This window comes from Leptosomus discolor, chromosome 2 (assembly GCF_034619465.1).
Source record: "Leptosomus discolor isolate bLepDis1 chromosome 2, bLepDis1.hap2, whole genome shotgun sequence".
NCBI lineage: Eukaryota > Metazoa > Chordata > Aves > Leptosomiformes > Leptosomidae > Leptosomus > Leptosomus discolor.
Genome location: NC_141392.1, coordinates 4,867,744 through 4,930,056, shown reverse-complemented (window position 1 = coordinate 4,930,056; position 62,313 = coordinate 4,867,744). Strand labels below are relative to the sequence as shown.

General features: G+C 45.6%; 2 protein-coding genes across 4 annotated transcripts; one reads left to right on the top strand and one right to left on the bottom strand.

Annotated features, from left to right (window-relative positions):
• Nucleotides 1-1,651: 1,651 nt before the first annotated feature.
• On the bottom strand, nt 1,652-18,292 carry SLC4A1AP (solute carrier family 4 member 1 adaptor protein). The gene is made up of 14 exons (XM_086460558.1): nt 17,726-18,292; nt 17,024-17,207; nt 16,203-16,325; nt 15,314-15,374; nt 14,301-14,440; nt 14,015-14,175; nt 13,189-13,258; nt 9,278-9,467; nt 8,336-8,441; nt 7,503-7,743; nt 6,663-6,737; nt 5,556-5,626; nt 3,262-3,334; nt 1,652-2,091 (listed from the first exon to the last, which is right to left on the bottom strand). The coding sequence occupies exons 1-14, from the start codon at nt 18,284-18,286 to the stop codon at nt 2,042-2,044; spliced, it is 2,106 nt and encodes a 701-aa protein (XP_086316684.1). The 5' UTR covers nt 18,287-18,292; the 3' UTR covers nt 1,652-2,041.
• Nucleotides 18,293-19,145: 853 nt separating this feature from the next.
• Nucleotides 19,146-35,712, top strand: SUPT7L (SPT7 like, STAGA complex subunit gamma). 3 transcript variants are annotated; one of them, XM_086461843.1, is made up of 5 exons: nt 19,146-19,570; nt 26,477-26,801; nt 28,672-28,909; nt 32,435-32,728; nt 33,560-35,712. In XM_086461843.1, the coding sequence occupies exons 1-4, from the start codon at nt 19,158-19,160 to the stop codon at nt 32,695-32,697; spliced, it is 1,239 nt and encodes a 412-aa protein (XP_086317969.1). In that variant the 5' UTR covers nt 19,146-19,157; the 3' UTR covers nt 32,698-32,728; nt 33,560-35,712. The 3 variants fall into 3 exon arrangements, with proteins under 3 accessions (XP_086317969.1, XP_009957714.1, XP_086317970.1); XM_009959412.2 differs by having other exon boundaries at nt 32,435-35,712; XM_086461844.1 differs by having other exon boundaries at nt 28,672-28,915; nt 32,435-35,712.
• The last annotated feature ends 26,601 nt before the right edge of the window (nt 35,713-62,313 follow it).

Below are 62,313 nucleotides of genomic sequence, written 5' to 3'. Positions count from 1 at the left end.
TCCAACACTCCCATCGTGAGAACCAGAGGAGCTGTACCGTTATCCCTTCTCCCCAGCTTCTGACGTGCCCTCCTGCGACTTATCCATGAGGATGGGGCCGCTGTTCGGTGGAAGCACGCCGAAGGACGTGTGATCCTGGAGCGCCACACTACAGCTTTCTCTTGTGCCTAGAGCTTCACAACCCCTCAGCTGCCCTGCGTGACCCTTGCCTTTACCACAACACACGCCCTGGGACAATTGTGTCATCCGAGGGACCGGTTTCCCCCAGTCGCTGACCATTTTGGTGAGCTGAGGAGCGGTGACCACGGTACCAAGTTGGGGGCTTCAGGCTGCAAATCCTACCAGTACTTGCACTTCGGAGGAAAGCACTGCCTAACAGTTAAGGGCTTGACTTCCAAGTCCAACAAGCAGAAAAATACCCATTTTTCTCCAAGATCCCAGGGGGTTTGGGCAAGGACAGGCAGACCTGGCAGTGCCCCCAGGGCCCTGGCAGCCCCTTGGTGCCCTCCTTGGAGGGGCTGATAGCCCTGGGGCACACTCCAGCTTGCTCACACCCCCTTGCCCTCTTTAACTCCCCTGCCCACCCCCCAAACAGGGCCAAAGCTGTAGCAAAGTGGGGGGCATGAACCTGCCCTTTGCTTTTGTTTAATTAGTTCCATTCACATTTAAACTTCCACTGTTCATTTCATTACCTCTTCTTAAGGAGTGTTTACCCAATTTATACTCACACTTTCATGGATGTAGATTTAAATTGTAATTTTTTAAATATATATAGCATATATACACTAAATAGGCACATGTATAAATACATATACAGAGTGGATACATGAATAAATAACTCCAATATTTATAAATATCTGTATCCTCCTTCAGGTATATATATATATATATATCCCACGAGACAGCAAAGCCTGTGTTGGTATACTCGAGCAGTTCCTAGTCCAAAGGAAAGGGGCAGCCAGGCAGAGGGTGCTCGGAGTAGGACGGGCTCAGAAACAAGCCGTCACAGAGCAGCACGAGGAGAGGTGGGTTCTCCCTTGCGCTACGAGGCGGCTGCCACCGCTGCAGTGGGAGGGGGCTTCCTGCACCGACGCACCGTGGGTACAGGGAAAAGGAGCAGGTCCTCCCAAAAAACGTTTGCAGCACTGTCACCTCTCTATAAAGATGCCTCTCTGTGCCTCTACTTTATTCGTAGCTCTACCTCCCTTTGATGGCAAAGAATTTCACGGCCTAATTAAAGAGACTTTCAAACTGTATTCGTGATCAATTAAGAGCAGGATGCCTTAAATCGCATTAAGATGGCGCTTTGCTCTTGTGTCGTGACAGGAGAACAGGCTTCTTTATAAGCTTTTCCAGCATATCCTTCCACCATTTCTTCTGTTGCCATCTGATTCAAGACAAGCAGTGCCAGCCTCTTCAGTTCTTTGGCTTTGCTACACCTTTATAACATCCTACGCTCACCCTTTCCAGTCCACTCCATACCAAGTATCCCAGCAACTGCACAAGGGAGAAGCGAAAACAATTTTCTGTTCATAATACAATTTTTTTTCCATAGGAAAGGGAAAAAAAAAAAACCAAAAACCCAACCCTCAAGTTTCAGGTTGTGTTTACCACGACAGTATTTTTAAACAGCAGCCACAGAACAAACCAGTAGCGTTTCTCATTTTAATTGCATAAAACCAACAAGAATAAGATTTATCAAGCCTGCAAGCTTACAGAGGTCTATTTTTTTTTTTTTTAATACTTTTTGTATACTTTTATTTAAAAAAAGGAAAACGGAGCCTACGGTTTCAAGCCAAATAAAAAGGACAAGGCTAAAAGTGGAAGAAGAGGCAGAAGAAGGTGTGGGCATTTACTTTTAAAAACATATCTGGAAGAGGACACACAGGGAGAGCTAACAGCCAGAGTGGCTGCTGATGCCCTTGAATGCGGAACAGCGTCTGAAAAAAACAACTCTTTTATCCCTCACTTAACATGTGCTGAAAGAGTCCAAAATAGAGCAGTCCTTCAAACCTCAGGTGCACTCTCGGATGCTCGAAGCTCAGTACCCGTATTTTTCATTGAGATGAGTCTTGCCATCACCACTTTGATCTAATGGACAAAGAGGAAGAGTTGCATTATTTTTTTTTCCCCCCCTCATCCAAGAAAAATGTGCATCCAAGCACAAAATGTTCTCTAGGCAGCACCAGTCAGACAAGCACAAAGAAGATAGAAAGTCAGTAGTGTCAAGACTACAGCATGTATTCCTGGGTGGGTTTTTTGCCCTTTTGTTTGTTTTGTTTTCTGGAGTCCTCATTTTGCCAGCTTAGAAGGTAAGTCTGTTTATTCTCAGGCAGAGACAGAAAAAGGAGCTCCCTCTGACGGACAGAGCTCGCTTGGCTATCCCAGATCAAGCCTCCGAGTTACTGAATTGGGCATTTTGTTCCCATGGATTCACATGCCAGAGAAGCACAGTCTTTTCACTGAAGCATGATTCACCAGATTATAGTTTTCTTCAGTGAAATTTATTCTTATTTTTCTTACTCCCTTTGGAGCCTATCTATATTACAAGCCTGCAACAGCCCTATAAAAATGATAGTAATGAATCTGCCAAATGAAAGTTAAGCTTTGAACTTACCATGAAAACCTCAACGCATGAAAATGAATTTTTCCATTTTAGAGAAACTGAAAATTCATTACACTGTTTAAGAATAACCTCACTCAGCTAAAAACACTCTGGAACTAAATTAAAAAATTTGCTCGACTTTAACATATACTGGAGGCGTGCATTGATTATTCAGTGCCTTCACCGAAGGGTTATCAAGACTTCTCTCCAAACCACATAACCCAAAGTCTGTATTCCAGTGATTTTTTGCAAAAATCTGCAAAGATTTTCAGATTTCACAGACTTGTACGAAAACTGAGACTAGTAAGATTGCTGCAGCATTTCTCTCTAGTGAAGGTTTGGGCTTGCCTTTCAACTAGATCACCGGATCACTACGTGTGAGTGGATCAGCTCTCTCGGGTGTTACAAAACTGAAAACCAAACTTGGGGTGTATCTGGCCCTTGAGATGAAGCTACCACAGATACGGTCTGTATTTCACTGCAAGACTCACATGGCCGTCCCACAAATATGGGGCATAACATGCCAGAAAACATCAGGTTCTGGGTAAAGCACTCCTGAACTACTTTCTACTCAAGAACTTACAGGGACACCCTGACTACTTATTGGGTAGATTCTGGAGTTGTAAGACTAAGAACGGTAAGGAAATGGTTGACACCTGCAGGAGGGATCCACACGCAGTAGTCCGGGTCATCATCTGGGTACTGTGAGGAAAAAAAAGGTTGTTGGACCTGCAAAAGGAGAAAAGGTTTTTAAGGTGCTGCACCCCTCCAGCAGTGTGTCACAGCCACTAAAATCTCTCGCTAATTCAGAGACAAATACTGAAAAGTGAGGGTTTTTTTTTTCTATCAGACTCAGGGATGAAAACAATAATACAGAGGAAAGAAGAAATACAAAAACCCTCAAATAAATCCAGTTTATTCCCATTAAAGTCACAGAATAACAAAGACATGCTGATTAGGTGGGACCTCGGGAGGTCACCCAGTCCAATCTCCCCCTTACAACAGAACCATTGCCAACTGTTCACTTCCGGACAGTTTAATCTCATCATGTCAGTTTAACCCGACACAGAATTTCTTTATGCAGGGAAAAGCTTCAGAGTAGGATTTTCAAGAGGTGCTTTACTGATTTCAACGTGCGGTCTCACTGAAAACTTTGAGTTTAAGGTGACTTTCAAACGGGAGCATACAAAAGTTCAGCTGTTACATAAAGACAACTCAGTTTTCAAAAGAAAAGAAAACACAATTTTTCCAGGTCTCACTGGCATCACTGAAATGCTTAGAGCAAACCAAAAGACGTACCTTGCAATTCAAATGTTGATAAGGCAATGTCTTTTTGTCTCTTTTTGTGGGTTTTTTTAAGTTTTGCCACATCAGCATCATTTTTTCAACAACTTTTGTTTTCAATGGCTGCAGGTAGCCATCAAAAAACAAGTCATACAACTGCAGAGTGCAAGACTTAAGAGCTCAAAACGCAGCCAAGTTACTCAGCACTGATTTGCAATTCTCTGTAGCACCATGACAAGTCTTAAGTTATGCAGTTGAAGCAACTTTTCATTCCCTCAAAAACTCTCCTTCCCCAAATTAACCTCTAAAACAGTTCTTTTGGAAGATTAATGTTTTCCAAACCATCAGACTGCAGAGTTGAACAGTTTTCAAATATGGCTTGTGAACAGTCACTTTAAAATTGTTTTTCCAGTTCTACAAGATTCAAAGTTATTCCTCAAATATTAGAGGGGGGCGGGGAGGGGAAAGCTGACTTCTGGTTGATATTTTCCACGTAAGATCTGAGCCCAAAGGCAGGGACAGCATGTGGAAAAAGTGATTTGTGATGGAAGAGAGAATACAGCTAAGCCATCTGGCATTTGGAGAATGCTCAGCGTTAGCGTGAGCTCTGTGCACATGGGAGGTGCTGGCTGGACTGCCTCAGCGTGAGAAGCTGCCTTGTTCTCCCCTATCCGTAGAAATGGTATAACTGGGGCTTTTAACAGCATAAATTTACTCTTTCTTTCTTTATCAACGTGCTTTACAGGCCAGCAACAAAGGACAATGCTAAAGGCTGTGCCTACCCAATCCTTGGGTCCTCTGCCAGGACTAACAAGGCGGCAGTCAGCACAGCCAGGCTGCAGGGAGTTAAGTTTCTTTAAGTAATTGGTGCGGGGCTAAAATTAGATGGCTGCCACGAAGAAGCTGTCACAATGGTCAGAAACCAGGGCCAGTCAAGTGCATTGACCTTCCCTGACGGCAGCCCGCAGGAGGGTGGGGTGCACTCTAAAGGGAAGAGCCTCACAGTCATCCGTAGGCTAAGAGCACGCTGTCAGAGAAGTTCCTTCCCAGCTCCAGGAAGGCCACAACTGCATCTCAAAACATGCAGGGCTCATATACTTCACATTTTAATACAAGTCTTACGCATAGGAGGAATGTTTTCTCGTACATGCACTCAGATTTTGTAATAATTTGATTGCAAAACACAATAATCTCTTAGACTCATCTCTTTCCACACCTTACAGAGAAGGATGAGGTTTGGTAATGGCACCACAGGCCAGCTACAACATCAGTACAGCCAATGCCTGCTTCCCAAACTGCTCTCCAGGGAACGTTGTGCAATGCCATTCCTAAAGCCCAGAGAGCACTGTGTTCCACCACACTGGGGATACGGAAGAAGCGACTAGCAGAGGCTAACTGCCAAGTGAAAAGATAAAAAAATAAATTTGGGATTGAATTAAGAGCCTCTATCATGCTTGAAATGCTGTGCTTCACCTTTTCATCGGAGACTCCAAAAATCTGTGTCCAATGGCACTGTGTGGTTCTATATTTGGGTCTTAGTCAGCAGAAGAGCACCGCTATCACCAAGTCATACTCAATCAAATTGTTACTATTCCACTAAAAAAAGACCCTACTAAATGACTTCCTGAAACTCTTCAGCAGTAGCAGTCATGGTGTCATAACTGACCTTGCTTGAGCTATTGATTTTCTTAACTTTCTCAGGTGCCTCTTCAGGTTCCTTACACACTGCCTCGGGTGCTGGGAAGAAAGAAGATTTGGTTTATGGCGCATCACAAATGACCAATTTACAGGAAACAAGCTTATAGGAAGTTCATATACAAATGGATACATCCAAAAGGAAATCCAAGGCAAAATTCACACTTAAGACTGACGAACATTTTTGCTTTTCATAGATTTATTAACTTATGTTTAACGCACTGCCAGTCACCCACCTGAATGCAGTTTAAGAAGGTCCTCTATTTGGGATTCTGTAACTGGCTTTAGTGAATGGCAGATGTTTATTTTCTAAAAGGAATTGTCATCACTGCCATGACTGATTTAGAAGGAAACAGTAGGAAATGTGCAGAACCAACATGCTTTGTTTTTTAAACAAAAAAAAACCCTTTATAGTAACATCGGTGGGAGGAATACAGAAGAGAGAGAAGTACGCTCTGTTTTTCTGCCACGTAATCTGTGAAATGTGGAGACTCTCGTGGCCTAAGTCTACGGATGAGATGAGGAGGACAGGACAACATTTTTAAGAGTCTGAGTTACAAAAAAATAGAAAATTCATACAGATGTCCTCCACGTTCAGTACACCAAACAGTCTTCATTCTGAGGATCTGATTTTTTTCTGTGTGTACATGTAGAGGGGTCGTCTGGGTCTTTAACAGATTATTAGCTAACGTTGCGTAGTATTTGTCACTTTATAAAAGAAAGTTCTGTCCTTCTGTGGCATTAAGAGCTACTACAGAGTAAGGGGGAAAAAAAGCATTATGTCTATGCTCCTAAATTAAAATCATTTTTCTCCTCTTCTCATGCTGTTTTTTTAAACCAAAGGATCTCAAAGCAGTTAATGATTATGAAAGGCAAGGAGAACTGAAATATAGTTGAAGTGACCTGCCTTCACCATACACTTCCTACTTCCCAAGCAAAGCACAATCCTTCATTTCAGTTCTTGACTTCTTCAGGCTCTAGATCAGTTTCCTTCTACTGACAGAAGACAGTAAGTCCTTTAGACAGTTTCTAAACCCACATGCTACCGTACAACAGAGTCTTAAATTGCACTGCTCACCTTGAGATTTCTCTTGTGAGGGTCCCACCCGAGATTTATTCCTTAGTATCTTTGGCTCAGGCAGAAAATTAACCCCTGTAAAAGAAAAGAGAAAGACCTAGGTGAGCTCTCTGCAGCAACTCTGACGGGTAGAGCGCTAACACCCCTGAGACAAAGTACAAAAGGGAACTCTTCGCTACATTTGTCTCAGGAAGAATTCTCCCGCAAATCCTCCAAATTATTTCATCCACCCAGTCCATCGCAATAAAATATTAAAGAAAAACTTGTGACCAGTTAAAACGTACTTTTCAAGAGCAACCTATCCAGCATTAAGACAAAAAACTTCAAATCAGGTTTCTGTCATTAAAACACAGCATCTACTGAGAAACATCATTACCGAGCGTGAAGCTGATACAGAAAAGGAGGGACTGGAGATAAACCACACAGATACAAGGAAGATACCTCTCCATTACCACTTTTAAAATTATTTTTCTTCCTTACAAACGGATCTGAAGCTTTACACAGACATTTGTTTTCTTACTAAGTCGCTCTCCTTGCCAACAACACATTGTAGTTATTTTCATGTGGACACTGAACCTAATGAAAGCAGGGCTTCTCAAAATAGGACCTCTGAGTGCAGGAGATTTCTTCTATTTCACCAAAAGCATGAAAGAATGCCAAGCAGAGTTTCAACTGAAGCCTTGTGAAACTTACAGGCTCTGGACTCGTAGCAAAACTCGATGGAAAACCAATCTGCTGGAGAACCTGTGACTCAAACCTTTGGAGATTCACATAGCTCTGAAATACTCCGCAGTAACAGACTCAGCTTTATTACTGGAAAAATCAAAACCAATCATTTACCATCCTGAAGGGATTCTAGATTCTTGATACTGCAAGGAGAACCATCAGGATCATTAGTTTCTTTTCCTCTTTCTTGTTCTGTTGTAATTTTCATTTCCAGGTTTGACGCTCTGCTGTTTATTGCATCTGCTTCTTGCTCCTCCTCCATTTCTTCCTCTTCTTCCTCTTCCTCCTCCTCTGGTCCGTCGTCCTTCATTTTTAACAAGCTTTCAGGGATGTCTGGACGCTTAACAGGCAACTTCTGCGGGAGAAAGACTTGTGCATCAGTGCTAAGATAAATGGAGGCAGATGTCACAGGCATTCATTACAGGAGAAAGCACACATATTACTGTCAGAGGCAGCTGGTAAGGAAACACTCTCAGGATGAAGAATAGTTAAGATTTTAAGGAAATAACTTAAGGAAAAGTTATTACTAGAGATGGAAGATGAAAATGTCCAGTCCATAGACAAGGAGGGCAGTGTTTTCCTAAGAGGGGCACTGGAAACTGAATCAATCTTGGCTATCACCTTAGCTGTAAGATCAAGAAAACCAAGGAAAGCAAAGGACCAGCTGCTGAGGTACAGCAGTGACTCGGCCTGATGTCCCCAGGCTGCCTCTGCTTCATCCACTGCCTTCTGACAGCAGCTGTGCCCCAGCAGACTGGCTGTGCAAAGGCACCGAATGGCAACTGCTGGCCGCCAACAACGTCCCACAGCCCCTGCCTGCTGCCCTGGGCACCTCCGCACTGGTTCCAGGCGTGGGGGAAGACACGATTGTCCCCCGCAGTCTCCACAGCCCGAGAAGGTGTCTGAGAAATAAGCTCTGACTTGCAGCACTTAGGAGTCCAACTTACCCCTAGGCTTCCAGTTTTCAGTTTGAATTTGCTCCCCCCTTTCATTGCACCAAAGAGAGGCAGGGTAATCTTCTTAGGCTTGCTCTCTGCTTCCAGACTGTAACTCCTAATAAAAATTGGGCACAAAGGAAAACAGCGTACAAAGCATGAAACAAGTCTTGTATTTACAAATGCAAAAAAAAAACCTCGGCAAATTTGAAGTGGATATACAAAAATCCTTTTATTTCTCCCTCGCTTGCAGCATCTGAGGAGGAAGCTGCAGGACAGGACTCCCCCATCCTACATATATGTTGTAGGATTCAGCCACTTGCCACAACAGGAAGCAAAAAATAAATAAATAAGGGAAAACAATAAATCTCTATCACCCAGACTCCCTCAAATTCAATTACACACACGTATGTACATAATGTATCTGTACATATAAAAACACACTCGGTGGCTGAACCTCAGTTTAAGCGAATTACGTGAGTAATTAAACCTCTAATCAAACTGCCACTAACAAGTGATGAACCCAGCACATGCCCTCTTGAACGGCAGCAGCGCTGCTGGGCAGCAGTTGAAGAGCCACTGCACCGCGCTTCCAGGTACATTTCACAGCCTGAAAGCGATTTTCATGTTGTACCTAATAACCTGCAAAATCCTCCAGTTCCTTTTGGATGCAGATTGGGAAAAAAAAAAAACCAAAAAAATTCAAAAAGCTGACACCACACTTCCAATCCCTCCCCAACTCTCATCCTCCCAGGGTGGGCTTATCTCACTCCAGTGTTGTGGTGCATCTGCCTCCACCACAGATGCTGCCAGGGCCAAAAGGCTCAGCGGCTCTCAGAGAGCCGAGCCAGGCAGGCTGGAAGGCCCCTGCTGTTGTGTTTGGAAAGCTGTCCCTTTACTGGGCTTGCACAACTATGGTCAAAGTCATTGTTTTACACTTCAGCCAGGACTTACTGGGGCTTCAGCTCAGGCAGTTCTGCAGGCTTGACAAGCTTTATTAACCCTTTCAGCCTCTGCTGCTCTTTCTTCAGTTCAAACGACCGCAAGTGGAGCTTCTTCCGCGCCACGCTGTCTAAGGCGCACCCTGATTTTATTTCGGTCATGAATTCATCCAAGGAATCTTGAGCTGCTGGCTGGGACTGGACTAGGCAAGATAAAGGGAAGACAGATCTTGTTAGAGGTGGGGAGATAAGAGCTGTACTCATCAAGTCCTACCTTTTGGGAGTAAGGTACGTAGGAAAAACTATCCTCTCTGCAAAGTTCTGCTGAATGGTGAAATAATGGAGGTTGTTAGCCCTGGAAAGATGAAAGCATTGCTCCTAACAAAAGCCTGACAGTAAACTTTAATCCACTTACCCAACAAAGCCTCCCTTCAAATGGAATGTTTCTTTAGGAGTAAATGTCTCTGTTCTAGGTTGTTCATCTCACTTCAAGATCTGCTGGCCCTAAAAAGGTGGCTTACAGGTTCTTTTTGTAGTTGCAGCCTGAAGTAAGCACAGCTACAAAGAATCCCACACCACAGCACGGGGAATCCTGTCTCGGCTTTCCTGGAATGTTTATGGAATAACATTCATAAAGCACAGAATGAATCAACGCACGGTGCTGCCTCCTACCCCCGGATGACTGAGTGCATACAAGATTAGTTTCATACGTTAGGCCAATCACACAAAATTTACCTCTGACTGGATTTTCTAACAAGAAAACACTGCCCTGTACTTGAAAAAGAGTAATAAGTCTTTCTACTCCACCCAGTTTCAAATATTAATAATTCTCTGTGTATTTGGCTAATTAAAATAAAACTCGGGAGGAAAAACTAAAGCTCTAATGGCTAAGAAAAATAAGTACAGAATTCTAACACCTGGATTTCAAATAACCAAACCAAAAACCCCAGGAAAACGCCTTTCCTGGGCTTGAACGATGCTTCAGAAGTTTTTACATGCTGTTCAAAAATAACTTGGAGGCAAACAAAGAAAAATGTTGTTCCTAGAATTTTAACAAGCCTTTTGACTGGCAGTCTTCTGCCTTTTAATATTATATGAGAAGTGCCAAATCCTATATTTATTTGCTACATCACAAGCACTTTATATATATATATATATATATATATGCACAAACATAATTATGTGACCAATGAGTTATTTTCAGTTCAGCTTGAGCTAATGAAGTAGCACCTGAAATTTAAAATGTGTATAAATAAAATACTAAGTTATTGTTAAAAGTACATATTCAAGCAGTTTTACACAACTTAAATATTTAGAGAAAGGTCTGATAAGGCTCTTGTTTACAAATGGACTCAACTGAAAAGGATATTTCTGATCTAGAACAGTTTACAATTTGCAAATATATGAAAGCCACATCGGTAACTGTTCAAAGATATACAGAATTAAGAGGCTTCAAAAGATAAGAAACAGTTGTAGCATGCATTTCCATGCAAATATAAATAATGACAAAACATGTCATAAAAGAAATTCAGATAGAAATACTCTTATTTTTCCTCATAACTATTTATGTGAACTGAGACAAAAACCATCAGTGACAAGGTGTTGTTATCAAACAGTCTGAAATCCCTAGCAGGCAGGAGCTGAGCAGAATAATCATTTAATTAAACACCAAATTTCAAAGATACGATTTAGTGTCTAGCCAGATAATTCCCAGCAATTAAAGGTATATTCCACAGCTCGATTCTTTAGCTGGAGAACAGCGTAATGGTTTCAGCCAGTGAGTGAGCTTCAGCGAGTGAGATCACCCCTTCTCACAAAGGGGATTCTCTGCTTGATTCCACCAAGAGTGCGTAACACCACGGAGTTCAGCTTTCAGGGTTACTGTTAGCACTCGGTATCTGTCGCAGCAGTGTCCTACGCTACTGAAGTAAGATTTGCTGTTGCTAGGAAATGAATCAAATCGTGACTATTACACTTTACATTCCAGTGAAAAAAAGCTACAGGGCTATTTACTGCACCATCAACTTATTGATAATTTTCTTCTGAACAGGCCACCAAAGATGAGACTGAAGAGCTCCATGTATTTGACTTTCATTCAGCTGCATCAGTGAATCAGAGAGACCAAGTCAGTCCATCAGTAATTAGTTCTGAAGAACTCCAGAGAACAACCCATGAGCTTCTACTGCGATTCCTTAGACAACCACTTAATTTCTCCAAGTGCTTGGTAAGAGCTGTTGCAATTTAACCTGTCATTCACTCAGTGGTCTCTCTACACTCTTGCCCTTAGGCTACAAATAATCATTTAGAGCAAGCAAAAGTACATTAAAATTTCAGAACTGTATGTAATGCAGCAGCTTTGCCAGACAGCTCATGAGAGTGGCAAGAATCACTCACGATCAACAGGCAAGCTCCTGGCTTACACTTGTACTCGACATCTGTGACCAGCCTGAAGCATCCGAAGAAACAAGAGAAAACACAAGCATCTAGACAACACACACACGTAAAAAGTAACTGATGATGCAATATCTGTCATGTTTTATTTTGGCCTAGGTCTAGGAAATTCCCATCTAATAATGAATTATTATTGCAATAAGTGCTGAGACTGCAATTTTCCCAAGGCTCTAAACTAGCTGTGTAACCAGTTGCAATTCAGCAAACCATGATAACATACATGACAATTACATGGTGTTAGCAGAAGTCTAAGTGAACTGATTCTTCCTTCTCCCAGCCTCTACTACAATATGATTTAACAGTCTTGTTGAGAAACAGCATCAGCAGAAACAAAGGCATCATAATGTAGGAAAAGCTTGGAATTACATGTCTCAGACAATATAAAGCATCAGCCTCTCTTGCTACTCAATCGTTAACTACTTATCAGAACAGTCAAGCTGAAAGCAATTCCTTCAAACACACGGAATGGGCCCATCAGTTAGAAAGCTCCGTGGAACAGTATTGTTTTCTGAACAGCGATCTCGTATAATCAATCACCACCAAAAACCCTGATACAAATGAGTTTTGCAGCGTAGCTGAATTCCTAGGAAGAAGCAGACCCGTACAACGCACAAAAGACAGCCCAGCTGTCAGACTGCTGCCAGGCTTCTTGGGGAGAAACTCTTCTGACAAACTGACGTTGCAACCTTCATTAATGCCGACTCCGTTAAAAAGGTTTTCATACAAAGAACCAGCCTAAACAGATTTCCTTCGCGCCTTGCTTTTATTCCACCAGACATCACCAGTGACAGAAAGCAAAATGCAGCTATTTGTATGGTTTGCTTTGCAAGCTAACTCTCTACGAGATATAATCGCCGCTTTGGAAAGGCTTTGCCTTCGTACACAAAGGCATAATCCTAGAACCTGAAGGGCTCCCTCATAAGCTGGCAAGTTCACGGAGCGTACAGGCTGAGCATCCACTGCTTTGCCTCCACATTCCTCTCTTCCCACCTTTCCTTTTTAAGAGGCGTTTACAATGAGAGAAGCGAGACAAAAGATACTGTCTTCTCTGTCGGTTCTTTGCTCTTCCCTGACAGCAAATGGTTTTGGAGGGTGTGGGTAAAAAGTGTTCCCCAAACTGGGTCAGTTTCACTGATTTGGGCAGATAAAGAGTCATAATGCTCACCCTCCCTCGCAAGCTCCAGGAGCTTGTAGACTCGCCTCCTTACTTCAACTTAGATGTCACCTGCTTTGAAAAAAGCTGCATTTGTTAGCAAGTGACTAGACACACGGAGTACCTAAACTATTAGACGAAGAGCACAAGTACCCTCTCCAGCTAACTCAGCAACCTGCCAATCTTCCCACCCCTTTGTGAAAAGCGGACACTTAAAAAAAAAAAAAAAGGCACTTTAGACAGAAATCAGTAAGAAACATTTTCATCTCTTTATCGTTCTTTATGGAATGCACTGCGATCAAATAAACTTCATGCCTTACCTTTCCCTGAAGTCTTCAGCTTCTCTGTTATCTCAGAAAGCTCATTTTCAGCTTCATTTAGCTTTGTGACCTATGACAGAACGACACGCTTAAAAGATCTTTTTATCTTCTTAAAATCCTCTTTTAAGAGTCACTCCACTATACTACCAAATTACCTCCATTTATCTACTTCCGATCTTTGACCAGGAGTTTCTGGGCTGAAAAAACTATAGTCTAGACTGTTCCTAAAAAACTTACCAGTTCTTTCACATGCTGTTCAAATAATTTTCTTTCCGAAACACAAAAATATGTCTGATGCTTCTGCAGCAACGTCACACCACCACTGCGATCCTCCAGCCCTCTCTATCCTGCTCCCTCACACCCTTTTGCCTCTGTAGGCCTTTTTGTTGTCACACGCCTGTCAGCCCAGGCTGCTTATTCTTTGAAGCGGAATGAGACCCTTCTTTGAGACGTGCCCTGCGCACCTGAAAACTTGCAGTTATTTTCTGATGCTTTAAAACTACTTTAAAAGTATCCTGTTCTGGTATTTCATTCACCCACTGCCGTGATCCACCAAGTAAGCAGGCAATACCACACAGGCCAAAGCAAGGCAGTACGCTTCCACTAGAATAAAGTCAGCAACATTTTCAGGTATTTATAGATATTGTCCACAAACCAAAAAAACCCACTATTTTATTCTAACTTGGGCCATTGAGAGCTAAAGGTCTGCAACGACACCAGCATTTAAACTAACAGAGAAAGATCAGGAAATATTTTTGGTTTTCCTTCTTAGTAATAACACATGCATGAGAGAGTAAGCCTGGCATGTCATAATAATTCTTCTTACCAGGGAGTCATAAGTCTCTGGTTTTTCTTCTATTTTACCAGCTTTTTTCATTCTGTTCAGTCGTTTCTTTTCTACAGCCCCAGTTCGATCAAGGAAAGTGTCATCATCGCTGTCATAAAAATCCTCATCTTCCCAGTTCTTTGATTTCCTTTTTCGGGATACTGGGAAAGGTAAGAAACAAAATGATCTGCATGCCACTGAGCAATCAAACAAATTCGAAGACGGTAATCTCAAATCCCTAATTTAGGGCTTTTAGAATGACCACAGCATTTGACTAGTTATTCACCTGCTTCTTGCCTCAGTACCCCCCGAGCATCGAGCAGCCTGCAAGCTTCCAGTGCGCACTGTATCATGGCTTCCTTCTTCTTCCCTGAATGGAGCACCTCTGCCACCAGCTGCTTCCCCGATGCGTCATCCACAGGCAACCTGTTCGGTTTGAAGGACCAGAGAACAGCTCAGATGCAGCTGTTCACAGATGCTCCTCAGATATTTCATTGATCACGCTGGCATCGTTCTTTCCGTCTCACTCTAGTCTCTTTTTGTGGGTTAAATGTGCTCCCTTTTTATTTCATACAGTGCCAATCAAAACACAAGCACGGCTTTCCTAAAGCATGCAAGTAAATGTTTATTTCACTACTCCAAACAATAATTCTTCCCATAGTCACTCCATTGGGAATACAAAAACTTAAAAGGCTAAACATCAATCCCCAAATCATTTTGAGCACCTGTATCTTGCATCCATGCAACACCAGTAACAAATATTTTCCGTGCTGAAGCAAAGGTTTCTTGAGCAGTACAATCATTGCAGTGTTGTTTGAGACCTATCCTGTTGACTTAATTTCCACCTCACCTTCTCCTGTCTTACAGAAGGATGATGTTAGTGGCCTCTTGCAGGAACCCACCAAAAACTGCCTTATACCATAAAAGAACTGAAACTGGGTACACAGTGGAATGAATTATTTTTTTTTCCTCCCTCCTATTAGGAATTGGAAGATATTGTTTCCTAGTTTCTTCTCTTGTGTTTCAATTTCACATATTTCTGAAAACACGGAGGACTGAAAGAACCTAGACTCTTGCTTTCCCAATTTTCATCTCTAAGGAAAACCAAATGCTGGCAGACCAGAAAGGAGCTCAGACACTGAACGAGGCACTGATCCTTGAACTTCTGCCTCAGTATCAGGGTCTAATTCCAGCTGGCCTCCTCGCCAAGTGCGACAAGACAAGCAAGTCCTTCAGCATTTGTCCATGAATTCAATGAAGTCAGCTTCTATGTACAGAAGTGAACGAAGATATACGTACTTGATCCTGCACAGCCAGCTGTTGTGCCCACGGTCATCGTATTCATATTCTAACTCTTCTCCTAGAGAGGAAAAGAAAGTTGGTGTAGTAACCAAAATCAAAATAAGCAGGAATAATCCTTACAGCTGAGAAGAACGTCATGGTTAAAGAAAAGAGGTAAAATGCCCTTGTTACCTATCAAAGGACTGAATTTCCTGCCTTTTTTTTTTTAATTCTTTTTAAGCCAGACCTTCAGCTGCTATTACGCTCATTTGGTTGTTTTTCAAAACCAAGGCTTTTTCAGATCAAAAAAGTCTCTAAGCAGCCTGTTGAGGAATATGTAGTTCAAAGAAAAACCAATCTTGCCTCTGTATGTTGAAGGAATGAGTTTGCAATCTGGATTCGCAGATATTGTTTATCTTGAAGATTAATTTTTCACTTTACCAAGTGAGTGAGTCATCTGTAAGTTTTGTTAGCCACTATCAAAAGTTTAGATCAATCCATTACTGCCTTTTGTCTTTTTACGCTTTCCAATTCTATCTCACAATCGTAGCCATCACCAAACAGCACAGTCTGGAATGTGATGGGTTTGGATTTTTCAGCATATCTTCAAAGCACGGGTATGCTTTGACGGCCACCCAAGACGAATCCAAGGTCCTCTCTACAACTCCCAGTTTAGTAACAAATTCTTAAGTCTCAGATATACGATGCTGAGATAAGTTTTAATGAAAACAAAACGAAACCACCAATAACTCCCCCCAAACTTGACCAAACAAAAAACCTTACCCACAATGAAACAGAAAAGTTTAGCTCCCACACCTTAATTCCCAAAGAAAAACATGAGCACAAACTTTACTAAATAGAGAAAATTATATTTAATTAGGAAAAAAAAAAAAGAAAAACCCAGTACCTTCTCTGTCAAAAAAGCCCTGTAAGGCCTTCCTAGGATCTTTCATATAGAAGGCGTCTTGTACATCCTGAAAATCAATAGCAATAGGGTTTTCTTCAACCTCATCCTCCTCAGCATCCTCCCCTAGGAGAAGACATACAAAGTGCAAAAAAAAAAAATGGCGAAACGTTAGAAAAAGCACACCAGTGTATTTCAGCTTCCATTAGTTTGAAAGAAGTAGCAGCTACGTCATCCTAAAGGTATTTCCCTTAACTTGAATATTATTCCTGCATCCAATAAAACAAACCAGCCCTGCTTCTTTTTTGCTATTAGTTATCCCATCATAAGACACAGTTTTGCAGATGAACGCTGACACAGTTTCAGCACTTTCAAGGGTTTAAGTGCTCACACATTTACAAACCCCAACTCGTTCTGTACTGAAAAGCTCATTAATCACAATTTATCTAGCTTTAAGATGTGGATTTCCTGTTTAAAGACAGCTACACTGCACAGAAGTCTCAAGCAATTAAATTTCACCTCTTGGGCAAAAGTGTGGACATCATCACTGGAACAAGACACATAGCGTTAACCTAAACTCCCAGTTTCATGGGGCATAAGCAAATTACCTCCTCCCTGTTAAAAGGAGCTCTACCATACCTCTCACCAGATATAAGCTTTCCTTATCACAGCACTTTTCTTTTTAAAAGGATTAACTTGCGCTCAAGAACTTCCACTGGATTGGGACACTTGGCATCCAGCTGGAATTTCAACCCTAGTATTTGCTGAAAACTGGCTTAAAGACCTTCCAAGGTGCATCAGCTGATTTATACACCATCGCTTACCCATGCCCCACGAGCAGCTCATATCACTGTTCTGAGTCCTCTCGCTTCTCTCCTCTTTTTCATCTTCCTCATCCGAGTCCTCTCCCAACATTGTCTTTTCTAATTTCGCTTGCTGCTGCTTACGCAGTGCCTTCAGCTCAGTCACAGTCAGTTCTGACTCGGACTCCTGGTCCTCTTTGGGTCCCTAGGGCACAAACAGTAACTTAGCAGCAGTGGTTTTTAAAAGAACAACAAAAAAAGTTAGTATTTTCAACACCCACACGGATTATGTACAGTAACACAAACAAATAACTATAGTGCTCTTCAAAATGTGGAATTATTAGACCACTTGTTATGGCTTGCATCCCCAAATCTATTCGTTTTAGTTGCCTTTTCCAAAGCGGGAAAGAAACGAGCATCGTTGTGTACTATGTAGTTGGATGAAATCTCGGGTATAACTGTATTTTAAAGGCAGAAATTTCTGTCAGGGCCGCATGGGAGAACCTGAGGCAGGAGCAGCTTCCAAGGTGCCCCCCGAGTCCCCACCGGCAGAAGGTCCCCGCTGGCGCTCAGGGCACAAGCTGCCGCGCTGAGCCCTCGGCCTGTGCCCAGGCCCCCCGGGGACACGCCGAGGGAGCCGGGGCCGCCCCCCAGCTCGACGCGGGGAGGCCCTCGCCAGCCACCGGAGCCACCGCCCCACGCCCCGGGGCCACCCCGACCCACCTGCAGGAGGAAGAGGCGGGAGCTGCCGCCGAAGCGGAGCCCGTGGCCCACCCGCACCCGGCAGTAGGTGCGGGGCGGCACCCGCGCCTTGTTGAGGAAGGTGCCGTGGGTGCTGCCCAGGTCGTACACGTAGAAGCCGGCGGCATCGGCGCCGCCGCCGCCGCCGCCGTCGTCGGGGGGGGAGCCGCCGGCGCCGCGGTACTGCAGCACGGCGTGGTGCCGCGACACCGAGGGGTGCTCCAGGGCCACGGCGCAGCCCGGCAGCCGCCCCACCAGGAACCAGCTGCCGCCCTCCAGCCGCACCGAGCCCAGCGCCACGCCGCCCTTCAGCACCTCCAGCCCGTAGCCGGCGCCGGGCGGCGGGCGGCTGCCCCACGGCGGCTCCTCGTAGCGCGGCGGCGGTGGCGCGGCGGCGGCGGCGGCGGGGCGGGGGGGCGGCGGCGGCGGGCTGGGACCCGGCTCTCCGCTCTCGGCGGCGCGGGGCGCGGCGGGCAGCGGGCGGCTCGGGCGCTTGAAGGCGGCGGGCTCGGCGGCCGCCTCCGTCTCCGCGGCCTCCGCCATCTTCCCGGGGTCCGTGGCTAAACGGAGTCCTCCGGGGACGAGCACCGTGGCGGTTGCAGTACCGGCGGGAGGGCGCAGCGCCAGGGAGTCGCGTCGCTGCCTCCCGCCGCGGCCCAGAGATGGCGGAAGGGGTGAGACGAGGCGGGAGGTAGCGGCGGGGGAAGCGGGAGAGGCGGCGGCGGCCATCGCTTCCCTCCTCCCGGCGCGAAGGAGCAGCGGCGGCGGGGGAGCCGCTTCTGGTGACGGACCGGGGCCGACTTCCGGCTCGGCGGCCCGGAGCGGGGCGGCGGGGGTGCTGCGGCGTACGGTGCGGGGGGGCTCGGCGGCGGGGCGGGGTGGCCGCGGGCCCGGAGCTGGCCCCGGGGAGGGAGGGAGGGAGGGAGGGAGAGAGGGGCTGGGGGGGAGTGGGGAGAGCGGCGGGGTCTTGCGGGGCCGGCGGGCGACGCGAGTGCGGCCCCCGGGGTTCTCCACGCGGGTCAGGGTGCGCCGTGGGTCCCGCTCAGCGCGGGGCCGGCGTGGCGCAGGTGGAGCCTTAGCAACCCCTGTCACAAACAGAGATAATCACCGCCTTACCGGGTGCGTTTCTTTCTCCCCCTCCCCAGGCGGAGCAGCAATGTAACCTGTGAAATGCCAGCGCTGTGTCCTGCTGCCATCGTGGGAACGGCGCGGCTCGGTGAGGCGCTGAGCGGCAGCTTTGCGGAGCGTCGTCATTCGCTTTATTCAGAGCGTCATCCCAGCTCCACTCTCTGTTGCTGCCCAAAGCCTTGCGCTTCCCCCCCCCCCCCCCCCCCCCCGCGACGAGGCTCCTTCGTACTGCGGTACTTGGAAGTCGTCTTCTGGGCCCTGAGGGCAGGACGTGACCTGGGTGAAAATGCTGCGCTATTGGGGTGAGATCCCGGTTTCATCCAACCAGGCCAACCGCAGCTCCTTTGACCTGCTTCAGCGCGAGTTTCGGACCGTGGAAGTCCAAGATCCTCCGTTGCATCAGCCGTCCGCCAACAAACCCCGGCCGACCACCATGCTGGACATCCCCTCGGAGCCCTGCAGCCTCACCATTCACACCATCCAGCTCATCCAGCACAACCGGCGGCTGCGCAGCCTCATCGCCATGGCTCAGGCCCAAAACCAGCAGCAAGCGGAAGGCATAAAAACCGAAGACAACGAACCTCTGCCGTCTCGTCCGGCCTCACCGCCTCTCCCTGATGACTTGCTTCCTCTGGATAGCAAAACCCCCAAAATGCCCTTTCAGCTGAGGCACAGTGACCCAGAGAGTGATTTCTACAGGTGTGTTGGTATTTCTTTGGCTTAGTTCTTGGCTGCGGGAAAGCTGAGTGTTTTTAAATATATATGTAGTTACGTCGATTCCCTTAGGCTGATGGGTCGAACAGTTGTATGTAAAGAATAAAACAGGTCAAAAAGGAAAGATTTAGGGTTCTCTTGTGTGGGTGACGCGCACGTTGTGCCTTTGTTTCCTGTCTATAAAATGTGGATATGTAGTGCTGATTTCTGTCTTGCTAGTGCTATGCTAAATGTCTGTGGGTGGTTTTGCTACCTTCAGTGGTATTTTGACAAGTTGAGTTACAGGATGTGAAGTCCCTTGTACTCCCAACCAAACTTGCCTTACTGTAACTGAAAATCAGAAGGCACATGACTAGGTTTTGGCTGTTTAGTTGTAGATTCTGGAAAGATGCTTTGGTAGCATATTTGTAAGACTTCAGTGGCCGAGGCCCCGTGATGCAGTAACAATCGCATTTCACCCTGTTTGTTGGTGTTCTTCTGGTCAGAGCTGGCAACAAGTATGGGTGAAGGGAGTTCTTGTCTCTGGCGCTGGCTCCGCTGGGCAAGGGCTGGAGAGAATGTAAAGGAAGGTTGCACTGCCTCTATCTCTGCAGCCAATCTCTGATTAAATGGTGTTGCCACCACCTCCCTGCCTACCCCTCTGACAAGTACCGAATTCAGGAGGAGGTGTTGCATTTCTTGCAGAATTTTGTGATGCTTTGTAGGTCGTGAGCATTTCATTTCAGGGATTAGTCCTCGCGGCTGTAGCTTTATGTTCTTAGATTAAAGACTGTGTACCAAGGAGCATGATGCGGGAGAGGGTGATGCATTTTAGTTTTTGAAATGGGGAAAATGTCCATCAATGAAGTTTAATTTAAGAGTTAATGCTACAGAGATCTTTAATGGCCTGAGGTTGTATAAAATGCACTTCGCTGAAAGGTGTTGCTTTTGGTAACGTAGTCTCTCTGAACAGCAGAGTGATTCTTTAGTGCTGTTTGTGGAGGAATACTGTCGTCCTTCTCAGAAGAAATAAATTAGCCAAGAGGGGTGAAGGGAAATCTGGTCCTGTGAGGATGAAGCCTGAGCCCAGTGGCTCCAGCTCTTTCTGTGGTTTGTAGAACTGAGCGGTGGTGTGCTGCCTGCAGGGTTCTGTACTGTCCTCCCCGGTGCCTTCAGCTTTCACTTCAATTTTCTGTGGCTGGGAGCATGTTTTGGGGGCTGCTTTGTCTTTTTTTGTGGTCCCTTGGGAGTTTCTGGGGTCCGGGTAAAGGAATGTTATTTAGCAGTCAGCCACATGGGGGAGTTTAAGGACTAGGTTGTAAATACTGGATAGACAGTTTTGAAATGAAATGTTTTGAGGCTGACAGAGTGGATTTATAATGAGCTGCAGTGTAGACTAGAATTTAATTGTGTGCTTGCTAAACCAAACACATTTATGCTTTTCCAGGAGGAAAGCTTTGAGCTGGTTGTTGCCTGTTTGTTCTTAACTGTTTTAAGACACTTACATGAATTAAGAATAGCAGCTGCTGTTGTGGTAGTAAAAATAAAGTTCCACAATTTGCTGGCTCTTGTTCTTAGTGTGTAAGAGCAATTTGAGGCGGACCATTCTTTCCCTTGATAAAACATGAGAGTGCTTAGTTTTATGCTGCCTTCTGAAGTGCTGCTGTCAGAGTTAGGGTATTCAGCTCAATCCCTGTTTCAGTTCGATTTTCTTTGGCAGTAGCCTGGGTCTGAGAAGCAGGATATCGGTGTATTTAGGCATAGGAAGAAAAGAAGATAGGAGTGGCCAGCCTGAGTCAGGCCACAAGTTTCTTTAATGTAGTCATGTCCTCTTCTGTTTCCTCGTTATTCAGAAAAGACACCCTTGTCTTTTATTTTGTTATCCCCTGGATCCATTTTGTTTTATCTCCCCTCCGCCCAGCCCCATACCTGTAACTCCTACCTCTTCATCCCTTTTGAGATGAGGAAGAGGCAGAACCTAATTTACTGCTATTTTGCAGTTGTTTTGGTCTTTTCGACCCCCCCAAAGTCTGTACTACCAGCGGTTTTAATCACGACGCTATTCCTCTGCTCCATTTTTCCAGACTGTTTATAAATATGTTGAAATAAACCTTGATTCTGTCACAGATCCCCGAGGGAAGACCTGGGCTCCACAGTGGAGTTCTCGTATGTACTTGCTTGTTGATGGATTTGGAGGACTCTAGTAGGTTTGTGGAGCAGGTTTTCCATTTCCAAAAGCTGTCTAGACTCTTTCTGGGTGTAACATATTTACCCATGCATCCTCTAATTCTGTTCATATAATTTCTTTGAATTTCCCTGATGCACCAGAACGTATCAGGCTTCCCAGCCTGCAGTTCTTCCCGTCTCTTCTGAAGCTATTAAAAGAAAATGTTTTCCCTTTTTTCCCTTTTTCTGTTTTCTGGTCCTCATGGGCCAAGGCAGTTTAAAGCAGGAGGTGACTCACCACAGCTATTCGGCTATTTCATCCTTGAATTCCTTTAGTATTCCTGGATGAATTACCATCTGGTCCTGGTGACTCGCAACTGTTGATGTGACAGTTCTTGGAATACACAATAAGGGATTAACATTAGGTTGGGGTTGGTATACAACAGAAGGTAAGCTTAAAGCATAAGCAATGAGGCATGAGCAAGGGACTGTAGACTTGGAACTGTCACTTGAACAGGAGGCTCTTACCATGATATGGCTGCTAGCTTTTCCTTCTTCTCTGTTCAGCTTCCTCCAACTAGCATGGATGTGTCTTCAAAAGAAACCTAACCTACTCGTTGTGTGCCTCTTCAGAGGCTTTTTCTTGTGTTTGCATGGTTGGTTTCATAACAGATTTCTCTGCCATTCTCTCACTTGCATCCCTGACCGTGTCGGACGTGTGCTTTGCATTGAAAGATAATCTGCGAACGCGATCGGGCGCCTGCAGCGGGAAGACGGTTCATGGCAGAAGGGCTTGTGGTTAAGAAACGTCTGTACAGGAGCAGGGAAGCACGTGTCGGTGGGATAGCAGGTTTGATGTTGGGAAGGATTTGGAGCAGTGGAAATCGGAGGAGGCAGAACATACTTCCCCTGCTGGACTAAGCCTTTCGGGTTGGGCCGCTGGGGCCCAGTTTCTTTTCCAAACGTTATCCGTTGCCTCTTGCCGTTGTCTGTTGAGCAGCTTCTTTTTATACCTGTGCAGCCTTCTGTAGGCATAGCAGAGATATTTTAGAAGAGGCTTGCTCAGGATGAGGTGGAAAGACGCCCTTTTCCAAAAGGAAGCAACTTTCCTGCCTGAGTTAGCGTGCTGTGTTCTTGGATGCACTGGCTAGTATAATCTTGTTTTTCCAATGTTCTCCTTTATTCTGCTGTTGCGGGGGAAATGGCTGCAAAGCGACCTTGTTGCACCTCATTTGGTGGAAATTCAACTCCACAATGTAATGTTTCATAAAATTGATGTGTTTGTAGGAAAAACAATCCCTCCCTCCATCTGCTGCTAGCTTATGCTCACCTAGGAGGGAGCAGAGCACGTCAATCTGTTACTGCAGTTGAGTGAACCTCGGCTGTCGATCCCTGTACTGACTTAGCCCAAACACTTTCCCCTGAGTATAGTTGCAAATGAACCACGAGATCTCCTTCCCTCTAACAAAAACAGCCTTACAGGGGAGGAGCTTGAGTGAATGGATGTGGTGCCTTTGGGGAATGTCTTGTTGACACAGAAGATGGGCCTTTTTTGCGAGTTCTGAAACCTTATTAATCCTGAAAATAAGCCTCGTTGGTATAAGCAGACGCTTTTCCTGTTGTGAAGTTCTGCGTGTTGCGGGTTTGCTGGCAGCAGTGGGAAAAGGCTGGGCTTTGGGTCTGATGAATTTGTGGCTTGGCAGGTATATTTCTGTCTGGAACATCATCTAGCGTTGGTGACCCGTATATAAAAATGCAGGTTCTATTGGAAATACAAAATTGAAGAGCGACAAATCGGTCAGTGTTTGTGATAAATTTCATACTGTTTGTTCTGTAGAGATGATCCCCTCCAAGTCACAGGCCTAACTGCCAGTCTTGTTAATCTCTGGGGACAGAATTTTAGGGATTAAAGCGCTCTTGTTCACTTGCAGGTGTATGACCCTGGGAATACGTTAAATAGGCTTGGCTTTGGATGGTGGCTGGATGGGGAGCCTTTCAGGAAAGCACGGAGCGATGCAGAAGGTGGCATTCTGCATAGTGATGGTGTCTGGAAGGGTGCTTTTGTAGGTGCTAGGTGTCTGGATGAGATTGAAGACCAAGGCTCTTTACCTGTGATCATCAGGGGAAAGAAGTTTGCGTCTCCTTTTTGGGAAGGCTTGATATTAGGTAGCTGCTTTTGACTTAAATGCGTCTATATGGCTGGTTTTGTGTATGTACATTCTTATCAGACAGTACTTGAAGGTTAAAGGAGATAAAGAAAGAAAGATACTTTCTCATTCGTTGTTTTCTATTGACTTCTACAGTCTTTCAATTTTTGCTGTCTAATCAGGCTTTTAATCATTTTCCTCTATTGTTTATTATGGGAAACAGGAAAACAAGAGAAGAAAACATAAGAAAACCAAAACATAATTGACTGACCTTACCAAGAACAAGAGGTGGGAATTCGTATTGGAGTACAGAATACCTGAAATTTCTTTTCTCTCTGTGTTTAATTGATTAGATTTCAAGTTGATTATATCCCTTTCAGCATAGTGACCTAGCTGCATTTTAATACTGGCAATTAGTTTCTTTTCCTCTAGGAGTTTAAAAGAGATAGAGCATTCTCTGCTGCCTCTGAGCACTGATATGCATTGCTAAATGGTTGTTGTGCTCTACTTTACAAGTGGCTGTGCTCTACTTTACGAGTACCCTGCTTGGGCTTGCCAATTTCTCTGTCTAGTTTAAGTTTGTCCATAGTGTTTCGATTGAATGGCAGAGCATGAATAGTGGCTCTTTATTTGTCTCTGTATTAAGAGTGGTGTGGGTTTGGCAGCATTAAGATGCTCTCAACTGATGGCTGCTGGGCAGCTAGGTGTGTCTTTTACGTCTGTTAAAAAAGAAGAGGTTCTTTTTTATAGGCATAAATTTTGATGGTGGTTTTCTGGTTGTTGGTTTTTTTCTGTTGTAACCTCCTCGTCCTAGTGTTGTATGAGACATATGGCTGTTTGTGAACTTCGGAAATCTGTCGCTGGGAGGTGGAGGGGGGAGTAAAGGAGATGTAAAACCAGTATGGGTGACACTTGACTTGTAAGGGAACTGATGATCTTTTAATTCATCTTGTCAGAGCGCCTGCTGTCTTCTTTACAAAGTAATTACATAATTGAGTAGGAATTTGGATGCGAGTCATTTTCCAGCAATGAATAACTGGGATGAATCCGTGACCTGAGATCCACATGCTGTTCTTCATATCCACTTAGAAATATCATCATCTACAGGTCTTAATATGGTGTGATCCCCCCATTTACTTGAATAATCCAAAAGTGCTGAGCTGCTGTTCTTGAAAAGGAATGATTTTGGTCCTGGTAGCTCTGAGTTTAACCTTCCATGTTCACACCCCTGAAATGTTAGGGTTTTTTACTGCTGTGTTTCAGTGGTTTTCTCTGGGTCAGTCCTGAGGATCAGGGCGAGCTGAGGCTCTGTGACCCAGTGTCTCGGCAAGACTGAAGGGTACCTAGCGCGCTCGTTGGAGAAACAAGAGTAGCAAGAATTTTATCAAGGCGTCAGTGCTGTCTTGTGTACTGTTTGATCAGGTCTTGTTACTGGAAGGAGTGTGTGGTGATACGCAAGTAATGTAGGGTGAGAGCGAGGTGAATCTCGGGATGGGCTGCGGAAGATGTTGGGAGAAATTGAACAGGAACAAATGAAGGGTGAAATTGTTAGCTTAATTCTGCCATTGGTGCTGAATGAAGTGTAAAAAAGTATGTAAGTACCTTACTTAACAGAAAGGAAATTTGATTTTTTTTTTTTGACATCAGCATTTGAAGACTGTGTTACTGATACGGGCAAATACATCATGTGCATTTAATTGTCAGCTGAGAAGTCTGGTAGAAATATGTTTCCCTTTTAGAGGCCTTTCCTTATCTCATCTTCTCTTTTTCCTGTGTGGAGGAGTTTCTATTTGTTAACCCCTCTTGATGAAAAATTCGGTTGCCTGACTGTAAACAAATGATGTTTGAAGTGCTCATGTCAGTTGTTCTCCATCTCCTCCATCCCGCGAGATCACTCCTTCCTGCGTAGCAACACTTGAGAAGAGAGGTCTCAAACCCCAGGCTGAGGAATGCTGCTCTCCAGGCCTGGTGTTCACTTCTTAGGTTGCGCATGGGGGCGCTTCTTTCAGCGTCCTGTTTAGTGACTGCTGGAAATGAGGGTGGGGAAATGGTCTTTTTGGCTTTGGCTTGGAACTGTTTCTTGCTTTTTATGTGTGTCTCTTGCGTTATAAATTCAGATCTTGTCTATCCCAGAAGCCTTTGTTTCTGACTATTGGGCCTGTGACATCAGAGATAATAAGGAAGAGAAATGTAATTAACTGAGAGGGGAAATGATTTGCATTCATGTTATTTAAAATGCCTTTTTTTGTTTGTCTCAAGGACCCATTTAATTCGCATCTCCAGGAGAAAAGCTCTTGGGTGGGAAGGGAGTTGCTTAAGGGTTCAGAAGATTTGCATCCCACATCCGTGCATCACCGAAGGAATCTTCTGGCATTAGAAGGGAAAATGAGAACTGGCAGTGCTGATTTGGAGGGAGGGGAGGAAGGGAAAGCAGATAAACCTTACCAGGTAGTGTTCACCTGTAACGGAGAAGTTTCGGAGAACCCCAAACAATCTGCTTTCCCTTTGTACATCACCTTATTGTTGACAATCTCTCTTCATCTGATACATTCCTTTCAGTTTGTGGAGGTGTGCTGTTTTTGTCTTTTCTGGTTTTTAGAGGAAAAGGGGAGCCAGTGACTGAGCTGAGTTGGTCTTCCTGCCGGCAGCTCCTCTACCAGTCGATGGCCACCATCCTGGCTCACACAGGCTTTGAGTGTGCCAATGAGAGCGTCCTGGAGACCCTGACAGACATCGCCCACGAGTACTGCTTGAAGTTCACCAAACTGCTGCGCTTCGCCGTGGATCGAGAAGCTCGACTTGGGCACACCCCTTTCCCTGATGTCATGGAGCAGGTCTTCCACGAGGTGGGCATTGGCAGCGTGCTCTCGCTGCAGAAGTTCTGGCAGCACCGCATCAAGGACTACCACAGCTACATGCTTCAGGTGAGACGAGCAGTAGGGACCTGGCAGTACCAATGAAGGTACCCCCAGCACAATGGGCTATTCCTGTAGCAAGTCCTGGGTCTTACTGAAGTAATACCTGATTAGAAAAACCTCGTGGGTATGGAGGGGAGTCATCAAGGAGAAAAGAAACGGGATTTTTTTGAGTGGAAGGCAGAGCCCCTTATTTGTTTCCCCACTGAGGCTAAGAATACTCTACTGATAGTTAGTCTGGGTATAAGAGGAGGCCCCCAGATCTCAAATGGCCGAGACAAAAATATCAAGTAGAGGTGAAATCAGTACTGACTGATTACCTGAATTTTCTGCTTTAATGGGATATTTGGCTGCTTGCCATTTCAGAGAACAAGTAAGCAGATGAACAAAAATTACTTGGCTGTGCAGCGGCTTGTGTTCGCTTAAGCAAGGGGCGACTTGCTTAAGCTTTAAAAGTATAGAGTAGTGCTGTGCTGACCTGAGTTGTCACACAGGTGCTGCCTTCCACTCTAGAGGGGACTGAGCTTCTGTGGAAAAAGAAGAAGAATTGTTAATAAGAGGTGCCATATCTCTTATAGGATAAGGATAGGGTATGGTTTCTCTTGGTCCAGATACTCTGTGAAATTAAACATATGCATTTTGTTTGAATGGTATAAGACTGTCTGCCTGTTTTGGACTTAGGAAATGCAAGGATTTGAAGTGGGAATTTTACTCTTAAGTCATCGAAAAACAAGACTTGAATCAAGTAGGTAGCCCATGACCAAAAGCAAAACCATCCCTTCCTCCTTGTCACGTTATCTGAGTGCCAGTTGACTCATCTTGCAGCAACTGCCTTGTGCTCTGTTTTCCCCTAGGGCTGGCACCCTGTGTCTTACAGAGGCGGTATAAATTAGAGACACCTATAAATGCACATAGTGTATAAATTGTGGTGGACTCTGAAGCTTGTGCATAAAAATAACATCATCAAGATCTGTCTTCACTGAAAACATTCTTGTTGAAAAAAAAAACAGTTCGTTTTTGTTCAGATGTCTCCTTTTGGAATTTGGGTTTTCTGCGTCGTTCTGCTGATGCAGTTCGTTCTCATCCTGTAGCTCGTCATTGTCTTACTTGTTCTGTTCTTCATGCAGGGCTGAGGTCCACAGTAGCCTCTGTGTTTGGAAGTATATCTGGAAGGGGGAAGTAGGCTTTGCTATTCTTTTTCCTTCTTGCTTCTGGTGCTGAAAAGCCTTGGGCCTTTCCTGAGTGCAGTTCCCTGGCTGTTGGGATTCACTGGTATAAATGAGCATTTCTTAGAAGCGGGTGAAATCTGTATTTTTGCATTTAGCTGCTTACAGTTGTTAAGTTTCTAGAAGCACAGGGTAGTTCTAAATCTCATTCTTATATTTGTTTCATTTCTCTGTGTTTTCTGCTGTGAATCTGACAGAAGGTACCCAGGCTTTGCCAGTGGTGACTACAGAGCTGATGAATATCTGAAGTTTTTAAATGCTGGAGTAAATTTGTTACTGGCAGATGGGGGATAGTCTTATAGGTAAAACCAAAAAGTGAGACTGAGGTGATTTGCTTTTGTTGTGTGCTCTGTTTAAATTCCTGGACCTCTTCATCGCTTTCTGTGAAATAAAGGTGCTCGTATTTATCAAGCAGATGTGTTGATGGATTAAACCTCTTATTAAAGTCCCTTGTTACAGGACAGAAGATGTTCCTAAAGGGGGGGGAAAAAAAAGTGTTTCCTGTGTAGCTGATAGCCTGTTTACTTGTTCGTTCAGGTCAGATGTTAATAACATTCTGGGAGCGGAGCACATTGCAATGTAATTGCCATCAGAGTCTGTGAAGTCACTCTGACCTTCCTGGCCTCCTTTTCACCCCCGCTGATCTTTGACAGGTTAGCAAGCAGCTCTCTGAAGAGTACGAGAAGATTGTCAACCCTGAAAAGGCAGCAGAAGACACAAAGCCTGTGAAGATTAAGGAGGAACCTGTCAGTGATATTACTTTCCCCATAAGTGAGGAGCTGGAAGGAGATCTGGCTTCTGGTGACCAGTCTTTGCCCGTTGGAGTCCTTGGAGCTCAAAGCGAGCGCTTCTCTGCCAACTTGGAAGTAGAAGCTTCCCCGCAGACTTCAGGTGGGTGTTTCTTGCTGCTCCTGGAAACAGTCTATCAGCTGTTCCATGTGATCTTGTTTCCATTTTTGATAGCAGATCCCAACGTGAGGAAAGAGAGGGAGGAAAAACGTTTAGGTTTCAATAAAAAGATTTGGATGGGAGAAAAACTGTTGCTTGCTTTCCAAATACAAAACCAAAGAATCAAAGGTATCAGTTATGAGGATTTGTTAAATATTTACTCCAGTCATGGACTCTGTAGAACACAAAGTGCTTTATATGGTGTTTATTTTTAGGGGATTATTAAAGTTCTTGGCTTTTGGTATTGGTGTGAGGTAGCTTGTTTTTCTGCAGTGATGGCCCAAGGGCTTTATTGTTGTTGTGTGAACTAGGGTATTTGCTGCAGGTGTGAGTACCGTATTTTTTTTCCTAGTCTGATGTAAAAAAGACAAAAATAACTTTTGGGTTTATATATGTGTATATATTTTAGTTTGAAAGAGATTATAGAGTTTTAGCCTTATTTCTAGTAAGGAGAGTACTGGATTTATTTTTTTTTTTTTTTTTTTTCCTGGGTAGTTTTGGGTACTTGCCCAAAGATTCATTTTACTGAAAAGTTGATTGAAGGCCATGTTCCTCGTGACTGGAGTAAGTTTGAGACCCTATATAGTTTAGGCACTGAATGAGTAATGGAAATGGTAATGATACTTGGTGCAGTCCTCCATATTCAGAAGTCACCGTGGTAGTGACAGTCATTGTTTTATGAAAGCTTGTCAGTGACTTCTGTGAAATGGGCTCGTGGGAGTCTCTCCTGTTCTGGCATCTCTGCCCCGTTGCCTGCTGTAGTTAGCTGAGGCCATGGAAAGTGAAACAGTGAGTGAAGTTGGTGGGGTTATGGAGACTGCACGGAGGTGGCCCTCTTTTCCTCAAAGTGTGGTCCCTTGATGTTGGCATTGAAGCACAGTGGTGGCTAGCATGGGAGAATCTGATAGTGCTGTGCCTTTTCTGTATCTATATACAAGTTTTACCCCATGTGCTGTTCAGGAGTGCTAAATTTTCTGGAAAATGAAGATGACATTCTTCTCCCAAAGAAAGGCAGTTTTGATTTTTGTGTGGAGCCTTCAGAACTCTGGAAACCCCTGCAGTAATAACTGTTTCACTTAGAAATCTGGTTAAAAACCAGTGAACCCTAAACTAAGTAGCATATGTAGTGAGGCTAGAGTGTACCTCTGAGTCCGTTATTATTTTTTTAAAAAATAGCACATTCTGCTGAGTTTTAAAAAGCACAAATCCATCTGATGTTTTTCTGGAAGCTCCTACTGTTTTTCGTAGTAGCTCTGCAATGTGAAGTCCTTGCCTTTTTGCGGGAGAGGGAACAGCAGACTCCCCTGGCCTATCTGGAGTTGCTAGTGATTCATATGGAAAGCTTTGTATTAGCATCTACCACTTGAGACCCAGAGGTTAGCATGCTAGCTGTATATTAAATGCCTCTTGCCTCTCTGATACCGAGCTGATGTTTTCTAATTAAGGATACAAGTGCTCTGTTCCTCCCTGAAAATCCCTCTTCACTTCACAAGGGCCTTTGGAAATCTCATCACTGAGAGAAGTCCCAGTCTAGAGCTGGGCAGGCTGGAAAGCGTAATATCGTAAGGAGTGAGAAAAAGCTGCTGCAATTAGGACAGCACCATCTTGAAAACAGAAGCGTGAGGCCCGTTGAGAGGGCAGCACGGCTTCAGCGTCCGAGGGCAAAACTCTTGTTACAGCCTTCGGTGTCCTGCTTGTGTTTCTGCGTGCGCCTGATGTTGCTGTTGTGGGCTGGCTGCTTAATTTCATTGCGGTTGGGGAAATGGAGGCAAAATTGGGGACCTTGTTCCTCCACCCAGCAGGATAACGTGAAGGCTAGCTCATTTGTAAAGTACTCTGAAGTTAGTGTGCTTTGAAGATGAAATGTCAATGCTTAAGTACCGTTAGTCATTAGTGACACTCTCAATGACAGGTGATAGAGCTGAAAGGACTAAGGCTGAGTGATGAAGAGCCGTTGATGAAAGAAAGACAGTAAGTTTAGTGAGCACCTTTGATTATTGTGTAGGCTGGAGCTGCAACTCTGTTGAACTGATAGTGTTTTAATGATGTGTCCATTGTTGTTGAGAGGAATAGATTTACTTATCATTAACATAAAAAGGACTTTTCAGCAAGGCAACTGGACACCAGGAAGCACTTTCATTCTGGCTTGCTGTTTAACTGCTGAGCTAATGTAGGCTGTATTATCACAAAGGTCTCCTAAACCCTGGTTTGGGCTAAGCTGGTCTGGAGAAGATTCCAGATTCCTTCATGAGGGAGAATTCACAGTGCCAACACGTGGGGGAAGATTTGCTGTCTGTGTGATTGTTAGTAATAAGGGACTATTGTTAGTAGTATGTTGATAATAGGGAATAGTAATAGGTTTGGCTCAGTACAAGAGGGTTGGTTGTGCTTTCAAACTGTAGCCAAGCTTCTTGAGACACAAGGTTTGGAAAACCTGCTAAAACTGGTTTCCTAGTTGTGTTTTTTATTTATTTTCTATGTGAATTTAACCCCACACAAGAGACACCAGGTTTAAAAGTGAGAAGATTTCAGGCTTTGTTCAGTTCAGGGCTGTTTATACCCATCTCAGCAAGGGGCCCAATTAAGTGTATTTTTAATAGGATTTTTGGCTCTTTCTTAAAACTGTAAATAAGCAGAAATAGTGCAATCTGTAATTACTGAGCTTGGGGCGAAAAACGTGTGGTCTTATCAAGAAATATGGGCTCATAATCTTGTGCAGAAAGTCCTCAATCTGCTCAGATTGCACCCTAGTCCAAAAGTTTACCAAAAAAAAATTTAAAAAAGGGCAGAGGGAGGGCTGTTTCCCAGCAAGGCATCTGCGAGGTTGAGCCAAGAGGGTTTCTTTCTGTTCTGCTGAAGGATGGGGTGAGACCTGCGGGTGTCGGGCACAAGGAGGCAGGCAGTCCAGGGGGCTGACTGCACCTCTGATGTCCCGGCGTTTCAGTGCTGGAAGTAGGAGTTGAGACTGTTCCTCTGCCTGCTCCTCGGCCTGCTCGCTTCACCTCCCCTGCAGAACCACCAGAGGTCTAGTGTGTCTCGCAGCTCAAAGGGGGTTGCTGGTATGGCAAGGACCTCATCATCACGAATGACTTCTGGATGACCTCTTAAGTCCTGCTTATGCAGGGTCTAGTCCGTGTGCTGTTGGTGTAGTCATCGCCGCTGAGACACTCCTGTAGAGCGACGTGGGCTCTTTAAGTGGTTGTTTCTCGTGGAGAAAACCACGTGGAGGGTTGCTGTGAAAGGAGAGAATCGTATTTTTAAAGTGGCAATTCCTGGGCTGTTAAAAAAGGCCGACAGATTATTGCTTCACCCTGGTTGGTGTGTTTGGTTTTCCCCCCGACCCAGCCTAGGTCACCTGCAGCGCTGCTTTTGCTCGTTCTTTACCAGGGCTGCTGTCCCTTGCGTCTGCCTGCCGCTTGTAACTTGTCTCTTTACTCAGTTGCTGCTGTGTGCTTTTTCCTTCTCTAGGGGCTGAGGTGAATGCTTCCCCACTCTGGAACCTGGCACAGGTCAAAATGGAGCCACAGGAGAATGAAGAGGCCAATGTACATGGCCACGGGGTCCTGGGCAGTGATGTCTTTGAGGAACCGATGTCAGGCATGAGCGAAGCTGGGATGCCGCAGAGCCCCAACGGCTCTGAGAGCAGCTATGGTTCTCATTCTGCTGACAGTCTGATGGGATCCTCACCTGTCTTCAACCAGCGCTGCAAGAAAAAGATGAAGAAGATGTGAAAAGAGACAGTCTTTTTATGTCATCCTGAAGGTATGTAGTAGACTTGAAGAGAACTAAGAGAGCACCATGATGTCTGTGATTCATAAACGGGGCTGGCCGTGGTGTATGAGGGCCCTTGCATAAAATGATTGTGAGATGTTTGATGTGTAGGGCACTTCAGCTCCCCTCTTCGCTGGCTTCTGTACTCCATCCAGGCTCATGAGACTGAAGATCAACCTATGCATTTGATGGTGTTGGGGCTTGCTTTGGCAGATTAGTGAGGAAGTTACCGGTGGAAAGTAGTTGTGAGATTTGCAAAGTCGTAGAATCATTTAATAATTTGGGGTGAAGGAACATCTCTAGTCCAGCTCCCTGCATGAAGCACAGCCAGTTAGATCAGGTTGCTCAAGGCCTTGTTCAGCTGAGTTTTGAATATCTCCAAGGATGGTGATGCCAAACCTCTTGGGTATTTTCCCATACTTAACTACCCTCTTAGTAAGAAAAAGAATATATTCTTGCATCCAATTGGAATTTCCCATGCTCCAACTTGTGCTCATTGCTCTGTTCTGTCGTTGTTCGTCTCCAAGAAGAGCCTGACTCTGTGTTCTATTTCAAGCCATTAAGTGTTTGTATACAGTGAGATCTCTCTTTAGCCTTTTCTCTTCTTAAGTCTGAAGAAACCAAGCTCCCTCAGCCTCTCCTACATCCTGTGCTCCAGCCCCCTAACCAGCTTTGTGGCCTTCCACTGAAATTGCTGCAGTGCCCTTCTTGTAAGGGGAAGCACAAAACTGGGTGCAGCCCTCCAAATACAGTCTCACAAGTGCTGAATAGAGAGAAATAATAATTCCTCTCAATGTGCTGGCTACGTTCTTGCTGTTGCAGGCAACGACACTCTGAAGTCAGGGTGTTTCCCTGGTTGAGAAGCTGTCACTGACAATGGTCATGACCTCGCAAAGGTGCTGTAGAGTGGCCTCACAGTGCCTTCAGCAAGCTCCTTCAGTGCCTTCAGATGCATCCTGTCTGGTTCCATGGACTTAGGTATGTCCAGTTGGCTTAAGATCTTGCTAACTTGATCTTCCTCTGCTGTAGGTAACACTCTGCAGGTAGACTCAGGGACCTGGCAGGCCGGAAGGCAGTGAAAATAGGCGAACAAGGTGTTGAGTACATCAGCCTCAAAGTATGAAGTGCATCCTTTGTCACCAGGTTGCCTGCATCGTTGAACAGTAAACCCATGTTTTCTTTAACCTTTCTTTTGCTTCCAGTGTACTTAAAAAAGCCCCTTTTCACATTTGTTACCAGTTTCAACTCCAGCTGAACTTTGGCTTTCCTAACTGTCCCTGCATGCTTGGGCTGTGTCTCTATCTCTGCTGGCCAACCCATCCACTTTTTTGTGTGTGTTTGAGCTCAGGCACGAGTTCCTTGATTGTGCTGGCCTTCTGTCATGCCTGCTCGTCAGAAAGGACTGCTCTTCTACTTCAAGAAAGCTGCGTTTGAAGATAAGGCAGAGCTCTTGGGCCTCTTTGGGAGGCCAGGGCAGTCCCTCATGAGATCCTGCCAAGGCATTCCTTGAATAAACCAAAATATGTTGTCCCAAAGGTCCAGGGCTCTGTTTGTCTTGCATGTGTTTCTCAGGATTTTGAATGCCACAATTCCACATCTGCTGCAGCCAAGACCTTCACATTCTCCACCGTTTCTTCCTTGTTAGTAACAAGTCCAGCAGAGCTTCTTCCCTAGCTGATTTCTTGATCGTCTAGTCGGGGAAGTTGATGTGGTTTTCTGGAGAGAACTAAGCAGCTTTTACTATTGGTGTGAGCCAGTACTGGCAATGCAAACTTTTCCTTTGTTCTCACTGGATTGAGCGCAGCAACTTCAGGCTGGCTGAGGTTCCCCCTTCAAAGTTGTTATCTTGACAACTTAGTCTGAAACAGAATCTATTTTGCTGCTTGCCTTTATGGCTCAGCTGACTGATGGCTTTTTTTTTTTTTCTTCTGCACAATCCTCAGTTGATCAACTCGGTCTTTAACTTGATTCAGTGAGTAACTCTCTCAAAAAACCTAGAATGAACATGAATCAAGAATGAACAGCCACTTAAACTGGCTTTATACCTGTAACCCATTGGGATGTTCGAGGGAGATTTACCAAACCTCCCATTTGTCCTTACAATTGCAAGTTTATCTTTTGAAAGAGTGGGCTCCAGGCATAGTATTTTTGTTTCTGTATAACATGCCTAGCCTTAATTCTTTTTCCTAACTGTATTTCTCTTCCACTATAGAAGTGGAAGCCAAACATAAAATTCCTCAATGTCTAATAGGAATGTGTGACCACAGGCTTTTACGGACACTGGAGTTAAAATTGTCCATCACAGTTTTAAAGGTTTTTCCTGGGGGGTAAATTCCAACTATTTGAAGCCTAGTCAGTAGAAGAACAGTGGACCAGTGCATCAGGAGATCTTTATTTTGATTCCCTCTGAGTCACCATTAGGCATGCTGCAATGTCCCTGTTTTCTCAGCTGTAAAAAAGAGAATGGTAGTGTTTGCCTCTTAGAAGCGTGTTTGGGATTTAGTTACTATTCAAAAAAGGCACTGTGTTCCTTCGGAGAGTTTTGTGAGAGTTGGGAGCTTTTCTTCCTCTTGGGTAGGACTGTTGCTGGCTGGAGAATGCTCAGGTGGACACTGAAATGTTACTCACCTCTGTATGGTACTGGTTTTAAGCTTATCGTGAAGAAATAGAGGACAGTTTTGCTCTTCAACTGCCCAGGTACAAGGCAGGCATTTTGGGTGGTATCTTCTCACTCAGCTTTAGGTGTCTGCAGCTAAATTTGTTCCTCTGGGCCCCACTTGCACCTGAAGAGCAATAGCCATTCTTAGGTCACCGTTCATCTGGCCTTGAAGTATAAAGCAGGTCCGATGAGTGGCATTTTTGGAAAAGTCTGGTTTTCCTTTGTGTGCCCATAAAGCGAGCTCAACCTGACGACCTCAGCTGAAGACATCCACACCATCGGTGTCTGAGTTAAGTGACCTGACTTTCCCCTGCTCCTGCCTGGGAATCAGAGGAGACTTCTCCTACTGGGCCGGTGCTTTTTCTCTCCTACACATTTCGCAGAGCTTGCTGTTGAAATGGTAGTACTGGGCTAAAAGCAGACCTAAACCAGCAGATCCGGTGTTCTCCACAGCACACAGAATACGCTAGGCTGGGGCCTCCAGACCCAGCTTAGTTTGGCCCTTGTGTCTTTGGTACTGTGTGAAAACACCTGCACTGGGCCTTTCTTTGTAGATGCTTTGCCAAACTGTTGTAGTAAAGGATTCTTGAGGCCGGGGCGCCTCAGTAAAGTCCCTTGCGCTACGTTCAGGACAGAGTGGCTGCTACCAGCCTCGCTTGCTCATGTGCAAGATTTCCAGCGGGCTAGAAATGAAAATCGGCTGTTCTCCAGGGCTGTGGTTAAACCTCCTAAGTGCCAACCGTAAGTGCTTTCTTTGTATGGCTCATGTACAGCTGTTTGGTCTTACTTTTAACTGTGTTTTTGTATTTCACATCCCTTTTCCACACCCCTTTCACCCGGTAACACACACTGTGCAGCAAGCCAATCCCGAGTCCTCCAAGTATATTTGAATACAGTGGAAATTCACCCTCCATTGATTCAGCTGTGTCGTTGCAGTCTAAGAGAGAGGTGTTATTCATTCTCTTCAGAACGCGTTTTTATGCAGCATTGGGAAATGCATCAGCATCGTTTGTACGTTTAAAAACGATGGCAGAGAAAATCTGTACCTCCCGTTCTCCCTATTATGCAAAGTGTTGCTTCTGACATTTGTGTGCTTGACGGTTCCTTTTGTACATGTGGAAGCTTTACCTTCTGGGTGAGCCTTTCTGCTCTGAACATTTACCGTCCTTAGATTTACAGTGGTGTTCATCGTGCCTGAAATAGAGACGTTTCAAATCCAGCTCCCAGAGTCAGGTACAGACAATACGCTTTTTTGATGAATCAGATAATATTTTGCTAGGTGTTAATGCAGCCTTGGGCAACTAGTGAGGAGTTCATGGACCATGTAATCCCCAAATTTCAAGCCACAGTTAGGTTATGCAGTGGGTTGGAGCGAAGCTCAGCCCTCGCAGTTGTTTTTTTGCTGGTCGCTGGTAAAGTGCTCTGTCGACCCACCGGCTTCAGCGGGCTGCAGTTTTGTTGGCTCTTTCATCTTTTTCCCTTCTCTTTCCAAAGGTGGGTGGATGGCAAATTGGAATATTGAGTATCGACCACATCCATTTCCAGTAGCATTGATGTCTTTAGCGATTTATTTTGCCATGGTTGAAATTGGTGGGTACTTTGATATCAATTTGGAGAGCAAGATCTGTGAATTACTTGGCTTTTGAAGTGTTTTGCATGGGAATCAGACAGGATTGTAGTTGAGAGCGCACTGTGTATCATACTCTTCTTTTCCCTCTAGCAATACCTTTTTATTCCTTTTGAAGAATTTTGCCTGATATCCAACAAAGTTCGCTGTATAAATGGCAGTGTAACAACTTCAGTATACAGCTGTATGTCAGACTGTGATACCTAGTGATTTAATTCCAAGACCATGGAATTTGAATATGCATAATGCTGTGCAGAAAAAAAAGAGATGTTTCCTGCGTAGAAATTTACAATTTAAAAAGAAAACAGGAAAATAAGATTAGGTAGGGTAGGTGAGGCCAATCTGATTATGTGCTTGATTCTGAGACTAATGCATATGTTACGTGTGAAGGATGTTTTGCTTAAAATGTTTTTGTACATGCGTGCGAATGAAATATGTAACTTCGCTTGTGTTTATATGGAACGAATGGCTTGGAAATATTTCAGGGTTGGGGTTTTTTCCCTCGCTCTCCTGGAGAGAGTTTCTTTGTAATTTCTAAGAAAATAAAATAAATAAAAATCCGAAAAGTTTTGTGTTGATTTTCTTGTTTATTTTGAAGAATGGTGCTGTGAACGCGAAGCCCAGCCTTGGGAGTTCTGTCTGCCCTGACGTGGGATCTGGAGCAGACCGTGTGCAGGCCTGAATAACACCGATACCAGTGTTAATGTCACGAAGAGTGGGACAAGAGATGTTATTCCAGGATGTGGCCAGAGAAAATGGAAGTCCTGTCTTTCACAGGTGCCAATGCTAGTGAGCCCCAGAAGGGGTATTAGTGCCACAGTGCTAGTATTGGCGTTCATCTCGCGTACACAGGTTGCTATTTCTGCAGCGACTGCTTGGGTATATTTCTACTACCTATATTACCAGACTACCTGGAGCCCTGCTGCCAGCTGTGTGCTTTGCTCTTCTATGTCCTGGTCTACTTGTTCTACACGCTGCTTTTTTTCTCAGGGACTGCCTTAGAGTGCAGGGAATGAAGCGCAGCGTGTTCTCCCCTCTGCTCTGCCTGTCGTGATAGAGCTGAGGGAGGATGTTTGCTGCCTGAGAGCCCTGCTAAGCAGCTGCTAACAGCGTTATCAGGAATTGGGATGCAGGCCTGTGCTGCTTGCCAGGAGAGAAGGAGTAATGACCACGTGTCCTGGTTTGGGCTAAATCAGAACTAATTCTGTTTTAATGCTTTGACTTTTCAGTTAAGTCTCCTCTAACTAATGGCACTTTCTGAAACAGCAGTGTGATTTTCCAGACAGTGACTGCTTCTAGCAGTGATAAGGCCTGATGTTTATAGTTCGTACCAAGGAATGGGATGCAGAGAGGCCCTGGCTTATCCTTGTTCTCATGGCGACCAAGGTCCCCGCTAAACCTTGTACTGCGTGTTGGGGTGTGGGAGTGAAAAGGGTCACAAGCACGAAAAAGGTCGCCCCTGCAGGGAGGAGCGAACTGGACAGGTGACCCAAACCTGACCCACAGAGTGTTCCATCCCACAGACGTCATGGTCAGTACAAAGCTGAGGGATCACGAGGGTCAATCTCTCTCTTCTTCAATAGCCGACATCTGAGGAGGACTCTGTCTGTTCTTCTGTTGTCGATCCCGATCCGGGCATCCCTGAATCCAGGGCCTGAGTCCAGCTCCTGCCTCCTGTTCCCATCTGCTGCCCAGTCCAGCCTGGGACTGTCCCAGTGCCAGCCCTGCAGCGTGGTGGGGATCGTCATCAGGGTGGAGGAGTTTGTTTCGGTATTGGTTTTATATCTATTTGTACATATTTGTATATATTTCATTATTTCCTTCTTATTATCTTTTCTTTCATTGTTATTGTTTCATTAAAGTTGTTTTAGTTCTGGTGGGTGGATGCTGGCTGGGGGGATGCTGGAGCCCAGGGAGGGCTGCTTGCAGCTGCCACAACTGCCTCTTCCCTCCCAAAAAACCCCGAAGCTCCAAGCCATGTCCTTTTTGCTGTGTCTTTCATGTTGGAAATTAGAATCGCCTCTTTGTTGCTATGGAAATGCTCGCTTGAAAGCAGACAACCTCATTATGGATGATGATGGAAACTCCTTTGGGGTGGGCTCGGTGCCCAGCAGCCTCGCAGCGGGGAGAGCAGGGGCTGGGGGATCTGTGGCGGGGCGGGCGCCCCTTTTGCACTGGCGCTCCATGGTTGGCAGAGCTCACGGGTCTTTCCCGCTGGGCTTAGTAGGCCAAAAACGGTCCCTGCTCCTGGACCAGCCCTTCACCTTGGGAATCGTGGCTGGAGTCACGGCTGCATCGCTTCTGTGCTTGGGCTGCGCGTGCCCTTGCTCTGTGGTGTCGGGGGGTGTCGTTGCAGTAGGCAGCGGGCCCCTGACAGCGAGCTGGATGAAAGGCTTGGGTGTCGTGAGGGGTCTTCTTCGCTTCTGGTGTCCGTCAGGGCCCTGGCATCCGCTCCGTGTGCTTTTTCCCTCAAATCTGGGCTGCCACCTCTGAGCCCAAACTGTCCCTATAGCTGTGCCTGGCTCGCAGCTTTGTGCCCCATCCAAGCATCCCGCTGCCTCTGCTCCCCCCCGTGCCACCCCAGGCTCTTCCCTTAGGTTTGCCCCCATCCCTCCCTTGACCCATGTTGCTCATGCTCCCCTCAAGCTCCTGCCGGTGTTTCCATGCCCTTGCTGCCCAGATTCTTGCACCACCCTGTTGCTGCCCGTCTTGACTTGCAAAGCAGACTTAGGAAGCCACTTTTTTCTCTCAGCAAAAAAAAAAAAATCTGGTAAGATTATTTATCTTAGTTTTAGCCATAGTTTTCTTTTTTTTTTTTGGTGAAGGAAAGGAAGTGGGATATGCTCTGAAGCAAGGGTGCTCTCTAAAAAGGCCGAGTTTGGTTGTGATGAGGCTTTGGGGAGGTGGCCCTCTATGCTTTTGTTAAGAGCCTTATACAGTCCCCTAGGCTAATCTGTCCCCTTATCCATGGAGTCCATCTGACTGGGAGGCAAGGGAGAGATGTGATACTGGATTGTGGGGAAACTGGATTTTCAGGTCATGTGCTGAGATAACCTGGGCTGTTATTAGCGTAGAGCAAGTGCTAATAACTATGTTCCTCTGAGAAGTTGTGGAGGTTGGTGAGAAATGAACCTCTTGTCTCTGGTGTAAAATGCTGGTGGCTCTTCTCAGCTGCTCCGTCTTGTTGCTGCCGGACAAAGTAGTGGCCCAGCGTGGAAGACGTGCTGGATTCCAGCTCTGGCATAAAACTCCTCCGCTCCTGGTTCCTTCAGGCTGAAGGGAGTCCGGGAGAGGCAGGATTTGCCCAGCAGGAGAAGATCAGGCAGGGGGGTGTTGCGGCAGCCCGGGCCGGGCATGGAGCATGTTCTGGGGTCTGTGTTGTCCTGCTTTGCCAGAGCTGTCGTTTGTTAACAGGTAACCCCGTGAAAGGTTTTGTGAGTTACAGCAGCTTACACTTTCTGGGTATCAATTGTAGAGTATTTTGAGAAAGGCTGGAAAAATGATAGTGTTTGCCAATACTAACACAACCAACCAAACAAGAAAAGGAGGCCTTTTTTTTTTTAATTTATTTTCCTTTTTCCCTCCTCCCAAGCGTGGAGCAGCCACAATGTTGGCTTTGGTGTTCCAGATTTTGCTAGAGGGAATTTAGTGTGCTTGGTAAATGCGACATGCCTGCTGCTGCTGCAGCTCCTTTGAAGGCAGCAATGCCAAATGTTTAGCAAAACCATTCTTTTTCATCTGCAATGCCCAGTGGTGAATGGACTTAAATGACTGTAAGCAGACCAGTTTAACACTCTCCATCTTCCCCCATTGTCACCCTCTTGACTCTCGTAATACCATAATTTTGCTATTTTTTGAGTCGATATAAACTCTTTTATTGTACAGCAGTCCTGGATTTCTCTAGTAAAGAAAGGAAGCAAGGAAGCCAATTGCTAGTAACTCTTAATGCCTGAAGAAAATGACAGAAAACAATTCTAATCTAAAAAGCTTTAGAATTGAAAGCTCTTCTAAGACTTCCTCATACCCTCTAAAGAAACAAAGGCACACCTCTACTTCCCGGCTTCTTTGATGGTCACATTGAAAGCAAAGTAGTTGCCTTTATATTGTAGTATCTGAACTAAATGTACCTGATATGGTTGAGATATCAGAGCCCTATTAACTACAGGTGCCCTGTATTTTTAAATAGGCGGGTAGGATAAAAGATAACGGTTTGTGTACTGGACAGATTTTTTTCTGTGGAAAAGAGTGAGCAAACCAGTTACATCTCAGTATATTCAAATCTTCCACCATGACTTCAGAGAAAACAGAGAAATTAAATGAATAAGAAGACACTCTCCTTCGTGTATTCAGATCCTCTAGCCTAAAGCTCAGGGACTTTCCTGCACTCATTTCCAGTCTTTAAAAAATAAGCTTTGCACAACAGATCAGGGGGAGCTCTACAGCTCTCGGCACTGATTTCTTTTCCTCTTCTCTCTGTGTCTTGTGATTCTGTTTGCATGCTCCGTTTTGATGATAAGTGTTCTTGGGTGGGGTGAAAAATGTACTTCCCTGATGAATGAAAGTTCTTCCTCTTATAGGGCACCTGATAAGATACCTTGTAAGGTACCTGTCTTATAAGGCGTCTAATTAGAATCACCCCTTGAAAAGGTACCAGCTAATGGCCTGGTCCTACCAAGTACTCCTGAAGCAAGCAGGGGTTAAAGATGCCTGGTCTTGCAACTGCGGGCCAGAAAGGAGATTGGCCTTGTTGGCCTGGCCCAGAACCTTATGCATAGACTGTTTATTTCATAAATTCTTCATGAGTCTGGCATCTCCCAGAGTCTTAAGCCGTTTCAGAACCTACAGACACAGACTCTGGTGCTGTTCCTGGGAGTTTCTAGGATGCTTTAATGAGGCACAGAGGTAATTTTGCAGAGTCATGCTGCAAGTCGATGTGTACCCGTGAGTGCCACTGTGGGACTGTGAAAGAGCCGGAGTTTCTTTTTTGGAAAGGCAGATGGAAGAGACAGTGACGGTCTGCACAAAAAATCGGTGAGCAGCCTCACCCAAAGGGAAAGCATGAGCTCTTGGTGCGTCTACTGAAAATTCATACGGGGTGAAGGATCTAAAAGTGAAAGGAAAGGCAGAGAAGAGAGAAAGATGAGACAAATTCTCCTAGGAACTGCAGAAGTTTAAAATTACAAGTCTTGATTCCTCCCTCTCCCCCTGCCCTGAATCCTGCTGCATCCATGAGATTTCAGTGATTCAAAGTGACCTAGGAAAGGCTGAAGAGATGGAGAGGGCAATCTATGTAGGTGTGTATTTGGGAAATACTGATGCAGTTAGCATTTGTATATGCATTTATCTATGCAGAGATGTACAGAACAGTTATATATGTGGCTATGCAGTTACTATCGTATCATTTACAGTTCCCAAAGGATTGTGAGCGGTTCTTATGCTGCTTCTGTCAATCTCTTGGCTTCGTGGGATGTGTGGCCAGAAGAGTTTTGAGTGCTTTGAGATAACCATGTAATAAAGCACCTAGTCTTTCATCTGGCAATTCAGATAAGCACACCTGTAATTTTAAGGATATGAACAACAGGGTGTGGATGTGCTTTGAATTATGCGTATACCTCAACGCTTTGCTGGATAAGAGCAGTGCAGCAGAGTAATGTGCAAAATTAAAAAAGAAAAAAAAAAGCTCATCAGGCTAAATTTAGGTCAGGATCTGCAGTTCATCTCTCTGGACACCTGATGCCTTGAGCTAACTGGCATGACTGGGCTGCTCCAGGAATGATTTTTTATTCCACTGATCTGACAGCACCCGTCATTTTCTTATACACGGGTGTCCATATCACTAAATCACCTCTGCCATCGTTAGTGCTAATTGGCTCCCTTGCTGAGCCCTAGGAGGAGCATGCAAAGCCTGAATGGAAGCTGAAGGCCCATCTCCCGCAGAACGGCACTGGGACAACCTATGAATATATAACTTGTGCTTTCACGTTATGTTCCCTGGTCTCGCTACAAGGAGGCTTTAAAAAGCCAGGGCTGTTATCCTCACCGTTTTCTGTCAGGACTGACTTTGCCCACACAGAAGTTAAAGCATACTCACCACTAGTGATCGTTGGCTTTCAATCATGTTTCTCTTCTCGTGGATGCCCGTGTGTGCAGTCTGGTGCTCCGGGCGGGCTCCAGCCCCTGGTAAACAGGAGAGACAACCGGGACGTGAGCGGAGTGGGAATGCAGATGGGTGTTGGCATGAGGTCAGTCACTTTTACAAAACATCACCCTTCATTTCAGCTGTGCCGTGCCTTCTGATGTGTCATATCTCATGATGGGTAAGACAAAGCTAGTAATTTTTTGGCAGGCTGAACAAAGCTTATGCAAGAGTAGGTCTTTTTACAAAAAATTATCTTCCAGGACCCTTCTGAGAAATCCCTAATTGTCCTGGAAATTCTCTTGTTTTACATGTAGATGTTCAAGGTGTAATCCTGAAACAGGTCTTCATTGTTGAGCAATAATTCTTTGAAGACTAGGTAATAATACATCCTTTGTCTTGGAATGAGATTTTTTTCCTATCCTTTTCCAAAAGGAGTGATGAGCTGCTCCCCTTAATAAGGACAAGAGAGAGGGAGGAGAGGCAGAGCTGCTCTCTGTAGTTCATGCATCTGAATTGGGTTCCATTATTTGTTTTATATAACAAGAAAATCTTGAAATCTGCTTCTGCAAAAGGAGAAATGGAGTGGGCTGTGGAGAATGGAAATGTCACAATTTCATTCCAAGGAAAATAAGGGAGGAAAGCCGGAGTCCTGCCAAGAGAAAAACAGTGCTCTTTGTCCTCTGTCACTTCTGATGCTGTCCCACCAACTACGGGAAACAGAAATAACCAGAAGGCACAGAAATTTCACATGTTTTCAAAGCCTGTTCTCAGTGGAAGCTATTTACATTCTCTCTTTATCTTGTCAGTTCTAGGCCCTGAGAGTCTTCCTGTCCGTTTCCTTTCAATGTGTGTGGGTGAGTTGTGACATCCTTTCTGCTCTCCTCCATCTTCTTTAAGGTCTCCTCTTGGTTTCCCCGTGAAGATGCACATAGATTTGCTGTCTGGCCAAACGCAGCGTCACTGTTCCACACTCCTCTCTAAATCTTACGTGTCAGTCTCCTTCCAGCTTCGCAGGTTTTGTTTGCATAAACGAGCGGACTGCTACCGAAAGAATCTGGATTGGCAGCTCTGAAGACTTTAATCCTCTTTTCATCCACGGGGCAGAAATAATGCGTCAGCAATGTGACTGGGATGACTGCTCTGCTGGCTAACACCACGGACTGAACTGGGGAACTTCCAGAGCTTAAAAGCGTGACCCCCTCTGTAACCTGAGCTAAAGGTAGGAGGTCTGTAAGAGAACTGTAAGGTCTAGGGACTGGACATGCAGAGGGAGAGCTAGGTTACAGACACGAGTTTGCTCTGCAAATGAGCCCTTTCCAAGTGTCTGGGCTTTACAGCATTGCAAATCATGTGCAAGTCACTTCCTAAGTGATGACAGTCATCCTACTAGCCATACCAGGAACTGTGATTCGGTCCTAAACTAGAGGAAAAATAATCCTTAAGTCAAGTTAGTCTTAGATGCTCTGCAGATGCTACTGGCAAATTCACCAGGCTTGTTCTACAGTAAGGATTCTGTTGTGGTTACAAGGTTAATTGTGCCCCTGGCTGTCCCATATCTCAAGCCTCTCGCCATCTCCAGGCCTTGGATGAACTGAGTAGTCCTCCTTCTCCAGTGCCCTGGTTGAAATCTCCTGTGCAGCAATGGAGCCATCCTGAAACAGGTCTACCTCGTAGCTCCATAGAAATACAGAGCTGGAAGAAGTGCAGAAGGTCCTGTAGTTCATTACCTTGTCTCAGCCAGGGTCACTGGTATGCAAATAATTCCTGATTGACATTTGTCCAAATCTCTTCTTGAAGTTCTGGAATGATGGGAGACTCCACAGATGGGAGACTCCCAGGCAATCTATGTGACCAAACTGCTTTTGTTACGTTTTGAAAAGTCTTTCCTAATGAACAACCTGTATGCTTCTTGCTGCAGGTTAAGGCACCACAAGGTCTCTTGCTGATTTTCTGTAAAACTCCCATCTGACCCATGCCTTTGCATCCTGTTTTTGTGCTGCTGGTTAGTCAACAGTGGAAAATTTCACGCATACCCCTTCTCTAACCTGTTCCTTCCCCAGACCATTTCTGCAGTCTGTAAAGGTCATTCTGAATCCTGACCCTGTCCTCCATTGTACATGCAGTCCCTTGCAGCTCAGTGCTAGCGAATTTAATGAGCATAATCTCTCTTCCATCATCCAATCTGTAGTGAAAAACCTGGACAGAAGCAAACCAAGGACAAGACACACGGAACAGTTTTGGAAAAACAACGCTGGCAAATAACTGAAGGCACGTCGTGTGATTCTCAAAGCTAATACTTTTTGTCTCTCCAGTAAGTGCCAGGATGTCTTTATCTGGAAAATCCCTGTTTGAATTAAAGATATTTAGTATTAATAATATTTTCCCTAGCTGTCATATCACTTGAATCTCAATCATTAAGTTACATTTCGCTGTTCTTAAATTACTGCACAGGACAGCAGGGCTCAACTCACAGCCTGGATCAGCCCTTGGGTCGCTTCCATCCAGGTAGCTTATCTCCCCCCGAAGTGTGCTGCATCCCTCTGCAGGAGGCATTGCACTGGCTCCAGGTTGTCTGACCAGCCAGTCCTCACTGCTGTCCCCAGCCAGGACTGGGACAGCACACGGCAGCTGCTCTCCGAGAGACAGAGGCAGTGGCAGAAAACGCAGGGTCTTCCCAGGAATGTGGGAAACATGCCATGGTGTAAATCTTGGCGGGGCTGAGCCCCAAGATGTCAAATCTGGTCCGGATGGGAGATTCCACTTCGAGGAGCTCTGGCACATAAGTTTCGCAGCCATAGCTGATACCTGCTCTTTCAGAGGATAAAGCTGGATTTAAGGATTAGTAAATTCACAAGGAATTTTTTTTTCCCTAGCTCCTGATGTCATTCACTCAGGCCTTAAGAAATAACCACTTGTAGAAAACTACAGGTAGGTGTGAAGCTTCCTCCTTTGTCCATCTCTTCCTACAACTTGAGCGGGGGAAAATATGCAGCTGGGGACCCTTGGGGGAGCTGCCACAAAGCAGGGACCAGACCTTCTGGTTTGTCCTCGGCCTAGGTCATTAGTTCACTCCATGACTGTAAGCAAATCTCTTGACTATAAGCAAAAGTCCTGAGCCACGGTAGTAAAATAGGGGTAAAGATCCATCCAGCCCTTAATAAATTACTTGAGAGGCTGGGGGACCTTCAGTAGCCTGGCTGCTTTTACAGTCTCCTGAGGAGTTCAGGACCATCCCACAAGATCGACAGCTCGAGAAACACAGACCTTGTCCCTTGCCTGTGGCCAAGGGTTTCGGCAGTCCTAAAAGTGGCACTGGCCACTGAGCCCTTCTTTAGCTGGTAGGAAGAAAAAGATGCACATCTCAGCCCAGATATGTGTGAGTTGTCGTGCTTATCATTACCATTGTTCATTTGCTGCAAAGCAGGTGTTAGCTCAGAAAAAACATAAAAGCTGCATTCTGGATTGTTTGTTCCTTGTTAAAATGATCTGGGCCCCTGTGGGCATGTGTCGTCTTAATATTCTGGTGCTGAGAAGTGCTGCATTTTCATAATGAAAGCTGTTGCAGGAAAGCAATTCCAACCTCAGATAAAAGGAGAAGATTATACTTGCCACTCGAGTTATGGTATTAGAACAACTGATTTTATTTGTTTTCATTTCATTTTCCCTGTCAGCTGCTGCTGAACCTCTGTGCAACATTCTTCAGAGACGTTAATTGTATTTTGTATGTCTGGATCCCCCTAAGAAATGACAAACATTTTCACTCACAAATTAGATGTCTCTTTTCATTTAAGCACCAACAAGGAAAGCTAATTTAAGAACAGTGGAGCTGTTTTTCCAGCAAGGGCCCTGATGTGTGATAGAAGCTGACAGATAGATTTAGGGACATAGAGCAACAAACTCTGTGTTGGGAATGTAGATCTATAAGATACTAATTTAATTTTTCCCTCAGCTGGTTCACAAGTGAGAAAAAAAGGTCACATCTATGCAGTAGGGCACAATAATAAAGTAACTTCGTTCAGTTTTCGGGGGTACAGTCACATAATTCATGTCCAACATTGAAGTGGGCACTTCAGACAAAGTTCCTGGGGACACGTGTAGACGCTTTGCCTGAAGAAAGACTGAGAGGATTTTTCTAAGTCTTGAATGAATAAAAAGGAGTAAAGAACTGGTAAATAACGTGCAAAGAGATGAGGAGAATGTTGAGTACGTGGATCTGTGTAAAGTGGGATGTAGGGAATATATTGGTGGTACTTCAAACCGCTGAGCTGTTGAATGGAAAGGGAAGACGACCAGAACAGACCCTGCTCTTCTGGGAGAGGCATGCTAGAGTTGCACCTGAGTATAGTTATTTAGCTCTGGGAACTCAAGCCCAAACTTCAGTCTGACAGTAACACAAACAGGTATTTCAAGAATATTCAAAAATTTCAAGCTCCCCTCCCCATGCTAGTTACTAGGACTTCACCGTGGCGAAGCAGAGGCACAGCACAGGTGCTCCGCAGGTGTGAATGCCTCTCTCGATCGCCCTGGAGAAGAAAGGACGCTGGCACAGCATGCATCCCACTCTCAGGCAGCTCTCCCTTCCTAACTTCTGATTCTGTGTGGCCAGATGGCATGTGGAAAAAAGAACTCGCGAACATCGCGTTGGCAGTGGGATATCTTCCCCGCCTTTGCAGGTCAGTGTCCAACACATGCTTCAGAGCTGAAAGTCTCCTCCCATGTGCTCAGGGTCTATTGCTTGTGGTTCTCAGTTTTTCTGAGCTAGTTTGGGCGTGCTCTAAGCAGAGGCAGCTTTGCAGCACTCAGGCAGCAGACACTTTCGGATAGGCTTTGTGCTCCCCTGTGAAAAGCGCACGATCCTTGACCAGGGTGAGTTACCGTGTTCATCAGTAAATGCCTGAAGGTGACTCCAAACGCATGGCCCAGCCACATTTTTCTTGCCTTGGTGCTCAAGAAAAAGAAGAAGTCATCCTGTAGGTATTGGAGAAGGACTGCCAGCCACTGTGGATCCTGTTGGACCGTGGCTTCAGCTTATCCAGTGTGGAAGGGGCTGTCTTATTTGTCGGTTGGTCAGAGCAAGTTTCCAACTTCATGCTCCTTTGTCTCTCCCTGTGGCTCCAATAACTTGCTAAACAGGCAGTTCAAAGGAATTTAAAGCAACCTTTGTCCCCCCTTTTTTGTGCCAAGCATACCATAGACCCTTGTGGAAAGCATGGAAATTAGTTAGCCACCAGGCACCTTGTGCCAGCCATCAGCCAGGAGGCTGAGGGGACAGGGACCACCGCACTGTGAAGTCTTTCTGTGGCAGCTGCGCGTTCAGCCCGTGTCATGGGAGAGTCACGAAGAACTCCCCTATTTATTTTCTAATTCCGTCAGGCAATAGGCAGAGCTGCAGGAAAGCTAATTCCCAGGGGAGATGGCTCTGTCTGCCTGCATCCCTCAGGGTGCCGAAAGTGTGCAGCATCTCCCAGCACAGCCTGTGGACTGTAAGCTGGGTTCTGGCAATTTTACCTGTGCTAAGTAGCATCTTCCTCCGTAAGTGGTCCTACTGCCATCAGTGGAGTAAGTTCCTACCTGAGTGAGGAAGTCAGGCAACAGCTGGTCCTCAAGAGCTGAGAGTTAGAAGTCTAGCGAGCAAGCTGATTTCCATAAAAATGGAAATGAGCCAGAGAGGGAAGAGCCATATTTGAGTGCAAATGCAAGCAATTAGCTCAAAGCCATTACTGTAATGGCTAGAAAGACTTTTTTTTTTTTTATTATCATTACTGAAATGCATTAGCGATATCTTTTTTAAAAATGTAAATATACGCAGTACAATCCCATCTATCTGCCAGAGCATGAAGTCACCCCATTTCAGTGGTACGTGCAGAGGAGTCTGTGGAGGCTCTTAACCACAAACACAGAACAGTACAGAGGAATATGAATGAAGGCATTACCAGGGAGCACTTGAGAAGGCAGCTGTGATTAGGTACAAATATTTGCTCAAACCAAAAGCTGGGCTTTCAGAACAATTTCTAGGAATACCTGCCTGGCACTACCCGCCTTCCTGGCCTTGATCTATGCTGATGCCCCTCTTCCCCCAAGTACTGCTTTCCTCTTCTTCCCCAGCAGGCCCTTCGGAGGATGCCTGGCTCAGATGTGGGACTCACAGGTCCCATCACAGGGTACAGCAGCACTAGGGACTTTCAGGGTCCTGGTGGTGTGGGGAACGGGTATCAAGTGCAAGGAAAGTCATCTGCCGGTCTCAGGGTACTCTTGGACAGCCTTGGATTTTTGTTCAAAGATCATTTTAACTCCTATCTCTCCACTTCATCTAATCTCGTTGCGTTTGCAACTACATGGTTAAAATAGGTGGCCAATGAATTCAAACCCTTTTCACAGAAAAGTGTGATGAAAGTGAAAAGGTCTGGTTTTGTTCAAGCCGGGAGTACCTGGAGGCCTTCTCCCTGATTGTGAGTGCAAGTGGGTTGATTCTTAGGCTTTTCCCTCCATCTTTTTGTTCTTGAAACAAAACATGGGGGAAAAAAAAAAAAAGAGGAAAACCTGAAATTACATAGTATAACAGTTGTTTTGGCCAGATTCAAAGAGCACAGTTCAATGTTTTGGAACCCCATTACCCACCTGCAAGGTAAGCAGTGCAGCCCAGTCCCCTGCAAACCACTTTCACATCTCCATTTCATTTCTTTGAGGGGAACTGTAGCATCAGACTGAGATAACAGCAGGAGGTGTTATCTGTGTGAAACCACCCTTGGACAAATGCAGGAGGTTCTCAAGTATAATTCAGAGATGATCAGTCCTTTGAGGGAAACAAGCTGATGTAAAGAAGACCAACTAGCCATGTAACTCAATCCAGTCAGCATGATTACAGCCATTCATGTTTTTCCAGTGCTGACAGAGCCTAGAATGTTCAGGAGAAGTGTCCTTTTGGCTAGCTATCCATGCTTTCTAGGTGCTGAGCATCATTTCTCCACTTATAAATTTGGGACCTAAACTGTGCCTTCCCTGACAAATATTTGCATTTGTGAGGTTTTGCTTGTGTGGCTACAGTGGTTGTTGGTGCAGGGGTATTGAGCTGTGCTCTCACAGCTCTGCAGCTCCGCTGCGGTTCTGGAAGAACTGCCCTATTCCTGGCATAATTTGGTAGAAAAAATACCTGGAAAAGCGTAGCATTATCAACAGGTGCATCTTCCCTGGCAGTGCCTTGTCTGTACAGAAACACTGAATGGCTTTTCTGGCAAAGTCACTGTGTACAAGTCTAGTTTTATTCACACCAGTAGCTCAGCTAGTATCTGAGCTGTTAGTGTGATGAGAAGGCAATGCTGCATGACAGTTGGCTTGTTCGAAAATATAAGGTTTGCTTCATTAGACAGGTCAGAGTCTTGCGTCTGGGAAAGAACCACCCCATGTGCCAGTCTAGGTTGGGGACTGAGCTGTTAGAGAGTGGTGTAGGGGAGAGGGACCTGGGGGTCCTGGTGGGCAGCAGGATGACCATGAGCCAGCAAGGTGCCCTCGTGGCCAAGAAGGCCAGTGGCATCCTGGGGTGTATTAGAAGGGGTGTGGTCAGTAGGTTGAGAGAGGTTCTCCTGCCCCTCTGCTCTGCCCTGGTGAGACCCCATCTGGAATAGTGTGTCCAGTTCTGAGCCCCTCAGGTCAAGAAGGACGGGGAACTGCTGGAAAGAGTCCAGCGCAGAGCCACAAAGGGGATGAAGGGGGTGGAACATCTCCCTTACAATGAAAGGCTGAGGGAGCTGGGTCTCTTGAGCTTGGAGAAGAGGAGACTGAGGGGTGACCCCAATAATGTTTATAAATATATAAAGGGCGAGCGTCAGGAGGATGGAGCCGGGCTCTTCTCAATGATGGCCGATGACAGGACAAGGGGCAACGGGTGCAAGCTGGAGCACAGGAGGTTCCACATGAACATAAGGAAAAACTTTTTCCCTGTGAGGGTGACAGAGCGCTGGAACAGGCTGCCCAGAGAGGTTGTGGGGTCTCCTCTCCTGGAGACATTTAAAACCCGCCTGGACGCATTCCTGTGTGACCCAATCTAGGTGGTCCTGCTCTGGCAGGGGGGTTGGACTAGATGATCTCCAGAGGTCCCTTCCAACCCCTACCATCCTGTGATTCTGTGATTCCGTGTAAGGCAGAGACTTATAGGCCAACACCTGCCTTTGAGTATGTGTTCATGGTTCCCACTGAAGGCAGTAGAAAGATAAAGGCAGAAGTGGGGTGGGACAGGCTATTTAACCCATGGTGAATTCGGCAGGTTTTGTGCTCATGGAAGTACCCCTATGCATACGTGTGCATGTAATTTATACCTTCCTTCAGGGCCTCGCTGGGTCTGAAGCTGTCCCACAGGTGATACAGAAAACATTGTCTGCTGGAGAAAGATGTATCATATTTTATACTTGTTGTTTTGGAATCAATGAGGTGACAAATGTAAGCCTGCTTTTTATTACCGTGTGGCTGCTGTATTTCTCACAACTGCTTATCGAGAGTTGTCTGACAGAGACAAAAAGTCCTGGGTTGTGAGTTTCTGTTATTTATATGCAAGGCCACTCTCTGTAATCCGTTCAGAGAGGTGACTGACACCCTCAGCCCCACCAGCTCAGCCTGGTGCTCATTTCTCTGCACAAGGTGCTTCCGTCCCCCAAAACGGGGTGGAGTGGGGGTGCTTTCAGCTGGGGCACACCCCAAGTCTTACAGGTCCTTGATTCAACGGCACTTCAGATCACGTGCCAAATTTTAGGCATGCAAGCAGCCCCGCCAGTTTGTGGTTCAGTTCATGGACATGGCTGTTTCCACTGAACTCCCATCATGGACCAGCAGAAGGCCTTTGGGCATCCATGGTGTGTGGCCCTGTGCAAAGCCAGTCCACAGCGATGCTGCTGTTGTTTGAGCGCTGTTTGGACCAGCGGGCTGTAAGCACAGAGGGCATCCTGTGGCCTGCCATGAGCCCAACAGCCGCTACCCTCCAAGGTGGGCTTGAAGTCATGGCACCGTGAAGCTTTGGTGATGGAAACCTGGGGATACAGTCCTGGAAGGATCCAAAAGCAGGAAGGGAAGAAGAGTGCTTCTCCTTGCCTGCGGGAGCTTTGCTGGGACATTCCCACTTGATTCAGTCTGGTCTCTGGGCTCGGAAAACAGGAGCTGGTTTCTGGGATAGGTCCCAGAGAGCCAGTGGCTGGGGCTCTGGCTGGGTGGCTGGATATCCTCAGTCATCCTCTTTCTGATTTACCTTTGTGAGACGTGTCCTCCACTTCCGACATGTTTTCTGTGTGGGAGTGGGAGAGGTAGCAGGAGGGGGAAGATTTCTTCCCCAGCAGAAATCTTCTGAACGGACATGAAACCCTCTCTTGAGCCTCTGGCTGGTGATGGCCGCCCTGTGCTGTTCAACCAGGGTAAAGAGTCAGTGCCAGATGAAGGAATTGCATCTGCTCATTGCACACACTGCAGCCCTTTGGGGGGAAAAATGGTGACACTCACTTGGAGAGGAGAGCCCTGTGCGGTGGGTCTGGAAGGATTTCACGAGCCAGTACGCAGATGGCTGCTGGAGCAGGGAACATTGGGGTGAAACAAGCAGAGGAGGTTGCAGTTCATTGCAGCTCAGGATGGGCATCAGTTACTGACACGGTCTGTTAGTGGAGCTGTTTGTTATACCAACTTAATTGTGGTTTTGGAAAGAAAAGGGGAAAAATAATCAATATGCCCAGTTCATTTTAAAACGATAAACAACCACAGGTCTCTCTCCTGCCTCATTTATAATATTGCTCTCAGCTGGGAGCGAAAGGTGCTGTGTGGGGCTGTTTGGCCACAGAAACAGGCACTATGGTGCTCTCTGAACCCTTTTCCTGCCTCCAGGCACTGGAAAGAGATCCCGCTTCTCAAAGGCGATGCATGGAGCAGCTGCAATATCGTTCTTTGACCTGAGCTTTCACATCCATCATTACTCTTTGCTGCAAGCTGTTTTTTTTTCTGCTCTGGCCATTTTAGCATAGCAGGTCCCAGCACTCACTGCCCCAGTCCGTGGCCATGGAAATGATTTCCTCTATTCATTACATCTAAAAGAAGTCTCTGAAGCAGAAACTCCAATGCTTGGTGCAAGGACTGTGAAGCCAATAAGTAAAAACCTCTCCCAGTGAGCACAGCCCTCGCCTTAAAGCTTGGACTGTTTCTCGTTTTGCAGTGCACAGGGACTACACGTGCCCTGAGACACCACAGTCAGATGGAGAGGGTGGGCAGGATCCACACTGAACCCAGACCCCCAGATCAGAGGCAACCCAATGGGTGCACAAACCATGCATGTAGTCTGGAAGAGGTCAAGGAGCATTTCTTCTCTATACCCTCACGTAGCACAAGCCCCAGTAGAGGAAACATGATCTCAGGTATGAAATGTGGGATATTTCATTTTGCTATGCTTGAAGCGTGTAATTTTACCACTATTGGCTTTCACTGGATTTTCTCATGAGTCTTCTGTAGTTCAAATCATGGGATTGGATGGGAAATCATATGACTAATAAGAAACTACTAAAGGACTTTTTTTTTGTTGTTTTTTTAAAACCTGTTATATTTCTGTTTTGTCTCATTGCAAACGTAAGTAGACGAAATGTCGGTAAAAAGTAAAAAGAAAGCTGAAGATCTAGGTGGTAGGCCTTGAAGACATACTGCAAATGTTGCAGAAATTACGATGAGCTCATAGCGGTTCGTGAGAAAAATATGTCTACTTAAAATACAGCCTCTCAGAGATTGGGACCATGATTTAGTCTTGTGTGTGGAGAAATATGCTGTAAGTGCTTAACAAATGATAAAAATAATAATAACAATTAATAATAGATGAAAGCTGAAAAGCGATTAATCACTGCATTAGAGAACCCAGTAAAAATCTTTTGTTTCGTGTCAAGTATCCTGTGCTGACAACTGCCTCTACTACAGCAGCATATGCTGGAAAAATGCCCTGAGATAGGGCTTGGTTACACAGATTTACAAACGGGGCGATGGGAATCTGGCCTGCAGCATGACAGTGTCATGAATCAGCGATAAACCTCACTCTGCACAACTTGCTGAGCCATGAACCAAGTGCCACCTTCGTGGGGATACAGCACGCCTTGGCTCCGTGGCAATGGTGCGTCCGGTCCTGGGATGGATGGAGCAAGGTGTGTGGGAAGGATTTTGGAGAGACCGGTGTTACAAAGCGGCCTGCAACGACCAGGGTTGTCAATCATGGAAAGGACCAAGTCCTGATCACCAGATCTGCACAGGTTATGTGACAGAGAAACGTTACCCCAATGTTTTCCATGGGGAAATGAACAGGCTCCCTGTGGACTTGCTGGCAGCTGTAGGTGAGACTCTGCCCACCTGCCTCCTCCGGCTGGCTCTCTCCCAGCGTGTTCAAGCAGACATCATCCCGTGGGCTCACGTTAGGGTGCATTTGTCCTCAGAGTGAGTTTATCATCTGCGTGGGAGCCCACAGCCCACAGCAGGTTGCCTGCATAACGCGGATTATTCCTCTGCCTGGGGCTTGGACTCTCAGTGTGCTGGTCCCAGGGGGAGTAACAGACAGTGCAGATGCCTAGCAGAGAGGGCATGTCTCGGCTTTGCCAGCAAAGCAGAAATCCCAGATAAATGGCTAGGAAGTCTGCCCAAGGCACACCTGAAGGCAGAAAAAGCCAAAGGTGTGTGGAAACATTGAATGTGTGGTAGCATTTTCCTTTCTGCTTTTAGTGTCCTTTTAAGAGACGCATTTCTGCCGGGTTGTTTACTCTGAACTTAACAGATCTGTACATTGGAGATTGATTTTTAGAGACAGAAACATTCTTTCTGCTGTCTTGAAAACATAAAGGAGCCATAAAATAATAGTAATTCACATTTTTTACTATGTGAAGTCCTCTTTACATTGCCAAAGTGATGAAAATTGGCCTGAGTGTAAAATGAGCCTTAAACCTAAATTGTAAATTGTTGTTCTTCTCTTAACCTCTGTATTCTTTGAGTATAAGATCTTGAGATCTGGCTCCATCCTTCTTCAGTGCTTGGAAACTGTTCAGTATGCGCGGCAGGCTGCTGTAAACATGTGATAAATAAGTACAGCTCGACGGGTTACAGCCTGGGCTTCGAACTGGTTTGAAGAGCCAATGGACACAATGCCCAGCTCAAGGCTCCTTATCTTTCAAGCAGACAGAACTTTTAATGAGAAAATATCGATACAAAAGGTACTGCAGAAGATATCTAAGCTGGCTAGTGATGCAGGGAGATTTCCTCACTTTCCTCCCCTCTCTTGTTTCTTGACGAAGCTCTCAGTTTTTTTTTTCCCCGTTAGAAAATTCTCCATTATTACATAATGCTTTCCTCATTTCCTCAATGCAGTCCTTATGCTATGTTTCAGCTATATAGAAAAAAAAATCTTTAAGTATTTCCACTGCTCTTCCACCATAGTTAGGCAGAAAGAATTTCGCCTCAATTTCTGATGCTGTTTGCATACAACAAAGAGTTTCAGCCTCAATTTAATCTTCTTTTTGTTTCATAGAAGTGAAAACCTTTCCTATACCTTTGTTTCCACTTCATCTTTTCCTTCTTTTTACCAAGGGAAATTTCTTTGCCATCCTTCCCCTTGGGCCGACCTTTCCTTTAGGGTCTACTTCAGGCTCCACCCTTGCTCTGTTTTTCTGCACACAGCCTCAGAGACTTTTAGCACAAGGTGGTGAAAACAGTAAAAGAAGGAATATCCAATATCCATTACTAGTATTAATGGCTACTACGATTTCTCAGGATGATGAAATGCAACTGTTGGCAGAGCAAGAGCATCCTGTCTGCGGCCAAGGACGCTTCAACCAAGCTTTGCACAGACACAGGGCAAAATGGCAGTTATTGCTCCCAGATGCAAAAACAATCTCAGTTTGTACTACGTGGTACAACACAGAGAGGGGTGGCATGGTGAAGCATATATGGTCAGTGTGGTTTCAGCATGGCAGGAAGGAGAGACTCCCCTATGGAAGGACATTTCTCCTTCTGAGCTGAAACCTGGAGCAGAATCAGCCCGTAATGGACTGGAAGAGAAAATCAGCTGCATATAAAAGTAATCTGGATTTAAAATTGCATCGTGCTTGATGAAAGCATCTGTCCTTACCTACCATCGCTGTGTTCACCCCGATCCCTGTTACTCAGGGCTTTTAATGCAACGTCTTTATCAGCTCTTAGCTGTACTCGAAGGAAGAGGGAGAAGGGGAAAAAATTCTAGGTCGTTTCCATAGCTATATCTCCTTTCCCATAATCTGAATGACAATCTGACACCAAATTTTCTATTGTCAGCTGTTCCTGAGAGGGGATAAGGAAAGAAAAATTTCTTGAGGTTTCCAATTACAAATGTAATGATCTCCACAGAACAGAAAGAAGTATCTGTCTGTAATGCAGACAGGTTGAAACAGAAGATGTGGAAGAAGAATAATAGAAATGAGAGCATGACACACACATACGGAGATGCTTCTGACATCTATCCCCCAATGATCCTCTGCCGTTATTTGCTGAAAAACTCAATTTACTTGTTTGGGGATGAAAAAATAAATAAATAGAAAAACCAACAAAAAAACCCTGGAAACAAAGAACTGTGTGGCTGAAGAAGGGGAATGGTCTTCTTCCCTCTCACCATCTCCAAGGTTTTTGGAAAGCTGATCCCTTTCACACAGCTGGACGCCCTTGTGGGTACCTAACAAGATATAAATCCTAATGACAGGTAGCAAGTGGTATTTTTTCATTTTATCAGAACGTTATTACTGTTTTTGTCAGCTTTTGGACCTGACTCCCGTCTCAGTGACACTCGCAAAGTCAGGCCCTTGCTCTGCATCTTCTCTGGGGCTGCCAAGGACATAATGTGGTTCACTTTGGGCAGTCAGGTCACTTGTTATCTTTCCTGTTTGTCTGAACATCTGGAGGGAATATGATCAGTGTGATAAAATTGGTGCCATGTAGAAGGCTGGAGGTTCCTTGTTTGGTCACCTGTGCATTTTGGGCTCCTATTTGAAAAAACCCAAACAAAATCAGCAACCTTTTCAGCTCTACTAGTTTAACCTTATCCTATTTGTTTTCCTGTTTCCTGAGGGCTTTTGTAACTAAGCCCTTCAGGCTGTTTAACTTATCAGATGCAGTTGTGGGTGATAAGCTGATGACTTATAAGAGCAATTAGTGCAACAAGCAGAGACACCAGGCACAGCATGATTTTGCCAGAGTGCTTTGCGGAGAAATGTTATCATCTACTTAGACACTGGTCTTTCCTCAGCTTGTTTTAGCGTTTCTTTTGAATCTGTTTTGTTAGTTTGTTGTGGTTTTTTTTTTTTTTTTTTTTCCTAAAATCCCTGATCCTGTTGTCTCTCCCTGGAGAGACTGTCCCCACCTGTGCTGAGAGTGTCAGTGCTACACGTGGGCCCAGGGACAAGGGCAACAGGAGTCTTTCATTTAACCCTGTGAAGCATTCCCTGCTCCTTTGCCATAAGAAACCTGAAATGAGCTGAATAGAGCATCAGGTGTCCCAGAGCTGGATGTCAGAGAACAACAGGTACTTCACAGAGCTCGTGGCTGGCAGCTGCTGGCTGGGTCTGTGTGCACTAGCAGCCTGGGTGCAGCCTTGATACTTTACAGAGGGTGATTTCTTGAGATCTGGCTCTGAGAAGTAAACTATACATGCACAGGTATGTTTAGCCTCAAGGAAGGAAGGAAGGGAGGCGAGGGTCACCATCAGTTACCCCGATATCTTACCTGTTTTGCACTTCTTGGAGTAGATAAAGGCTCTGGCACAAAGTAAAATCAATTCCCTTTCCTCCACCTGATTTGGTCCTGCTTGTTTTTTCTTTCTGCCTCTATAAAAACTCTCCATGGCACGTTAAAGTGTCAGAATTCACATCCAAATATGGGTCCGCCTTCAGTAATAGCATTGTAAAGTGGCCTGTCCTGCAGTGGCTGGAAATGCAAAGGAAGGGCTCTGCTTAGTTTACTTCTCCTTCAAGATTTTTCCGACTTGTTTCCTGAAGTGTGGGGAATTCCAATAATTTTCATCCTTTTTCATCAACTCACAGGGACCTGCTCTTTGCCTATTGGCTGTCTCCTTGCAGCCAGGTGGGGTGGGTGAATCAAGCCAACCACACTGCTGTACCAGCTAAAAAAAGTTGCTTTGTGGGCTTTGCTGCTTATTTTAGTTTGGGAACTGCTCTGAGCCAAGTGGACAAAAGCAAGGAGAATCTGTATTTCTAGCAGGAAGACTTGCTGGGATAATTACAGCTCTGTGCATATACTGACCAGCCCCTTTCACTGCACATGCAACTTTCAAATGTGTGGAGTGACAGCTTCTTTGGGCTCTACCCAAAGGACCGGGATGCACTTTCCCCACACGTTTTAGTTAAGTGGAAAAGAACAGCCTTCTCTGCACATAGCGTGGCATGAAGCCTCTCCTGCAAGAGCTATAAAATCCGGCTCTGGGGTCTGTCTCTGCTTGAGCATTTCAAATGCTGACCTAGAATATACATAAATCTGCGCTAGAGCTCCAACAGTGACTATCAGGTTGTATTGAGGCAGGTTGTGGGTGCCAGGAGTACACAGAGATGGGCATGTGGGTTTGGCAGCAAGGAAGGGGCTGCTCAGCCACAGGGTTCACAGGAGAGCCTGACCTGTTTTTTCCTGTGTAGGTCATGCACCACCTAAATTGGTTAAAATCCCGTTTACCGCAACTGAGGCAAGGGGCAACTCTGATCTCGGAGGATGGCATTTCAGCTGCAGCACGTAGCCTTGGTTAAAATGCATAGACTTCTGGGCTGGTAGGCTGCTACTGGGAGTGAATTTGTTTCAGACGTTGTCCTGTACTGCCGTGAGCTCAGTGCAGCCACATTGTGCAGTGCCAGAAAACTGGGGAGGATTAATGGGAAGTGAAAAGGATTCAACCCTAGGGCCTGAGAAATTCTCCTCTAATGTCAGTTTTCCAGCTGAGCAGTACCTTGACTTTAGTGGAATTACCCCTGATTCATACCAGTGTATGTAAAGGTCCTGAAAACAGACCAAACCGGTGCGGGTTTTGCATCTGACTTAGCTTGCTGCTCACATGTTAATTTTCCAATATCAAGGCTGACTTGGATGCCAATCCTATTTTCTCTCAAGTCCCAGAACACAGGTCTGTGGAAATATGGTTTGGATTTAGGCCCCATCTCGTGACAGGCAGCCCTGTCTAACTTCACCATCTGTCTTAAAGAAAGCGTAAGCCTGAGCAGCCAGTGTCACTGAGGAAAACAAATGAAATTTGAAGAATATGTTAGGTTTAAGATCAGAGACGGAGACGATGAGAAGTTTACAAGCCCAGCTAGCTTTGTTAATAGCTCAAGAGAGAAGACATCAATTCTTTTAACGTGATGTCTGCCCTGGTAATGTTCCTTTAAGAAGAGCGAGGCATAGTGAGATCCTGTAAGATTTCATTCCCAGTGATGGGGTCTTTGCTGTGAGCGTTGTTATTCTGATCAGCTTTGACATGGTATAAAATAGCACTTATTCTCCAAGTAATCTGAGAAGCTCTTCAGAATTCATGAGGTTTAAGTCCAAATAATTACATTTATTGATCTCTGCTATGTGAAGAAAATTTCCAATTTATTGCAGACCTGTTTGGTGTTAGACCACAAATTAGGCCATGTCAGGAATGTCTCTTTTTCTGTCTCTATTTTTTGATGCTTTTGTCGGGCATGAGATTGTTCACCTGATAATAAACACTGTCAAAACTGTTGTTGCTGAGCAGGTAACCTAAGAGTCCTGGTGCTGGCAGCATGCCCCGGGCCATGCAGACCCTGCATTGGTCCAAGGGGAGGAAGGAGGTCCACAGCTCACATCTCTGATGCTCTGCTCCCCACCCTGCCGTGGTGTCATGGCAGGACACTGGTTGCGAGTTGCTCTGATCTGCTCTGGAGAATAAAACGGGGATAGTGCTTCCCCCAGTACAGTGAGGTGAAAGCCTAAGCACTTGGAGATCCCCAAATGCACCCTCTGCCCAGAGGCTGCTTCTCTAGGAAAAGGAGGCTGGTGTTCCCACTGGTCATGCCAGAACTAAAGGGGAACCAGCAGCATGGCTTAGTGGTGGCTAGAAGATCTGTCCATGCTATGTCTCCATCTAGATTAATTCCCAGAAATACCAGATATTAATCCTTGCTGGTCTAGGGGTTCTGGAAAGCACAAGTGGATTAAAGATGTTTGCTGTAGTCCTCATCTCCGTTTGCCCACTGCTAAAGGACTCCACAGCTACACTGAGGGAGAAGATGGCTCCATACCTGAAAAACAGATGTTGTTATAGATCAGGCCTGAGGTGCGTAGATGCAGCTCTGGGTGTACGTACACGTTCCTTGGAAGAGATGAAGTCAGGCATCAAACAAACTTACCTGGGCAGCACAGATCTGTCAGGACCAAACTTTGGTTTTGGAGCCAACTACAAGAGACCAGCCCAGCACCTACTTGAGGCCTGGGATGGATGGTAGGGTCTGTCTGGAGAACTCATCTTCCTGACATACACTTTTCTTCTTCTGAAGGTAGGTCAACAGGTCCCCGACAGACCAAAACACTTACTGTGAGCTTTGCCTTAAGCACGGAAATTGCCCGGGTGCTTAAAACAAGCATGTTTTACACAGCTCGCTAGCTCAGAAGTTCAGAAGCCAATGCTGATGCATGTAAAACCCATGGCAAAAGTCTCAGGGATGTCTTAATATAGACTGCATCACGTATTGGCTTTCTGTTGGGGGAGGCAAGGACTTCACGGGTTAGTGCTTACTGTCTCCCTTGCTGCTGGGCTCTGCACCAAGCCCTTAGGCAGAGAGGTTGGGTCTGGCCTGGCAGCTGCCGTGGGAAGACCATCCCAGTACCCCGGGGGCCGTGCAGCTCCCTGCCCTTCTGCTTTGGCAGGGCAGTGCGAGCTTTGCCTGGGGCTGGGGAGCAATCCAACAGGGCAAGGAAGGGGATGGTTGTGCTGCGGGTTTCCTGCGAGACTGGAAGGTGTTGGCAACAGTTTAATAAATGATGCCTTCCCCCAAATATGCCTTTAAATTTAGATCTCAGTTTAATAAGGCAGTCCTCACATGTTCTTTCAGGGCACATGTATTATTTAAAAAACATTTATAAAGGATTAATGTACTCCAGAGCCCCACTGACACAAATCTCTGTCATTTCCAGCGCCAAAAGCCAAAACAGTCCAGCTTATTCTAAGAAACCCTTTTCATTTGTGTGTTTATCTCTAAATCTGGCACTGGGAAAAGTGCTAGACTCACAATCTTTTGTTTATCTACAGAAGTCCTTTGTTTATCCAGTAAACGGACGACACAAGCAGTGGTAATGCCATCTCTTCCCATGCTCAGTTTATCTTTTCTGTTTTGCACATAGTATGTTTGCACAGAGGATCTCAAAGCTTCTGATAAGTTTTTGCTGACTTCTGCCGCCTTTGATCATGCAGGCTAGTTGCCTGTACCTCTGGTGTCCTGGGTAACAATTTGTAAATTGGGAAATGGGTCTGTTTTTTGCAAAGGGTTTGTGTGTCTGCAGGTGTCAACAGCTAGGAGGGCTCTTGCAGATGGAGCTGTTACTATTTTTACATGGCAGATAGCTGTGCAACAGGGAGTAAGGGTGTTGTCTCTCTCTGTCACCCTGCAGTGGGGTGCCAGTGGCTGCCCCCTCTGTCCTGACAACTGCAAAACTGCCGGGCAGCTCCTGGTTTTGTTGTTCACTCGGCTGGAGCAGGCAGCTTTTCCACCCTTAATTTGCAGAAGGGGTGACTGAAGTCAGCGAAGCCGGAGATAAGCTGTTGTGGGCAGCAGCAGCTCCGAGCAGGAGTTTTGCGTGGGGCTTTAAACGCCGCTGCTCTTCTGGCACACCTCCGCAGGACGGACTGGTGTCAAAACCACCACCTTTAGCTGCTCAGGGCCAGCAACAACCTTGCTGGGCACTGGGAGGGTGGTAGAGACCATCTACCCTTTCTTCCCCCACCTGAACCCCCCCTGTGCAGCCCCGTTTTGCTGCTCTAGGCATGCAGCAGGCTTCAGGGTGCACAGGGGCTCCCTCCCCATGGGGTGACCTTGCTCTCTCTGACCAGCGGAGCTGCTTTGTTAGGTAGATGGGGGGGGACACATGCCAAGAAGGGTGGGAGGTCAGTATTTTTCCCA

What these genes read in the sequence shown, in the direction of transcription:
- SLC4A1AP (XM_086460558.1), bottom strand. Translation starts at nt 18,286, where the DNA reads ATGGCGGAGGCCGCGGAGACGGAGGCGGCCGCCGAGCCCGCCGCCTTC. An exon ending in GGTACTGAGGCAAGAAGCAG is followed by an intron (nt 14,176 to 14,300) that starts GTGAATAACTAG and finishes TACCTTTCCCAG; the next exon opens with TATCCCGAAAAAGGAAATCA. An exon ending in TCTAGAATCCCTTCAGGATG is followed by an intron (nt 6,738 to 7,502) that starts GTAAATGATTGG and finishes TTTCTTTTACAG; the next exon opens with GGGTTAATTTTCTGCCTGAG.
- SUPT7L (XM_086461844.1), top strand. Translation starts at nt 19,158, where the DNA reads ATGCTGCGCTATTGGGGTGAGATCCCGGTTTCATCCAACCAGGCCAAC. An exon ending in CCAGAGAGTGATTTCTACAG is followed by an intron (nt 19,571 to 26,476) that starts GTGTGTTGGTAT and finishes TCTGGTTTTTAG; the next exon opens with AGGAAAAGGGGAGCCAGTGA. An exon ending in CCCGCAGACTTCAGGTGGGT is followed by an intron (nt 28,916 to 32,434) that starts GTTTCTTGCTGC and finishes TTCCTTCTCTAG; the next exon opens with GGGCTGAGGTGAATGCTTCC.